Source organism: Oncorhynchus nerka, linkage group LG27 (genome assembly GCF_034236695.1).
Source record: "Oncorhynchus nerka isolate Pitt River linkage group LG27, Oner_Uvic_2.0, whole genome shotgun sequence".
Taxonomy (NCBI): domain Eukaryota; kingdom Metazoa; phylum Chordata; class Actinopteri; order Salmoniformes; family Salmonidae; genus Oncorhynchus; species Oncorhynchus nerka.
Window position 1 is genome coordinate 11,242,122 of NC_088422.1, and position 72,089 is coordinate 11,314,210.

General features: G+C 42.9%; 2 protein-coding genes across 12 annotated transcripts in view; both read left to right on the forward strand.

Annotated features, from left to right (window-relative positions):
• Positions 1–18,254: 18,254 nt before the first annotated feature.
• On the forward strand, positions 18,255–55,754 carry opn4xb (opsin 4xb). The gene is made up of 9 exons (XM_029645590.2): positions 18,255–18,651; positions 40,264–40,397; positions 40,897–41,100; positions 41,584–41,755; positions 47,940–48,101; positions 50,766–50,873; positions 51,064–51,226; positions 51,859–51,981; positions 52,323–55,754. Exons 1-9 carry the CDS (start codon positions 18,482–18,484, stop codon positions 52,707–52,709), a joined length of 1,623 nt encoding a protein of 540 aa, XP_029501450.1. The 5' UTR covers positions 18,255–18,481; the 3' UTR covers positions 52,710–55,754.
• A 1,455-nt stretch (positions 55,755–57,209) lies between these two features.
• Positions 57,210–72,089, forward strand: part of pdlim5a (PDZ and LIM domain 5a) — a 131,666-nt gene continuing 116,786 nt past the window's right edge. For 10 of the 11 annotated variants that reach the window (XM_065011380.1, XM_065011383.1, XM_065011384.1 and 7 more), the window contains exon 1: positions 71,424–71,549. The gene's annotated coding sequence lies outside the window, so the exon portion shown is untranslated. Of the gene's footprint in view, positions 57,336–71,423; positions 71,550–72,089 lie in introns of those variants that run through there. The other variant, XM_065011381.1, reaches the window with a different exon arrangement.

A 72,089-nucleotide genomic window follows, 5' to 3' on the forward strand; every position in this document is an offset into this window, starting at 1 on the left:
AATGAGGTTTAACTGTGTACAGTTGCATGAGGTTATCTTAATACATAGTACATTTACACAGTACAACAAGGGATTAGGGTTTGGAGAGTTGGTCATAATCGTTCACATTTAGATCTCAAATTCATCCACGTAATAACAGCCGCAGGCTGTCGACAGCAGATTCGCCAGCCCGCCAGGAAACTACTGCAGCCCATATAGAGATGGACTGGAATGCTATTTTCAGGCATCCCAACACAAATCAGCACAGAGGATAGCCATTCTACTACATTGATTTAATTTGGAGTCTATGTTATGTGCATTAATAGCTGGGCAGGGGTTTCGAAGACAGGGATAATCAACGAGGGGTTAAGCGTTCTATGGAGAATAATGAAAGACATGGAAGGTGTGTTGAAGTAGTGCAGGTATTCCCAAACTGGGAATACCTGCACAATGCCATCCAGGGTACGCCTAATCATTTTATTTTTAAATGTACATTTCCAAACAGTACATTTATATTTTCCAACAGGGCTACACATTTGGGTGAGGTTTTTCTCTCGCCTGAGTAGCCTTGTTACACTGCGACAAAAAAATATTAAACCATCTAATGTTCAGTGAAATAACAACACAATGTCAAATACAGGTATCCTAGTCCATGTCAAATATAGGTAGCCTAGTCCATATCAAATACAGATAGCCTAGTCCATGTCAAATACAGATAGCCTAGTCCATGTCAAATACAGGTAGCCTAGTCCATGTCAAATACAGATAGCCTAGTCCATGTCAAATACAGGTAGCCAGGTCAAATAATTAACATCCAATCACATTAACCGTTACTCTCTCGCGGGAAACCTTCACTCTTGCGCAGACATTTAGAAACGAAACATGACCATTTGAAAAATAAGCCACAGGAGTAGTAAGAAATTAATAAAAGCAACAGATACCAGTAATAAGAAGGGTGCTGGACGCGTCTTATATGTTGAGCTACTGAGTGGCTAGGACAGGCAAGCCCCATACTATTGTGGAGGATTTAATTCTTCCTGCTGCCACGGATATGGCTGAGACAATGCTGGGGGGAAAGGCCAAACAACCTATACAGACAATGCCTTCATCAAACAACACTGCTTCACAATGCATCATTGACATGGCAGGAGATGTTTTGAAACAATTACTGTTTAGCATACAAACCAGTGAATTATATGCGTTAATCTGGATGAGTCAACAGACGTGGCGGGCCTGGCACAGCTCCTGGTATATGTCTGTTACGTTTATGGGGGGTCAGTTAAGGAAGACATCCTCTTCTGCAAACCACTGGAAACCAGGACAACATGAGGGGATTTTGTTTTTAAAGTACTGGACAGCTTTGTGACATCAAATGGACTTTGGTGGTCAAGATGTGTTGGTATCTGGTATCTGTACTGATGGCGCAAAAGCCATGACAGGGAGACATAGTGGAGTGGTAACACATGTGCAAGCAGTTGCTCCCAACGCCACTTGGGTTCACTGCAGCATCCACCGAGAGGCTCTTGGGTTCACTGCAGCATCCACCGAGAGGCTCTTGGGTTCACTGCAGCATCCACCGAGAGGCTCTTGGGTTCACTGCAGCATCCACCGAGAGGCTCTTGCTGCCAAGGGAATGCCTGACAGCTTGAAAGACATTTTGGACAGTACAGTGAAAACGGTTAACTTTGTTAAAGCAAGGCCACTGAACTCTCGTGTATTTTCTGCATTATGCAATGATATGGCAGCGACCATGTAACGCTTTTACAATGTACAGAAGTGAGCTGGTTATCAAGGGGCAAAGTATTGACACGTTTTTTTGAGAGATGAGCTTAAAGTTTTCTTTAATGACCATCATTTTTCTTGTCTGACCGCATGATGACAAGTTTCTCACACGACTGGCCTACCTAGGTGATGTTTTTTCTCGCCTGAATGATCTGAATCTAGGATTACAGGGACTCTCTGCAGCTACATTCAATGGGCAGGACAAAATTGAGGCTATGATTAAAATGTTGGAGCTCTTTTCTGTCTGCATTTAACAAGGACATAACGCAGGTCCTTCCATCATTGTATGATTTTGTGTGTGCAAATGAACTCAAGTTTACGGACAATGTCAAATGTGATATAGCGAAGCATCTGAGTGAGCTGGGTTCGCAATTACACAGGTACTTTCCCAAAATGGATGACACAAACAAATGGATTCGTTATCCCTTTCATGCCCTGCCTCCAGTCTACTCCAGTCTCCACATCTGAACAAGAGAGCCTCATCGAAATTGGAACAAGCTGTCCTGTGAAAATTTAATTTAATCAGAAGCTACTGACAGATTTCTGGATAGGACTGTGCTCAGTTTCTTGCCTTGGCAAATTGCACTGTTAAGACACTCATGCCCTTTGCAACCACATACCTACTGTATGTGAGAGTGGATTCTCTGCCCTCACTAGCATGAAAACTAAATACAGGCACAGACTGTGTGGAAAATGATTTTAGACTGAGACTCTCTCCAATACAACCCAACATTGTAGAGTTATGTGCATCCTTTCAAGCACACCCTTCTCATTAACCTGTGGTGAGATATTCACACTTTTTGATGAACAAATAAGGTTTTATATGTAAGATGGCTAAATAAAGAGCAAAATTATTATATTATTATAATTATTATAATATTATTTGTGCCCTGTTCCTATAAGAGCTCTTTGTCACTTCCAACGATTCGGGTTGTGACAAAAACTCACACTCATTCTTATGTTTAACCTGTTACTCCTACCGCCTACTTTTTCGAACATTCTGTTAAAAATCGCGCAACATTTCAGCGCCCTGCTACTCATGCCAGGAATATAGTATATGCATATGATTAGTATGTGTGGATAGAAAACACTCAGACGTTTATAAAACTGGTTAAATCATGGCTGTGACTATAACAGAACGTGCGTTTCATCGAAAAGTGCAGGAAAATCTGATCACTGAAAATGGGAAAATATATACATGCGCTACTTGAACCAATTGTTAAACGTGAACCACATTAAATGGGGCCGAGGTTGCAATACCTACAGCTTCCACACGATGTCAACAGTCTTGTCATTTGCCTACGATTTGTTTCTTGGTCAAACGGACACGAGGCAGCGCATTTCTTCCAGTCTCCGACCGGATATTTTGGTTGAGATTTACCCGGACATTATTTCCAGACGTACAGTTATAGAATATACATCGCCTCGTGATCAATTTGATCGCTTATTAACGTTTACTAATTCCTAAAGTTGCATTACAAAAGTATTTCGAAGTGTTTTGTGAAAGTTTATCGTCGACTTTTTTTATTTAAAAAAATGACGTTACGTTATAAAACGCTATTTTTTTCCTTGATCACACAGTCTTCATAGATCGATATCTAGGCTATATATGGCCTGATTTAATCGAAAAAAAGACCCAATAGTGATGTTTATGGGACATCTAGGAGTGCCAACAAAGAAGATGGTCAAAGGTAATGAATGTTTTATATTTTATTTGTGCGTTTTGTGTAGCGCCGACTATGCTAATTATTTTGTTTTCGTCCCCTGCGGGTCTTTTGGGGTGTTACATGCTATCAGATAATAGCTTCTCATGCTTTCGCCGAAAAGCATTTTAAAAATCTGACTTGTTGCCTGGATTCACAACGAGTGTAGCTTTAATTCAGTACCCTGTATGTGTATTTTAATGAACGTTTGAGTTTTAACGAGTGCTATTAGCATTTAGCGTAGTGCATTTGCATTTCCAGATGTCTAGATGGGCCTGCGTGTCGGGTAGGAGCAAGAGGTTAATAAATGTATCGTATAGTGTGTGTGTGGCAGGCTTACTTAATGATGGCAGTGTCACGAGAATTATGTTCTCAATGTTCATAAACACAATTCAATTAACTACTCAGACTCAAACCCAGAATTTGTAGGAAACTGGTTGAAATGAATCAGACGGAGGCCCAGCTACGATAGTCAGAACATTTATTTAGCGCGCTAGCCTGTTGTACAAAACAATTCATTGTATACTTGCTTCTCACGCACACACAAACATACGCACACACATTCACATAATGTCCTGCTACCCAGCCGACAAAGATTAGGGACCGTGAAAACACCGTGAGAATCACTCCCTGTCGTCTCCCCAATCTCTCAGTGGCCCCTAGCCAAGGTCGGCCCCCGAATCTTGCTCAGACAGTCTGTGCTCAAGACACTATAATAGACATATTGTTTGACTGACTAAAACTACACACATCATTAATTATAACTTTATGATTCTAGTCAATTTCTACAATTATATGGTTTCTGAGTGGAGTATTCTAAGCATTCCTTTAAAGCTATAAATTCCATCAACACATCCACGCTTAATGATTAAATAATACACACTGATAACTCATACACTATATGGAAACATAAATGGTATACAAGAACAATTCAAAACCAATACATGTATATCCATCCATGACTGTTATAGGCTATATCCAATCATAACGCTTCCTGTTAGGATTGCTATTACAATATTCATAAAAAAACAGTCTTAACCCTCAAAAACAGTCTCATCCAACATGGGCTCCTCGTAGTTAAAAGAAACGGAGCCATCTCCTAGGCCTGGAGGCCCGTATTCGTCATCACACTGGCCGGAGCTCGAAATCGGTCCGTACCTCACCATCTGTTGCGTCATTGACCTCTCCAGAGTCCTGGTAAGCAAACCTTTCACACAGGGGAGCAAACAACATCCGCACAGAGCCAAAACACTCATACAGGTGAAAGGTGCCCACAACACAGTGATTATGACATTTTCCATTTCCCAAACACACTATCAAACCAATTTGTTAGAGCATTATCTACCCCAGAGTTCTCTGCCAATTTGTGAGCTAATGTTGTTAACCCAGCCAGGGCCTTGGTCACTGATCCGTCTGGAGCTGTGTTATCGGGGATGAAAGTACAGCATTTTGCTCCGAATGTCACACACACACCACCCTTTTCAGCCAGTAACATATCCAATGCTATCCTATTCTGCCACACCATTAAACTCGTCGCCGCGGTTTGTTCTGCTAAACCTTTTATCGCGTCTCTAGTATAGTTGATGAAACGCTGTTGGTTGTAGTTGATGGCTCCAGGTCCTTGTGTTTGATAAGGGTGAAGGGCATGCCTAACTGCACTAGTGCACAAATACCGGTCCAATTGGTAGGCAGGTTGGGCCACAGCTTCATACCTCCACACAACCACCAGACATCTGCTCTAGGCCTTTTTATCTTACTAAAGTCCTCGGAACTCAACCCCCCAGTCAGGTCCCTCATTGTCTTGTCGGTTGTAACGTTCTCTGTCCTATTGCATGTTCTTACTTCCCCTATGTCCCATCCGTGTGTGATGTAGCGAGCCATACAATAATAATGTCCTCCTGTAACTGTGAAAGGGGGAAGTCTGGATGTAATGGGCACATGGGGATACAGATAATGCTGATAAATGCAACTGTCATGGTCTGGCTTCCCTGCCTTCATGAACAGCTTTACCATACAGGCAATTCCCCTGGGTGTATCAATTCCTTCAAATGGGAAGGGAATGGTTGTCAACTGAGGTTTTGCTGTGGCGCAGGCATAACATTCTTCTTTCGCTACTGATCTGGCTGTATACTGAATCCATTCTAACCATAGGTTAGAATCCCCATAACCAGTTTCCCCCTCAATCACTTCCTTAAGATCTTTCGTCTGCACTATCTGCACCGGCCCCTGGCTCTGGACGACTCTGCTGTCAGTATCTGTTTTGTCAGGGTCTCTGCTTGTATTCTGGCTGACTATAGAGCTATCACCTGCCCTAACCTCTTCTACCCGGAATGGCACTAGGGTATCCACTGAAACCTGATCAAATCCAACATACCATAACCCGAGATCCTCTTCCTTTATGTTTTTAATGGTAATTCGTACCTCTTCGCAATATTTTCCCTGCTCAGGATTACAGTCAAAAACCTTCACCTTCACTACACTCCATCTTCTTCCATACTGGGTATGTGGATTTATGTAGCCCTCTCTCTCGATGTGAGCTACGACCTGATTCCATGAACTACACAGGGACCTGGACAGATATCTTCCATAATGGCTCATAGTCCTAGACTGCCAAGGAGTCAGAGACCCCATTTGGTCTACATAGAACTCCACTGAGACATCTTTCCCAATCTCCAATCTCACTTCCTGTTTATCCAGATCAAGTGATCTCTTATGCTTGGTTAATACACAATCCTCATCGCCTAAACTATGGGTTAAGTTACCACCTTCTGCATTATCGAATGGGTCATGGTGTATTAGAAAGACGGCTCCCACAATAAGACAGCTCAGACTAATCAGCACTCCTGTAAAGCCCCGCCCTTTCCCGGAGAACATATCATCAGCTAGAGGCCAGCCCATACTTTCATTTCTATGAACGCACACAGGGAGGATAGGGCAAGGTCAGGGAATCAGTTACACAATAAATGTTCATTTTGTTCAATAAAGATTATTTTTATATACAAAATACCTCTGTTTGTTTGGCGTGTTATGTTCAGAAATCCACAGGAAAGAGCGGTCACGACAACGCAGACGAAAATTCCAAATAGTATCCGTCCACAGAAACATGTCAAAAACATGTCAACGTTTTTTATAATCAATCCTCAGGTTGTTTTTAAAATATATAATCGATAATATATCAACCGCAAATGTATTTTTCAGTAGGAGAGGGAACGGCAATGGCTGCCCAAACTCTATTGCGCAAACAAAATGCTGCTGGCACCCGGCCATACAATGACACGATGTTATCGTTCTCGCTCATTTTTCTAAATAAAAGCCTGAAACTATGTCTAACGACTGTTGACACCTTGAGGAAACAATAGGAAAAGGAATCTGGTTGATATCCCTTTAAATGGAGCAAAGGCAGGCTATGGAACATGGAGTTTTCAAAATAGAAGCCACTTCCTGGTTTGATTTTCCTCAGGGTTTCGCCTGCAATATCAGTTCTGTTATACTCACAGACAATATTTTGACAGTTTTGGAAACTTTAGAGTGTTTTCTATCCTAATCTGTCAATTATATGCATAATCTAGCATCTGGTCCTGAGAAATAGGCTGTTTACTTTGGGAACGTTATTTTTAACCAGTTTATAATAACAATAATGCACCTCAGGGGTTTGTGGTATATGGTAAATATACCATGGCTAAGGGCTGTATCTAGGCACTACGCGTTGCATTATGCTTAAGAACAGTCCTTAGCAGCGGATTATTGGCCGTATGCCACACCCCCTCGAGCATTATTGCGTAAACATCTCTTTCCATTTCACCTTGTGGTACAGATCTAGAGACTCATCCATGGTTTTATCAAACTGCTGAACCATCCAAAATAGCAATCTATCCACCTTGATGACGTGAACAATGAAACTATGCCATCCTAACCTTGAAGAATCATAATTGTTTTGTCGTTTAAGTTCTCTAATATATGAGTTTAAAGGATTTTTATTTTTTGCTGTTTCTATTTCAATGTGTTCCGGAAAAAAACGTGAATAAAACTGGTTTGAAGGATGATGCTTTTGTAGAACACATTTGGCCACCATAGAGCTCCACAGTGGAGTTGATTTATTCCATATATCTGTAGCTACTATGTAGGGCCTGGGGCATGTGGGCCAAAGGACTGAACCCAGTCAATGCTAATTTGTACTTCATGCAGTGCTCCCCACAAGTATTCCATGAATTCCATCAATGGCTAATGTTCTTTCCACACTGCAGATTGTGTTTGGATCAGTAGATAAAAGGAAGCAAACTGCTCATCATGGGCCTGTGGTTTGTGTGTGTATTTATGTTTAAAAATGTGTGTGTGTGTGTGTGTATTTCTCTGCCTTGATGTGTGTGCCTATCTCACTGTAGTCTCTAGGCCAGTGCTGGGTATGTTGCAGTGCACATTGGCATCATGGGCCACAAAAAAATGACAGTAAATGACAGGAATGACAGTATCAATGTACTATGTAGAATACATCCAGCTTAGGGTCCAAATTGATTGATTCTCTCATGACCTGCTTAGGTCCATTTTATTGAGCTAGCATCCATTATATGAGTGTCGGGGGGAGTAGAAAGATGAAAGAAGTAATTACTCTCTTCCTATCTCAATTCAATTCAGTTTCAATTTAAGGGGTTTATTGGCATTGGAAACATATGTTAATATTGCCAAAGCAAGTGAAGTAGATAATAAACAAAAATGTGAATACATAGAATTAAAATTAACAGTAAACATTACACTCACAGAAGTTCCAAAAGAATAAAGACATTTCAAATGTCATATTATATCTATATATACGGTGTTGTAAAAATGTGCAAATAGTTCAAGTGCAAAAGGGAAAATAAATAAGCATAAATATGGGTTGTATTTACAATGGTGTTTGTTCTTCACTGGTTGCCCTTTTCTTATGGCAACAGGTGACAAATATTGATGCTGTGATGGCACACTGTGGTATTTCACCCAGTAGATATTGGAGATGATCAAAATTGGGTGTGTTTTCGAATTCTATTAGGATCTGTGTAATCTGAAGGAAATATGTGTCTTTATTTGGTCACACAAGTGGCAGGAGTTTAGGAATTGCAGCTCAGATTCCACCTCATTTTGTGGGCAGTGTCCCCATAGCCTGTCTTCTCTTGAGAGCCAGGTCTGCCTACGATGACCTTTCTCAATAGCAAGACTATGCTCACTAAGTCTGTACATAGTCAAAGCTTTCCTTAAGTTTGGGTCAGTCACAGTGGTCAGGTATTCTGCCACTGTGTACTCTCTGTGTAGGGCCAAATAGTATTCTAGTTTCCTCTGTTTCCTCTGGTTCTCCAGAACCAGCTTGCTTAGGGGACTCTTCTCCAGGTTCATATCTCTGTTGGTGATGGATTTGTTATGGGAGGTTTGGGAATCGCTTCCTTTTAGGTGGTTGTAGAATTTAATGGCTTTTTACTGGATTTTGATAATTAGCGGGTATCGGCCTAATTCTGCTCTGCATGCAATTATTTGGTGTTTTACGTTGTACACTGAGGATATGTTTGCAGAATTCTGCATGCAGTCTCAATTTGGTGATTGTCCCATTTTGTGAATTCTTGGTTGGTGAGAGGACCCCAGACCTCACAACCATAAAGGGAAATGGGTTCTATAACTTATTCAAGTACTTTTAGCCAGATCCTATATGGTATGTCGAATTTATCTTCCTTTTGATGGCATAGAAGGCCCTTATTTCCTTGTCTCTCAGCTCGTTCACAGCTTTGGGGAAGATACCTCTGGCGCTGATGTTTAGGCCGAGGTATGTATCGTTTTTTGTTTGCTCTAGGGCAACGTTGTCTAGATGGAATTTGAATTTGTGGTCCTGGCGACTGGACCTTTTTTGGAACACCTTATTTTTGTCTTACTGAGATTTACTGTCAGGGCCCAGGTCTGACAGAATCTGTGCAGAAGATATAGGTGCTGCTGTAGGCCCTCCTTGGTTGGTGACAGAAGCACCAGATCATCAGAAAACAGTGGACATTTGACTTAAGATTATAGTAGGGTGAGGCCGGGTGCTGCAGACTGTTCTAGTGCCCTCGCCAATTTGTTGATATATATGTGGAAGAGGGTGGGGCTTAAGCTGCATCCCTGTCTCACCCCACGGCCCTGTGGAATGTAATGTGTGTGTTTGTTACCAATTTTAACCGCACACTTGTTGTTTGTGTACATGGATTTGATCATTTCTTATGTTTTTCCCCCAACACCACTTTCCATCAATTTGTATACCAGACCCTCATGCCAAATTGAGTCAAAATCTTTTTTGAAATCAACAAAGCATGAGAAGACTTTGCCTCTGCCTTTGCTTTGGTTTGTTTGTTTGTCAATTAGGGTGTGCAAGGTGAATACATGGTCTGTCATACGGTAATTTAATAAAAAGCCAATTTGACATTTGTTCAGTACATTGTTTTCACAGAGGAAATGAACTAGTCTGCTGTTAATGATGAGGATTTTCCCAAGGTTGCCATTGACACATATCCCACAGTAGTTATTGGGGACAAATACGTCTTCACTTTTGTGGATTGGGGTGATCAGTCCTTGGGGAAGATGCCAGAGCTAAGGATGATGTTAAAGAGTTTAAGTATAGCCAAATGGAATCTGTGGTCTGTATATTTTATAATTTCATGGGGATACCATCAACACCACAGGCCTTTTTGGGTTGGAGGGTTTTCATTTTGTCCTGTAGTTCATTCAAGGTAATTGGAGAATCCAGTGGGTTCTAGTAGTCTTTAATAGTTTACTCACATTTTTTGTTGTTGCTGTTTGTTCTTTGCTATAGGGCAAATCTGTTTAGATTGGAGGAGTGGTTTACCCATACATCTCAGTTTTGGATAGATAACTCTTTGTGTTGTTGTTTGTTTAGCATTTTTCAATTTTCCCAGAAGTGGTTAGAGTCTATGGATTCTTCAATTACATTGAGCTGATTTCTGACGTGCTGTTCCTTCTTTTTCTGTAGTGTATTTCTGTATTGTTTTAGTGATTCACCATAGTGAAGGCGTAGGCTCAGATTTTCTGTTTCTCTATCCTTTTGGTTGGATAAGTTTCTCAATTTCTTTCTTAGGTTTTTGCATTCTTCATCAAATCATTTGTCATTGTTGTTCATTTTCTTTGGTTTTCTGTTTGACATTTTTAGATTTGATAGGGAAGCTGAGAGGTCAAATATACTGTTTTGGTTTTCTACTGCCAAGTTTACACCTTCACCATTACATCGGAATGTTTTGTCCAGGAAGTTGTCTAAAAGGGATTGAATTTGTTGTTGCCTAATTGTTTTTTGGTAGGTTTCCACACTACTTTCCTTCCATCTATAACATTTCTTAATATTACTCAGTTCCTTTGGCTTTGATGCCTCATGATTGAGTATTGCTCCGTTCAAGTAGACTGTGATTTTGCTGTGATCTGATAGGGGTGTCAGTGGGCTGACTGTGAACGCTCTGAGAGATTCTGGGTTGAGGTCAGTGATAAAATAGTCTACAGTACAACTGCCAAGAGATGAGCTATAGGTGTACCTACCATAGGAGTCTCGAAGCCTACCATTGACTATGTACATACCCAACATGCGACAGAGCTGCAGGAGTTGTGACCCGTTTTTGTTGATTATGTTGTCGTAGTTGTGCCTAGTGGGGCATATGGGGCAGGGAATGCTGTCACCTCCAGATAGGTGTTTGTCCCCCTGTTTGCTGAGGGTGTCAGGTTCTTGTCCGGTTCTGGCATTTAGGTTGCCACACACTAATACATGTCCCTGGGCCTGGAAATTATTTATTTTCCCCTCCAGGATGGAGAAGTTGTCTTCATTAAAGTATTGGGATTCTAGTGAGGGGATATAAGTAACACACAGGAGGACATTTTTCTCTGTTGAGATAATTTCCTTTTGATTGTAAAATGTTCCTGTTTTTATTAATTTAATAGAATGAGTTATGTCTGCACTATACCAAATTAGTATACCCCGAGTGTCACGCCTGCTCCCGCTCTTCCCCCCTGGCGCCCGAGGGTGCCAAGCTCCCTAGCATTGCGCACTCCTGTCATCATCATTACGCACACCTGCCATTCCCCTGTCACACGCGTTGGCGATTATTGGACTCATCTCGACTCAATCACCTCTGTCATTACCTTCCCTATATCTGTCTGGTTAGTCGCTGTTCCCTGCTTCAGCATTAATTGTCATTTGTCTTTGTTTACGTGTGTGCTGACGCTGTTCTTGTTCTGTTACCTGTCTGTTCCTGATTAAATGTTTGACTCCCCGTACCTGCTTCTCATCTCCAGTGTCAGCCCTTACACTGAGTCCCTTCCCTGTTTCACACCTGGTAGTTTGGCAGATTGGAATACCAAGGGGGCAACCAGTTAGTCTATCTCCTCTGAACCATGTTTCTTGTAGGATGACAATTTCTGTATTTCCGTAGTCCAGGTTCCTGCTCTTTAGGCCAAAGGCAGGTGACCTCAGGCTTGGATATTCTCACTCTCTCTCGCTATATATACAGTGGGGAGAACAAGTATTTGATACACTGCCGATTTTGCAGGTTTTCCTACTTACAAAGCATGTAGAGGTCTGTAATTTTTATCATAGGTACACTTAAACCGTGAGAGACGGAATCTAAAACAAAAATCCAGAAAATCACATTGTATGACTTTTAAGTAATTAATTAGCATTTTATTGCATGACATAAGTATTTGATACATCAGAAAAGCAGAACTTAATATTTGGTACAGAAAGCTTTGTTACAGAGATCATATGTTTCCTGTAGTTCTTGACCAGTTTTGCACACACTGCAGCAGGGATATTGGCCCACTCCTCCATACAGACCTTCTCCGGATCCTTCAGGTTTCGGGGCTGTCGCTGGGCAATACAGACTTTCAGCTCCCTCCAAAGATTTTCTATTGGGTTCAGGTCTGGAGACTGGCTAGGCCACTCCAGGACCTTGAGATGCTTCTTACTGAGCCACTCCTTAGTTGCCCTAGCTGTGTGTTTGGGTCGTTGTCATGCTGGAAGACCCAGCCATGACCCATCTTCAATGCTCTTACTGAGGGAAGGAGGTTGTTGGCCAAGATCTCGCGATACATGACCCCATCCATCCTCCCCTCAATACAGTGCAGTCGTCCTGTCCCCTTTGCAGAAAAGCATCCCCAAAGATTGATGTTTCCTCCTCCATGCTTCACGGTTGGGATGGTGTTCTTGGGGTTGTACTCATCCTTCTTCTTCCTCCAAACACGGCGAGTGGAGTTTAGACCAAAAAGCTCTATTTTTGTCTCATCAGACCACATAACCTTCTCCCATTCCTCCTCTGGATCATCCAGATGGTCATTGGCATGCGCTGGCTTGAGCAGGGGGACCTTGCGTGCGCTGCAGGATTTTAATCCATGACGGCGTAGTGTGTTACTAATGGTTTTCTTTGAGACTGTGGTCCCAGCTCTCTTCAGGTCATTGACCAGGTCCTGCCGTCTAGTTCTGGGCTGATCCCTCACCTTCCTCATGATCGTTGATGCCCCACGAGGTGAGATCTTGCATGGAGCCCCAGACGGAGGATGATTGACCGTCATCTTGAACTTCTTCCATTTTCTAATAATTGCTCCAACAGTTGTTGCCTTCTCACCAAGCTGCTTGCCAACTGTCCTGTAGCCCACCCCAGCCTTGTGCAGGTCTACAATGTTATCCCTGATGTCCTTACACAGCTCTCTGGTCTTGGCCATTGTGGAGAAGTTGGAGTCTGTTTGATTGAGTGTGTGGACAGGTGTCTTTTATACAGGTAACGAGTTCAAACAGGTGCAGTTAATACAGGTAATGAGTGGAGAACAGGGAGAATTCTTAAAGAAAAACTAACAGGTCTGTGAGGTTCAGAATTCTTACTGGTTGGTAGGTGATCAAATACTTATGTCATGCAATAAAATGCAAATTAATTACTTAAAAATCATACAATGTGATTTTTGTTTTAGATTCCGTCTCTCACAGTTGAAGTGTACCTATGATAAAAATTACAGACCTCTACATGCTTTGTAAGCAGGAAATCGTGCAAAATCGGCAGTGTATCAAATACTTGTTCTCCCCACTGGATATATATATACTGTATATATTGATGGCGCCGAAGAACACGGCTGACGTTTTACATTCTCCCAGCCAATTGTGCAATTTTGTCATTTCTTTTGCTTCCTGTGTAACTTATTTTTTTACTTATTGTGTACATAATGTAGCTGCTACTGTGTCTTATGACCGAAAATAACTTCTGGACATCAGGACAGCGATTACTCACCGCGGACTGGTAGAAACGAATAGAAGGAGAAGGATATCCTGCTTTCACTGGAACAGGCCCAGATCCTTTAACGAGCCCGGATAGAAAGAGAAGGATATCCTGCTTTCACTGGAACAGGCCCAGATCCTTTAACGAGGATAGAAGGAGAAGGATATCCTGCTTTCACTGGAACAGGCCCAGATCCTTTAACGAGCCCGGATAGAAGGAGAAAGATATCCTGCTTTCACTGGAACAGGCCCAGATCCTTTAACGAGCCCGGATAGAAGGAGAAGGATATCCTGCTTTCACTGGAACAGGCCCAGATCCACACCTTTTGCATGGAGAAAAGACGCCGAAATGAGGCAGCAGATCGGGCACCCTTCTGAGAATTCGGAGGTCAGCGAGTAAACTACAAAGCCTTCCATTCTTCTTGCTAACATGCAATCATTGGAAAATAAAATTGATTAGCCTTGAATTAAGGATGACAGAAAGTTCCAGATGCACAAATATCATACCCCCAAGACATTCTAACCTATCTCCATTACAATAACAGGGGAAGTTAGCATTTTTGGGGGGTATGATATTTATGCCTTTGTAACTTTCTCACTCATCATTATTCACGATTCATTCAGGATTATCTGTAATCATGGTAGCATCAGCATTAATGTGGAAGTGTTTAGAAACATATTCTGTTCTTATTTACAATAAAAGTGACTCCAAAATGACAAAATACATTATTTACCATTAATTTCTATTGGGCCCCCCAAAACCTGAAACACAACCAAAACAAACAGAAAATGCATCCAACAAATTTGTAGAGTCACAAGCTTGATGTAGACTTGTGATATGTGATATGAATATGGGACCAAATACTAAACTTTTGACTACTTTAATAGACATAATTGAATTTGTCCCAATACTTTTGGTCCCCTAAAATGGGGGGGACTTTGTACAAAAAGTGATGTAAATTTTAAATCCAAAGTGCTGGAGTACAGAGCCAAAACAAAACAAAACATTGTCACCTCCCCAATACTTTTTGAGCTCACTGTGTATTGGAGGCGTGGCTTAGTGGGAGCTGAATCAAATCTGGTTCCCCTACAGCAGGGGTTCCCAAACTTTTTTGGACACAACCCCATGTTGATGTCTCAAAATTCTCGCGACCCCATGTTGATGTCTCAAAATTCTCAGTATTGGTTCAGGGCAACCGCAAACAGTTTCAGCTAGACTTTCTCCTAATCAAAGAAATAGCTCAGCAGGAGAAGCTTTCCCTTGTGAAAGATACCCCCACTCAGAGTGGGTCAGACCAGACCTCTTCGTTTAAAAATCCACACACGAGCAACCCCAAGTGGAAAGTCAACCTCCCAGCACAGAGCACTACTCCCTCATTGAAATGAGGGATACATTAACCCAGCTGGAGGTAAGGCAGGTGGAGCTGGAACAGTGGCAGAAAACCTGACCACTGTGACTGACCCAAACTTAAGGAAAGCTTTGACTATGTACAGACTTAGTGAGCATAGTCTTGCTATTGAGAAAGGCCACCGTAGGCAGACCTGGCTCTCAAGAGAAGACAGGCTATGGGGACACTGCCCACAAAATGAGGTGGAATCTGAGCTGCACTTCCTAACCTCCTGCCACCTGTGTGACCATATTAGAGACACATATTTGCCTCAGATTACACAGATCCTAATAGAATTCAAAAACAAACCCAATTTTGATCATCTCCAAATCTACTGGGTGACATACCACAGTGTGCCATCACAGCATCAATATTTGTCACCTGTTGCCACAAGAAAAGGGCAGCCAGTGAAGAACAAACACCATTGTAAATACAACCCATATTTATGCTTATTTATTTTCCCTTGTGTACTTTAACCATTTGCACATCGTTACAACACTGTATATATACATAATATGACATTTGAAATGTCTTTATTCTTTTGGAACTTCTGTGAGTGTAATGTTCATTTTCATTTTTTATTTCACTTTTGCATATTATCTACTTCATTTGCTTTGGCAATGTTAACATATGTTTCCCATGCCAATAAAACGCCTTGTATTGAATTGATTTCAGAGTTCCCAGTTCCGAATTCCCAGTTGTTTTGAACGTGGCATTTAATGCAAAATTCCGTAGTGACCCGTGAATGCATTAGATTACATGACAGCTCGATCAGCTGTTCGATTCCACTTACCGGCATGTCAACTGAGACAGGATCACAGTCAAACGGATTGTGAAGTATGTCCCAAAGTGCTCTTCCAAACGTTGGAGGTGAGCAGTCAACACCCGCGTGGGACACACAGTGATGCTGTTTTCTGTTAGAAACATGCACTGCCGAGGGAAAGGGGCTCGCGTTTGAAAGACTCTCCAATTAGAATTCTTCCCTCTGAATACACTGATTCGGTCACTCATCTGTAGAATGTTTTTGTATTTTCCCTGCATGCATATCTCCACATAGTTTTGCGAAAAGGCGTGCGCGCAGCTGCAGTATATCTCCGAGTTCTGTGCTCAGCTCTTTTGCCGCCAATTGCTATCTATCATACAATGCGTCAATATAGCAGAGGGAGACTCATTCATAACTAGAGTGCAGAGGCTTGACCGCTGTCCCACCATAGATGGAGCCCCATCTGTGCAAAAACCCACCATTCGATCTCATGGACTCTGTTTATCGTCAATGTGGCCACACAGCACATTGAACATCCCCTGTGCCGTTTCATGCTCGGGAATCGTGAGACAGAAAAATAGGTCCTCGTGAATAGCATCCCCCGACATGTATCGCAAACAAAAGTCAATGCACGGGCATCTCGGCCCTCACAGCTAATGTCCGTTTGGAGAGCATAAACCGGGGAGTTTTGAGTCGTTCAGTCAGTTTCCTCTTGATTGCTAACAATAGCATACATTCTTCGTATAACAGTGTTATCTGACGAAGGCATTGATTTGAGTTTCTGTGCCTCCGTCTCCTTACACATTGTATTCACCTTATTAATTGTGGCCGGTATTATCCAAGTCTCTGCAGTAGTGTGTGGTTTCATAACGTAGCAGGCCTAGCCATTCACGGTGGGAATGACTCAAGTGCAATGGTCAAGTACGTTCCTATCCCATGATCTAAGGGCGCTCTCTGGTTGAATTAGATCTTTTAGATCGGAATCATTTTCATTTAGATGTGTAAGGTATTATAATATGGGGCCGCGACCCCAGTTTGGGAACCACTTCCCTTTTAAAAACTTTATTTTTTTTAACCTTTAACTAGGCATGTCAGTTAACAACACATTCTTATTTACAATGACGCCTACACGGACCAAACGCGGACTACGCAGGGTCAATAGTGCCCTGCCCTATGGGACTCCCAATCACAGCTGGTTGTGATACATACCTTCAGGGTCACTGTGACTATTGGTTGGAGTAATGACTACAAAATCACATTAAGTAACTATATTCAGATACACTATATTACCAAAAGTATGTGGACACCTGCTCAGCAAACATCTCATTCCAAAATCATGGGCATTAATATGGAGTTGGTCCCTCCTTTGGTGCTATGAACAGCTGCCACTCTTCTGGGAAGGCTTTCCACTAGATGTTGGAACATTGCTGCGAGGACTTGCTTCTATTCAGCCACAAGAGCATTAGTGAGGTTGGGCACTGATGTTGGGTGATTAGGCCTGGTTCACAGTCGGATTCTTCCCAAAGGTGTTCGATGGGGTTAAGGTCATGGGTCTCTTTGGAAGTCGCTAGTGAGTGTTGCAACCAAGAACAGACGATTTTAACACGCTTCAGCACACATCGGTCCCAAACAGCAACTCATTTGAAGGGGTGTCCACATACTTGTGTATATATAGTATATATTAAAAGGTGCACTATGCAGAAATTGCACCCACATTTCCTGGTTGCTCAAATTCAAATGGTTTGCCTAATTTCGGTTAATGTGACAAAACAAATAAGAATATTTTTGAAATGTATGTACAATCGAAACTGCTGTGAAATACCTTTTCCATAACCATAAATATTGTATTCCCAGCTGTTTAAAGCTGGTGTACAAAACCGAAAGTAAAAGATGCAAAAACTTAGAACAGGAAGTGCACATAGAACAGATCAACCGCTTCCTAGACTTGCTTTCAATGAGAATGCCAGATCTATAACTCAAATGTGTATGTGAATTTGGTCAGGTCGCACAAAAAGCTAGGTTTACTGTCATTGGCTTAGGGTGGTTGGGCTATGGTTAGGGGCATTGGGCTAGGGTTGTTGGGCTATGGTTAGGGTTGTTGGGCTACGTTTAGGGTCATTGGGCTAGGGTTATTGGGATAGGGTTAGGGGCATTGGGTTAGGGTTGTTGGGCTACGGTTAGGGTTGTTGGGCTAGGGTTAGGGTTGTTGGGCTAGGGTTAGGGTTGTTGGGCTAGGGTTAGGGTTGTTGGGCTAGGGTTAGGGTTGTTGCCTGTCTGTGTCCGGGCTACTGCTGCCTGCCTGCTGCCTGTAGCTGGTGGATGACATTATGGGTCTGACATAATCGCACACAGTGATGGGACTGAATCTGCTTTGCATGAGGTGGCTTGGAGAGAGAGAAAGACAGAGAGAGCGAGAGAGAGAGAGAAAGATGAGAAAGAGGGAAGGGACTGAGATAGAGAGACAGATGGAGACAAAGAGTGGTTGTGTGTGTGAGAGAGAGAGAGATACAGAAAAATAGAAGGGGGAGTTTGAGAGAGGGAGAGAGAGAGTGCGACTAGAGCCAGCGAGAGGGAGCTGGGGAACGTTGGAGCGGACTGGACAGATGCTGGTACCCCTATGGTCCAGGGCCAGGCGTGCAACATGGAGGAGCAGCATCAAGTCCAGCACAGCTTCTTCAAGAAGGTGGACGTCCCAGACCATGTCCACTACATCGTGGCCTTCTTCGTGTGTATCATTGGAACACTGGGGGTGACTGGGAACGCATTGGTCATGTTCGCTTTCTGGAGGTTAGTGACTGGCTGAGGGAAAGCATGGGGGATGATTTGTTACAGTTTTACAGTCGCTCAGAGAGTCTATCATGAATGAGGAGAATACAATGCTGTGGTCTTTTTTTTTTTGTTCTATCAAATTCAATGAAATATTATTTGGAGCTCTTTCAAAGTTAATTTACATTTCCACGGGGTATTGTTTGTCAACATTGTGTGATATTTACTTCCTTCTCTGTTAGTTAGAATTGATTTGGCCTCAGTGGTCTTGTTCATTTCTATTGATGTTACCAAAGTGAGAGGATGGGAGCCAAATGTGGTCATTTTCAAGGAATGGAAGGGACTGAATGAACATTGCAATATGGGATATGCAACAGGTAGTGCAAGATAATGGTGCGTGCAGTGTGATGTGCTGTCTAATGATTTTCCATATGATGCCGAATTTAGAAAATCTATTTGAATTCTACTCCTGGGGACAGGACCTAAATAAAGAAAATTCAGCACGATAAGCTCTGGCTGCTGACTGAAATGCAGTTGTTTGTGCACTCCATTAGCCTGTAGCCACAGCTGCTCTCTGTGCTCCATTTATGGAAGCTTAAAGAGGCAATCTGCAGTTCAAACAAGAACGATGCGGCACCACGCCTCTGTTTTGGTAAAAACCTGAGGAATAGGGCTGAAGAAATGTAACCACTCTCAGATTCATAGACAGAACTATGGATGCAAGGACTGACCATCCATGATATCAAAACTATAGTTTTTTTTACCATGTTTTCAGGATATGCAGTGTTTGTTTACATTTACATTGACATATACTTTCAGGTAAAACAAGCTTATATTTTGTGATCTGATGAGGTATGACAGTTGAACTAAGCAGATGAGGCATTTATAAGTTACATTCTTCAAGAACCAATGGGTATACTGTATATCATGAATTTAAAGTCCAAAAATGCCCAACGCAACGTTAACTCACTGAGGAGAGATGAGGTCCAGTTAACAGTTAACAGTTCCTGAAAAAGGAGGAAAAAAGCATCCCGGGGCATAAACATGACTATTGCATTTGATTTTGTCGTAAGTTACTTGGATATTTTTAAAATTGCATTGCTGGACTTTAGAGGGAATAGGCTTACATTTTGTTCCCTGCCCAACACATATTTTAAGGGTAAAAAAAACAGCATGCCTAACCATATTTATGGTTTACACTTTGTCCAAGTTTATTTTTTCTTTATAGAGCAAAGTAATATTCTGCATTGCATAGCACAGGACTGGTTTTCTTGCTGTATAACATAGTAAAGTACCCCTGCTATATAACATAGTAAAGTACCCCTGCTGTAAAACACAGTAAAGTACCCCTGCTATAAAACATAGTAAAGTACCCCTGCTATAAAACATAGTAAAGGACCCCTGCTATAAAACATAGTAAAGTACCCCTGCTATAAAACATAGTGAAGTACCCCTGCTATAAAACATAGTAAAGTACCCCTGCTGTATAACATAGTAAAGTACCCCTGCTATAAAACATAGTAAAGTACCCCTGCTATAAAACATAGCAAAGTACCCCTGCTATATAACATAGTAAAGTACCCCTGCTGTAAAACACAGTAAAGTACCCCTGCTATAAAACATAGTAAAGTACCCCTGCTATAAAACATAGTAAAGGACCCCTGCTATAAAACATAGTAAAGTACCCCTGCTATAAAACATAGTGAAGTACCCCTGCTATAAAACATAGTAAAGTACCCCTGCTGTATAACATAGTAAAGTACCCCTGCTATAAAACATAGTAAAGTACCCCTGCTATAAAAAATAGTAAAGGACCCCTGCTATAAAACATAGTAAAGTACCCCTGCTATAAAACATAGTAAAGTACCCCTGCTATATAACATAGTAAAGTACCCCTGCTGTAAAACACAGTAAAGTACCCCTGCTGTAAAACACAGTAAAGTACCCCTGCTATAAAACATAGTAAAGGACCCCTGCTATAAAACATAGTAAAGTACCCCTGCTGTAAAACATAGTAAAGCACCCCTGCTGTAAAACATAGTAAAGTACCCCTGCTATAAAACATAGTAAAGTACCCCTGCTATAAAACATAGTAAAGTACCCCTGCTATAAAACATAGTAAAGTAACCCTGCTATAAAACATAGTAAAGTAACCCTGCTATAAAACATAGTAAAGCTATAAAACATAGTAAAGCACCCCTACTATAAAACATAGTAAAGTATCCCTGCTGTAAAACATATAGTAAAGCACCCTGCTATAAAACATAGTAAAGTACCCTGCTATAAAACATAGTAAAGTGCCCCTATAAAACATAGTAAAGTACCCCTGCTATAAAACATAGTAAAGTACCCCTGCTATAAAACACAGTAAAGTGCCCCTGCTGTAAAACATAGTAAAGTACCCGTGCTATAAAACATAGTAAAGTACCCCTGCTGTAAAACATAGTAAAGTACCCCTGCTATAAAACACAGTAAAGTACCCCTGCTATAAAACATAGTAAAGCACCCCTGCTATAAAACATAGTAAAGCACCCCTGCTATAAAACATAGTAAAGTACCCCTGCTGTATAACATAGTAAAGTACCCCTGCTATAAAACATAGTAAAGTACCCCTGCTATAAAACATAGTAAAGTGCCCCTGCTGTAAAACATAGTAAAGCACCCCTGCTATAAAACAAAATTACACTGTAGCTGGCAACTCTGTTTACCAGTATGTTACTGTACATGTACAGAGACATTTTGTAATGTGTAGTCAACTTGTCATTGTCCTGTATTGCCAGAATTATAAGTCTTCGGCCTGTTCTTATAACTAGTCTCATCAATCATTTTCAGACTTGATCAATTATTCAAGTTGTCATTAAACACCTTCTTATTAGTGTAATTTATTAATTCATTACACTCAGGTGTCAATCGAACCAATTGTTTTGGGACAACAACAAAAAAGAGGCTGTCTAGACTCATTTTAGATTTACAGCATCATTAGATATACTGTGTGTACGTATAACTAGGTATAAAGTCACAGATAGTAAACAGTAGCAGCAGCATATGTGATGAGTCAAAAAAGGCCTTTCTCTGACACCGCCTGGTGTAAAGGTCCTGGATGGCAGATAGATTGGCCCCAGTGACGTACTGGGCCGTACGCACTACCCTCTGTAGTGCCTTGCGGTCGGAAGCCAAGCAGTTGCCATATCAAGCGGTGATGCAGCCAGTCAAGATGCTCTCACTGGTGCAGCTGTAGAACTTTTAGAGGATCTGAAGGGCTTTGCCATATATTTTCAGCCTCCTGGAAGAGGAGCCCTCTTCACGACTGTGTTGGTGTGTTTGGACCATGATAGGTCCTTAAGGATGTGGCCACCGAGAAACTTAAAGCTCTCCCCTACAGCCTCATTGATGTGAATGGGGGTGTGCTCGGCCCTCCGTTTCCTGTAGTCCACGATCAACTCCTTTGTCTTGCTGACATTGAGGCAGAGGTTGTTGTCCTGGCACCACACTGCCAGGTCTCAGACTTCCACCATATAGGCTGTCTCATCGTCGTCTGTGATCAGACTACCATTGTCGTGCAGAGTGGAGTGCAATAGAGATAGTGTCTGTTGGGGCAGTATGTGAATTGAAGTGGGTCTAGGGTGTTTGGGATGATGGTCTTGATGTGAGCCATGACCAGCCTTTCAAAGTATAATAATAATATAATCATTTAGACAGGTTACCATGGTGTTCTCGGGCACAGGGACTATGGTTGTCTGCTGAAACATGTAGGTATTACAGACTGGGTCAGGGAGAGGTTGAAAATGTCAGTGAAGACACTTGCTAGCTGGTCAACGCATGCTCTGAGTATGCGTCCTGGTAATTATTCTGGCCCTGTGGCCTTGTGAATGTCAACCTGTTTATGTCAACCTGTGAATGTCCTGGTAATTAGTCTGGCCCTGTGGCCTTGTGAATGTCAACCTGTGAATGTCAACCTGTCTTACATCGGCTACGGAGAGCATGATCACATAGTCATCCAGAACAGCTGGTGCTCTCACCCATGGTTCAGTTTTGTTTTCTCGAATCGAGCATAGAATACATTTAGTATATCTGCGTCCCTGGGCAGCTTGTGGCTGGGTTTCCCATTGTAATCTGTGCATCAGAGCTTGTGTGGTAATATTTGATCTTAGTCCTGTATTGACGCTTTGCCTGTTTGATGGTTTGTCAGGAAGGCGTAGCAGGATTTTTTTATAAGCGTCCGGATCTGTGTCCCGCTCCTTGGAAGCGGGCAGCTCTAGCATTTAGCTCAATGCGGATGTTGACTGTAATCCATGGCTTCTGTTTGGGGTATGTATGTACGGTCACTGCCATCATCGGTTTGTGATGACAGTTATGAAAAATATACTATAGATGAAAACTCTCTTGGTAAATAGTATAGTCTACTGCTTATCATGAGGCATTCTAACTCAGGTGAGCAGAACCTCAAGATTTAATATTAGAGATTGTGCACTAGCTGTTGTTAACAGAGAGACATGTACCACCCCCATTGACCCGACTCTGCCGTCCTGTCCTGCTAATGCATAGAAAAAACAGCTTCAGTCCCTGCTCAGCCATGTTTCAGAGAAACATAGGATATTGCAGTTCTTCAGGTCTTGTTGATAGGATTGTCTCAAAACGGAGCTCGTCCATTTTGTTCTCCAGAGATTGTACATTCCCCAATAGAACAGAGGGTAGAGGTGGATTATTTACTCGTCGCTGTAGTTTAATCAACCCGCACGTCAGCCTTTATGTCACAGTCTCTTCCGAGTGTCGGGGATCAGGGCCTGGTCCGGTGTGAGCAGTGTGTCCTGTGCTGCCGCCTCATTGAAGTAGAAATCTTCATCCAAATTGATGTTAGCGATCGCTGTTCTGATGTCCAGAAGCTCTTTTTGGTCAAAGGAAACCATGGCGGAAACATTATGTACAAAAACAAGTTACGGTCAGTGCAAAAAAATACACAAAATGGCAGAAGCCCATAAAACATCCGCTATACATTTCAGACCTGGGTTCAAATACATGTGTAGGTTTATGTATAACATGATGTATTTATGTTTATGTCTAACAGTATGTATTTATGTTTATGTCTAACAGTATGTATTTATGTTCATGTATAACAGTATGTATTAGTACTTGAAGTAGTTGTAAATACATTCCAACATTTAACTACTAGTTTTTTCAAACAATCGTTGTCTAAATACTTCCTTAAATACAGTAAATAGTAGTTGAACCCAGGTCTGGTAGCCATTGCTACTATTGCTTGTTAGAAGCAGTGGGGTACAGCACTTAAGTAAAAATACTTTAAAGTACTGTTTAAGTAGTTTTTTTGGAGTAGCTGTACTTTACGTAACTAAATCCCCATATACTACCCACCACTGCGACCTGTATGCTCTTGTTGGCTGGCCCTCGCTTCATATTCGTCGCCATATTCGTCGCCAAACCAGATCACTGAAGCTGGAGACTCATATCTCCCTCACTAACTTTAAGCATCAGCTGTCAGAGCAGCTCTCAGATCACTGCATCTGTACATAGCCCATCTGTAAATAGCCCATCCAACTACCTCATCCCCATATTGTTATTTATTTATTCATTTTTTGCTCTTTTGCACCCCAGTATCTCTACTTGCACATTCATCTTCTGCACATCTATCACTCCAGCGTTTAATTGCTAAATTGTAATTACTTCGCCACCATGGCCTATTTATTGCCTTACCTCCCTAATCTCACCTCATTTGCACACACTGTATATAGATTTTTTCCCCTATTATGTTATTGACTGTATGTTTGTTTATTCCATGTGTAACTCCATGTGTTGTTGTTTGTGTCACACTGCTTTGCTTTATCTTGGCCAGGTCGCAGTTGTAAATGAGAACTTGTTCTCAACTGACCTACCTGGTTAAATAAAGGTGAAATATTTTCTTTTTTTAAATACTCAACTACATTCCTAATGAAAGTAATGTACTTTTTACTACATACATTTTCCCTGACACCCAAAAGTACTTACATTTTGAATGGTTAGCAGGACAGAAAAATGGTCCAATGCACACACTTATCAAGAGAACATCCCTGGTCATCCCTACTGCTTCTGATCTGGCAGACTGACTAAACAGAGAACATCCCTGGTCATCCCTACTGTTTCTGATCTGGCAGACTGACTAAACAGAGAACATCCCTGGTCATCCCTACTGTTTCTGATCTGGCAGACTGACTAAACAGAGAACATCCCTGGTCATCCCTACTGCTTCTGATCTGGCAGACTCACTAAACAGAGAACATCCCTGGTCATCCCTACTGTTTCTGATCTGGCAGACTGACTAAACAGAGAACATCCCTGGTCATCCCTACTGCTTCTGATCTGGCAGACTCACTAAACAGAGAACATCCCTGGTCATCCCTACTGCTTCTGATCTGGCAGACTGACTAAACAGAGAACATCCCTGGTCATCCCTACTGCTTCTGATCTGGCAGACTCACTAAACAGAGAACATCCCTGGGCTTCTGATCTGGCAGACTCACTAAACAGAGAACATCCCTGGTCATCCCTACTGCTTCTGATCTGGCAGACTCACTAAACAGAGAACATCCCTGGTCATCCCTACTGCTTCTGATCTGGCAGACTCACTAAACAGAGAACATCCCTGGTCATCCCTACTGCTTCTGATCTGGCAGACTGACTAAACAGAGAACATCCCTGGTCATCCCTACTGCTTCTGATCTGGCAGACTCACTAAACAGAGAACATCCCTGGTCATCCCTACTGCTTCTGATCTGGCAGACTGACTAAACAGAGAACATCCCTGGTCATCCCTACTGCTTCTGATCTGGCAGACTGACTAAACAGAGAACATCCCTGGTCATCCCTACTGCTTCTGATCTGGCAGACTGACTAAACAGAGAACATCCCTGGTCATCCCTACTGCTTCTGATCTGGCAGACTCACTAAACAGAGAACATCCCTGGTCATCCCTACTGCTTCTGATCTGGCAGACTGACTAAACAGAGAACATCCCTGGTCATCCCTACTGTTTCTGATCTGGCAGACTGACTAAACAGAGAACATCCCTGGTCATCCCTACTGTTTCTGATCTGGCAGACTGACTAAACAGAGAACATCCCTGGTCATCCCTACTGTTTCTGATCTGGCAGACTGACTAAACAGAGAACATCCCTGGTCATCCCTACTGCTTCTGATCTGGCAGACTGACTAAACAGAGAACATCCCTGGTCATCCCTACTGTTTCTGATCTGGCAGACTCACTAAACAGAGAACATCCCTGGTCATCCCTACTGCTTCTGATCTGGCAGACTGACTAAACAGAGAACATCCCTGGTCATCCCTACTGCTTCTGATCTGGCAGACTCACTAAACAGAGAACATCCCTGGTCATCCCTACTGTTTCTGATCTGGCAGACTGACTAAACAGAGAACATCCCTGGTCATCCCTACTGTTTCTGATCTGGCAGACTGACTAAACAGAGAACATCCCTGGTCATCCCTACTGCTTCTGATCTGGCAGACTGACTAAACAGAGAACATCCCTGGTCATCCCTACTGTTTCTGATCTGGCAGACTGACTAAACAGAGAACATCCCTGGTCATCCCTACTGCTTCTGATCTGGCAGACTCACTAAACAGAGAACATCCCTGGTCATCCCTACTGCTTCTGATCTGGCAGACTCACTAAACAGAGAACATCCCTGGTCATCCCTACTGCTTCTGATCTGGCAGACTGACTAAACAGAGAACATCCCTGGTCATCCCTACTGCTTCTGATCTGGCAGACTCACTAAACAGAGAACATCCCTGGTCATCCCTACTGCTTCTGATCTGGCAGACTCACTAAACAGAGAACATCCCTGGTCATCCCTACTGCTTCTGATCTGGATCTGGCAGACTCACTAAACAGAGAACATCCCTGGTCATCCCTACTGCTTCTGATCTGGCAGACTCACTAAACAGAGAACATCCCTGGTCATCCCAGATCTGGCAGACTGACTAAACAGAGAACATCCCTGGTCATCCCTACTGCTTCTGATCTGGCAGACTCACTAAACAGAGAACATCCCTGGTCATCCCTACTGCTTCTGATCTGGCAGACTGACTAAACAGAGAACATCCCTGGTCATCCCTACTGCTTCTGATCTGGCAGACTGACTAAACAGAGAACATCCCTGGTCATCCCTACTGCTTCTGATCTGGCAGACTGACTAAACAGAGAACATCCCTGGTCATCCCTACTGCTTCTGATCTGGCAGACTCACTAAACAGAGAACATCCCTGGTCATCCCTACTGCTTCTGATCTGGCAGACTGACTAAACAGAGAACATCCCTGGTCATCCCTACTGTTTCTGATCTGGCAGACTGACTAAACAGAGAACATCCCTGGTCATCCCTACTGTTTCTGATCTGGCAGACTGACTAAACAGAGAACATCCCTGGTCATCCTACTGTTTCTGATCTGGCAGACTGACTAAACAGAGAACATCCCTGGTCATCCCTACTGCTTCTGATCTGGCAGACTGACTAAACAGAGAACATCCCTGGTCATCCCTACTGTTTCTGATCTGGCAGACTCTAAACAGAGAACATCCCTGGTCATCCCTACTGCTTCTGATCTGGCAGACTGACTAAACAGAGAACATCCCTGGTCACATCCTGATCTGCAGACTCACTCATCCCCATCCCTACTGTTTCTGATCTGGCAGACTGACTAAACAGAGAACATCCCTGGTCATCCCTACTGTTTCTGATCTGGCAGACTGACTAAACAGAGAACATCCCTGGTCATCCCTACTGCTTCTGATCTGGCAGACTGACTAAACAGAGAACATCCCTGGTCATCCCTACTGTTTCTGATCTGGCAGACTGACTAAACAGAGAACATCCCTGGTCATCCCACTGCTTCTGATCTGGCAGACTTAAACAGAGAACATCCCTGGTCATCCCTACTGCTTCTGATCTGGCAGACTGACTAAACAGAGAACATCCCTGGTCATCCCTCCTTCTGATCTGGCAGACTGACTAAACAGAGAACATCCCTGGTCATCCCTACTGTTTCTGATCTGGCAGACTGACTAAACAGAGAACATCCCTGGTCATCCCTACTGTTTCTGATCTCAGACTGACTAAACAGAGAACATCCCTGGTCATCCCTACTGTTTCTGATCTGGCAGACTCACTAAACAGAGAACATCCCTGGTCATCCCTACTGTTTCTGATCTGGCAGACTGACTAAACAGAGAACATCCCTGGTCATCATCTGGCAGACTGACTAAACAGAGAACATGTCATCCCTACTCTGGCAGACTCTGGACAGTCATCCCTACTGTTTCTGATCTGGCAGACTGAAAACAGAGAACATCCCTGGTCATCCCTACTGTTTCTGATCTGGCGGACTGACTAAACAGAGAACATCCCTGGTCATCCCTACTGTTTCTGATCTGGCAGACTCACTAAACAGAGAACATCCCTGGTCATCCCTACTGTTTCTGATCTGGCAGACTGACTAAACAGAGAACATCCCTGGTCATCCCTACTGTTTCTGATCTGGCGGACTGACTAAACAGAGAACATCCCTGGTCATCCCTACTGTTTCTGATCTGGCAGACTCACTAAACAGAGAACATCCCTGGTCATCCCTACTGTTTCTGATCTGGCAGACTGACTAAACAGAGAACATCCCTGGTCATCCCTACTGTTTCTGATCTGGCGGACTGACTAAACAGAGAACATCCCTGGTCATCCCTACTGTTTCTGATCTGGCAGACTCACTAAACAGAGAACATCCCTGGTCATCCCTACTGTTTCTGATCTGGCAGACTGACTAAACAGAGAACATCCCTGGTCATCCCTACTGTTTCTGATCTGGCAGACTCACTAAACACAAATGCTCCGTTTGTAAAAAAATTCTGAGTGTTGGAGTGTGTCCCTGGCTATTCGTAAAATGTTCAAATCATGAAAATCGTGCTGTTTGGTTTGCTTAATATAAGGAATGTGAAACGATTTATACTTTTACTTTTGATACTTAAATATATTTTTAGCACTAACATTTACTTTTCAAACTTAAGTAGATTTAAAACTAAATACTTTTAGACTTACTCAAGTACTATTTTACTGGGTGACTTTCACTTTAGTGATTAAAGTATATTTACTTTTACTCAGGTATAACAATTGGGTACTTGTTCCACCACTGGATATAAGGACCATGCATGTTAGTACATTTGGTCAAGAAAAGTTGGTCATGCATGATAAGTTTATGCTCTGATCCAGAAAGAGTATTGCCGACCTACTCTTCCCCTGGTCTTGTCTATTATTTTATTGAAGTTAATTGATTTCTGAAATTAGGTCAGGTCCCAAGGTAGAAGGTATTACCCGAAAGCTTTTATATTTCAGCCCCTCCTCCAGATTAAATGGCCTCTTCGAACAATTGTTCCATACATGGTGCTGCATGCATTCATTAAGTCAGAACACAGTCACGTACGTATACACTGCTGCTAATCTGTTCATTATCCATGCATAGTCACTTCACCCCTACCTACATGTATATATTACCTCGACTAACCTGTACCCCGCACACTGACTCTGTACTGGTCCCCCTGTATATAGCCTCGTTATTGTTATTTTATTGTGTTACTTTTTAATCTTTTTTTTAAACTTGACTTTATTTGGTAAATATTTTTTCATAACTCTTCTTGAACTGCACTGTTGGTTAAAAGGGCTTGTAAGTAAGCATTTCACGGTAAGATTTACACATTGTATTCGGCGCATGTGACAAATAAAGTTTGATTTGATGCACTCTATAAAAGAAAGGGGGCAGTAGGAGTGGTGACATTTTACTGTGGATGAGGATCGTTGACAGACTGTTTTCATGTGTTGTGTACCTCCATTCAAGTTGATTTGCCAAATTTTCATAGAGTTTAGTGTCATATTGGCTTAGATATCATGGTAGGGCGATTTGAATTTAACAGTTAGCTTCAACCAACAGCTATTGTCGTGCCTATAATACATATTTTATAAATTGATACAATTTTTAAATATATATATATATAATAAAAATGTCCTTGGAGATTTAAGACTTATAGTGACCCATTAATCAGAGAGTAGGGGATGTATTAAGGGACGGGGTGATCATGTGAAAAGATTTTAGCCACCTCAAGCTCAACCAGTGCTTGTTGAGTGGATGTCCAAATGTAGGCCCTCACATTGTATTACATTCTTACACAACGACAATAACAACAATGTTTTTGAATGATCTCAGCCACACATAATGAGCAAATTTATTGAATAAGGGCCCATCTTTATATGGATCTCTGATTTAATGCACTCCCAGCCTCTCGTCACGCGCTGTCCGTCTTTTACCGAAAACAACATACCAGGTTTTTTAACAGGGTGGTTAGCAGTTGAGTTTTAAGAGTATTACTTGTGGCTAGCTAGCTCAAATTGTAGACGTCAGATTAAAATGAGACCATAGCGTCCATAAAGTGATCATTGGAATAAAAAAATGATGAATTTACTAAATTTGACATGCATTAAGAACCAACGATGTGCTACCTTTTTGCAGCATTTGACAATGCTAACATCTCTTTTCAACTGAATCTCAGAGTTCTGTCAAACCGGGCCAGCAACTCAACAACACCATCCAGGCAGCAGCCAGCCATGATAGGAAGTGGTTCAGGACAAACCTAGGCTACTATAGATAGCTATATGTTGGTTCTCAAGCTGAGGTTAATCAATAAATGCATACAGATAATTGTCCAACTTGAAAAATGGGTTAGTTGTTGTTAGTGACCTGAATGTGGTTTTGTTTTGATTGGCTAACGTTAGGTACCCAGCAGCTGTAATGTTAGCCAACTAGCTAACGTAATGATACACCACAGATACTGGTATTTTATTAGGATCTCCATTAGCTGTTGCAAAAGCAGCAGCTACTCTTCCGGGGGTCCAGACAAAACATGAAACATAATACAGAACATCATTAAACAAGAACAGCTCAAGGACAGAACTACATACATTTGATAGATAGAATAAGATACCAGTCAGATCAGAGTTAAATGTTGGCTAGCTAGCTATATTTTATATATAAAAAAAGAATCGTCCTCTCACTGTCAACTGCGTTAATTTTCAGCAAACTTAACATGTGTAAATATTTGTATGAACATATTCAACATAAGATTTAACAACTGAGACATAAACTGAGCAAGTTCCACAGATGTGCGACTAACAAAAATGGAATAATGTGTCCCTGAACAAAGGGGGGTAGGGGGGTGAAAATCAAAAGTAACAGTCAGTATCTGGTGTGGCCACCAGCTGCATTAAGTACTGCAGTGCATCTCCTCCTCATGAATTGCACGAGATTTGTCAGTTCTTGTTGTGAGATTTTACCCCACTCTTCCACCAAGGCACCTGCAAGTTCCCAAACATTTCTGGAGGGAATAGCCCTCACCCTCCGATCCAACAGGTCCCAGACGTCCTCAATGGGATTGAGATCCGGGCTCTTCGCTGGCCATGGCAGAACACTGACATTCCTGTCTTGCAGGAAATCACGCACAGAATGAGCAGTATGGCTGGTGGCATTGTCATGCTGGAGGGTCATGTCAGGATGAGCCTGCAGGAAGGGTACCACGAGGGAGGAGGATGTCTTCCCTGTAACGCACAGCATTGAGATTGCCTGCAATGACAACAAGCTCAGTCCGATGATGCTGTGACACACCGCCCCAGACCATGATGGACCCTCCACCTCCAAATCAATCCCGCTCCAGAGTACAGGCCTCGGTGTAACGCTCATTCCTTCGACGATAAACGCGAATCCGACCATCACCCCTGGTGAGACAAAACCGCGACTCGACAGTGAAGAGCACTTTTTGCCTGTCCTGTCTGGTCCAACGACGTTAGGTTTGCGCCCATAGGCGACGTTGTTGCCGGTGATATCTGGTGAGGACCTGCCTTACAACAGGCCAACAAGCCCTCAGTCCAGCCTCTCAGCCTCTCTCAGCCTATTGCGGACAGTCTGAACACTGATGGAGGGATTGTGCGTTCCTGGTGTAACTCGGGCAGTTGTTGTTGCCATCCTGTACCTGTCCCGCAGCTGTGATGTTTGGATGTACCGATCCTGTGCAGGTGTTGTTACTCATGGTCTGCCACTGCGAGGATGATCAATCAATGAAATGTATTTATTTATAAAGCCCTTCTTACTTCAGCTGATCAGCTGTCACAAAGTGCTGTACAGAAACTCAGTCTAAAACCCCAAACAGCAAGCAATGCAGGTGTAGAAGCACGGTGGCTAGGAAAAACTCCCTAGAAAGGCCAGAACCTAGGAAGAAACCTAGAGAGGAACCAGGCTATGAGGGGTGGCCAGTCCTCTTCTGGCTATGCCGGGTGAAGATTATGACAGAACATGGCCAAGAAGTTCAAATGTTCATAGATTACCAGCAGGGTCAAATAATAATAATCACAGTGGTTGTTGAGGGTGCAACAGGTCAGCACCTCAGTAGTAAATGTCAGTTGGCTTTTCATAGCCGATCATTCAGAGTATCTCTACCGCTACTGCTGTCTCTAGAGAGTTGAAAACAGCAGGTCTTGGACAGGTAGCACGTCCGGTGAACAGGTCAGGGTTCTATCAGCTGTCCGTCCTGTCTCCCTGTAGCGCTGTCTTAGGCATCTCACAGTACGGACATTTGAAATGTATTGCCCTGGCCATATCTGCAGTCCTCATGCCTCCTTGCAGCATGCCTAAGGCAACGTTCACGCAGATGAGCAGGGACCCTGGGCATGCTTCTTTTGGTGTTTTTCAGAGTAGGTAGAAAGGCCTCTTTAGTGTCCTACGTTTTCATAACTGTGACCTTAATTGCCTACCATCTGTAAGCTTCTGCGCCGCAAGAATACGACCAAGGGAGGGTCCGAAAACGCATTGCCGATACTGTCATCGGATCTTAGAATGTGCCAACGATTCCCTTAATTTGTTCAGAGCACTTTTAATTGGGGGTAGTAAGAACACAATAATGCTTCTTTTTGCGCGACTGTCCTTGAAAGACATCATGTCTCAATTTGTTTTGGATTTGATCAATGGCAGTACTAATATGACCATCTGTGTACCCCCTCTACTTGAATGCAAATTCCTTCGATTCGACAGAATTGGCTGTAGGGCAAACTGTTTTTCAAAGGAAGTGGGCGACAGATCCTGTAAAGATCAGTGCATTGAACATTATCCTAACACAAGATCATAAGATCAAGGAAACTGATTTGACGTGTCAGATTGCATAGTAAATCTCAGGTGCTCAGAACAAGAGTTAGTAAAAGCATGGAACGCCTGGAGTTGTTTTGCATCACCCCTCCATAGAACAAAAATATCATTCATGTACCAACTCCAAATAATAAATGTTAGGCAGGAAAATATTTTTGAGACGATTGAGAATGGACTGTTTCTCCATGTAACCCACATACACATTAGCATAGTTAGGAGCCATGGGGGATCCCATAGCAGTACCCTTTGTCTGAATAAAGAAATCATTTAGAAACATTAAGTAGTTGTGTGTGAGTACTATTTCAGCTAATGTTATAATGCATGCATGGACGGTAGTTCATTAGGGTCACGTTGCAGTAGAAAATGTTCCATGACTTAAATACCGCCTTCATGTGGAATATTTGTGTATAGCGACTCAACAATAACTTACATCCTACCTTCTTCCACAAAGCATAGCTAGCTAGCTACCTAGCTAAGTAAAGTTCATAGTCAACACCAAACTGTGGGAATCTGCCACGCTGCTAATTTATAATACATCATGCAATGGGCATTGTTTCAGTTGGCCTTTGATGTTATTCAAAGGCAGCTTTTCCAATTGAAACGTGTGCTTTAATGAAAGGAAAACAAAGATGATGGTTTTCTCTTCCCTGAAAAAACAGATGGAGTCACGTGCAGATTTGAACTATAAAAGGCCAGCAAATTGATAGGATGACGTCCTATAAGTATCTTGGGATTTGGTTAGATGAAAAGTTGAATTTTAAACAGCATATTGATAACTTGACCAAGAAACTGAAGTTGAATTGGATTTCTATTGGGTTTGGGTTTCAGGAACAAATCTTACTTTTCAATGTTAGTCAGAAAATGTCTTGTTCAAAGCACTTAAAAAAAAATCAGTGCTGGATTATGGTGATATTGTCTATATGCAGGCCTCAAGTACCTCAAACTCTGGACACAGTGTATCACGGTGCTTTAAGATCTATTACTAATGCTAGATCACTGACCCATCACTGTGATCTGGATGCTATGTTGCAATAGAGCCCTCTCTCCACCAGGAGACTAAAGATAATTAATTAAACAATTGCTAATCTAATGTTAGCTACTCCGTCATTATAATCCAAATTTGCGCTGACTGATCAAAAGTGTCAAGTTACATTTCAGTGTCTTCAAAAAAAATGGAATTTGCCATCCACATTAGTAGCATCATTGCTTGCTAGTTCAACTGAACCTGTGTACAGTCCAAATACAATGCCATGCTTGCTAACTTGGTTAGAACTAACTCTATAAATGGCCTAACTGTATTCAGTGCATTCGGAAAGTATTCAGACCCCTTGACTTTTTCCACATTTTGTTACTCTACAGTCTTATTCTTAAATTGATTATATAGTTTTTTTCCTTCATCAATTTACATACAATACCACATAATGACAATGCAGAAACAGACATTCTTTTGCCATTTTTCCTAATGTAATAAAAATAAACAACTGAAATATCCCATTTACATAAGTATTCAGTCCCATTACTCAGTACTTTGTTGAAGCACCTTTGGCAGTGATTATAGACTTGAGTCTTCTTGGGTATGACGCTACAAGCTTGACAGACCTGTATTTGGGGAGATTCTCTCATTTTTCTCTGCAGAGCCTCTCAAAACCTGTCAGGTTGGATGGGGAGAGTCACTGCACAGCTATTTTCAGGTATCTCCAGAGACGTTCAATCAGGTTCAAGTCCGGGCTCTTGCTGGGCCACTCAAGGACATTCAGAGACTTGTCCCAAAGCCACTCCTGCATTGTCCTGGCTGTGTGCTTACGGTTGTTGTCCTGTTGGAAGGTGAATCTTCGCCCCAGTCTGAGGTCCTGAGCGCTCTGGAGCAGGTTTTCCTCTTGCTCCACTCATCTTTCCTTTGATCCTGACTAGTCTCCTAGTCCCTGACGCTGAAAAACATCCCCACAGCATGATGCTGCCACCACCACCATGCTTCACCATAGGGATGGTGCCAGGTTTCCTCCAGATGTGACGCTTGGCATTCAGACCAATAAGTTCAATCTTGGTTTCATCAGACCAGAGAATCTTGTTTCTCATGGTGTGGTCTGAGAGTCTTTAGGTGTCTTTTGGCAAACCCCAAGCAGCTGTCATGTGCCTCTTCATGAGGAGTGGCTTTCATCTGGCCACTCTACCATAAAGGCCTGATTTGGAGGAGTGCTGCAGAGATGACTGTCCTCTGGAAGGTTCTCCCATCTCCACAGAGGAACTCTGGAGCTCTGTCAGAGTGACAATTGGGTTGTTGGTCACCTCACTGACCAAGTACGTTCTCCCCTGATTGCTCAGTTTGGCCAGGCGGCCAGGTCTAGGATGAGTCTTGGTGGTTCCAAACTTCATCCATTTAAGGATGACAGAGGCCACTGTGTTCTCGGGGACCTTCAATGTTGAATACATGTTTTTGTACCCTTCTCAAGATCTGTGCCTAGACACAATCCCGTCTTGGAGCTCCACGGACAATGCCTTCGACCTCATGGCTTGGTTTTTGCTCTGACATGCACTGTCAACTGTGGGACCTTATATAGACAGGTGTGTGCTTTTCCAAATCATGTCCAATCAATTGAATTTACCACAGGTGGACTCCAATCAAGTTGTAGAAACATCTCAAGGATGCTCAATGGAAACAGGATGCACCTGAGCTCAATTTCGAGTCTCATAGCAAAGGGTTTGAATACTTATGTGAATAAGTTATTTCTGTATTTTTTTTATATACATTTGCTAAAACTTCTAAAACCTTGTTGTCACTTTGTCATTATGGGGTATTGTGTGTAGATTGATGAAGAAAAGGTTTTATTTAATCCATTTTAGAATAAGACTGTAACGTAACAAAAAATGTGGGAAAAGTCAGGGGGTCTGAATACTTTCCGAATGCACTGTAAATGAGATTGTTTTCAACACATCAACTGTTTCAGACGATTTATTTTTAACCAAACAAGATAAATAAACATTCAATCAGTACTGAGTGAATTAACAACAAAAACTGTGCAACGAAAGCTTTCTGTCATCACCAGATTGTCCAGTTAAATAGTGTGTTGACAAGTTGACATGTTTATAACAAGGTTCGTAGTTTAATGGTCAGTGTCACTGCCTTCGGAACTGAAGGAGGGTACATTTTGACCATTCTCTTTAGTGTGTAGTTTTGACACACAGTGCTTATTTTGTATTTATAAAAATAACCTTTGGGTTCATGGAGTGGCAGCCAAGTGGCAGTGAGTGTGGTGGTGTGTTTTACTGTGCACATCTTCCTAGAACGAAGGAGAGACCAGCTCTCAGACCCTCAAGGAAGAAAGAGGTCGTTGCTCTCATCCGTGAGATGCACGCCGTCCCTACAGTACTGCCCAGGGACACTGTGCTATATGTCAGAGTGACGGATTGAGGGCGTGCGCCTGTCACAGAGAAATGCAAGCTGGCCCATGTGGAACTGACAAACAACTTATGCCAATTCAAATGCACGCTCATGGTACTTCGCACACTATCAATAGTTAAAATAAATGTTCTGTTCCAAATCTGTGAGTACTCCCACCTGTTTTCATATTTACTGTTTACTGCCATTTATTAATGAAGACAATTATTTTACTGGAATTGGACAGCTGTGTACAGCATTACTTAGGACATTTGTAGCTGAAGTTTTGTATTCAAGAATTTAGAACACCTATCCAGTTTCAGATTTGTAAATATGTCTATAATTATTTTGCGCTTGTCCAATGACTGTATTTTACAGGCGTTTCTCAACGGGCGTTTGTCAACAGTTTGTCATTTGTAGCAGTGTTTGTATCAGGAGTTATCAAAATTGCTCTTGATGATCCACAGCGTTATTCACACTTTTCTGTTCAAACCCAGTGCTACCACACCTGATTCTACCACTCAGCTTTTCATCGAGATCTCAGCTGTTCATCGAGACCTCAGCTGTTCATCCGGGCCTCAGCTGTTCATCCAGACCGCAGCTGTTCATCCGGGCCTCAGCTGTTCATCCAGACCTCAGCTGTTCATCCAGGCCTCAGCTGTTCATCGAGGCCTCAGCTGTTCATCGAGGCCTCAGCTGTTCATCCGGGCCTCAGCTGTTCATCGAGGCCTCAGCTGGTCATCCGGGCTCAGCTGGTCATCCGGGCCTCAGCTGTTCATCCGGGCCTCAGCTGTTCATCCAGGCCTCAGCTGTTCATCGAGGCCTCAGCTGTTCATCCGGGCCTCAGCTGTTCATCGAGACCTCAGCTGTTCATCGAGACCTCAGCTGTTCATCCAGACCTCAACTGTTCATCCAGACCTCAGCTGTTCATCCAGACCTCAGCTGTTCATCCAGACCTCAGCTGTTCATTCAGACCTCAGCTGTTCATCCGGGCCTCAGCTGTTCATCCAGACCTCAGCTGTTCATCCAGACCTTAGCTGTTCATCCAGACCTCAGCTGTTCATCCAGACCTCAGCTGTTCATCCAGACCTCAGCTGTTCATCCGGGCCTCAGCTGTTCATCCAGACCTCAGCTGTTCATCCAGACCTCAGCTGTTCATCCGGGCCTCAGCTGTTCATCCAGACCTCAGCTATTCATCCAGACCTCAGCTGTTCATCCAGGCCTCAGCTGTTCATCGAGATCTCAGCTGTTCATCCAGACCTCAGCTGTTCATTCAGACCTCAGCTGTTCATTCAGACCTCAGCTGTTCATCCGGGCCTCAGCTGTTCATCCAGACCTCAGCTGTTCATCCGGGCCTCAGCTGTTCATCCAGACCTCAGCTGTTCATCCGGGCCTCAGCTGTTCATTCAGACCTCAGCTGTTCATCCAGACCTCAGCTGTTCATCCAGACCTCAGCTGTTCATCCGGGCCTCAGCTGTTCATCCAGACCTCAGCTGTTCATCCAGACCTCAGCTGTTCATCCGGGCCTCAGCTGTTCATCCAGACCTCAGCTGTTCATCCGGGCCTCAGCTGTTCATCCAGGCCTCAGCTGTTCATCCGGGCCTCAGCTGTTCATCCGGGCCTCAGCTGTTTATCGAGACCTCAGCTGTTCATCCAGGCCTCAGCTGTTCATCGAGATCTCAGCTGTTCATCCAGACCTCAACTGTTCATCGAGACCACGAACTGGGCTTGAACAAAAAAGCCTGCATAAACCTGTAGCTTGTCAAGAGCAATTGTGGCCATCCCTGAATTGTAGTTACAAAGTTGACTATATCTGATGAATGTACATTTGGTTGTACTTTTTATATTTAGTGATAACTCACCTTTGTTTACAGGTAATGCAGTACTAGGCCTTTTTTCAGTAAACTAAAAGGTACATTTTCATGTAAATAGTTCATGGGTACATGTTGATTATGTGTGTATTTTCCAGGAGTTTTCTTGATTGTCTTAATAGAGGTCAGGGAATATTTTCCCAGTTTACTCCATATTGGCTTAAATGGGTTTCTGTTCTTTTTGCTTCCCTCTGGAAAATCAGCTGTTAATATTAACTTCAAAATCCTAAGCAACCTGGCTACATATAGTTTGAAGTACAATACCAACATAGCTACTGTAGTAGGTCAAAGCTGTGTGCTGGAAAACCTTGGTAGAGCATGGGTGGAATAGGCATCGTGGTGCTCATGTCAATTTCCTTTCTTTTTTTCAGCTTCAGACCAATGTCTATTCTCACTTAAAACGTTTTTGTTTTTAATTTGTATAGGTCTATGCCATTTGTGTGCTCATGGATTTGAAATGTGGTAATATATAATAATATACAGTGCCTTGCGAAAGTATTCGGCCCCCTTGAACTTTGCGACCTTTTGCCACATTTCAGGCTTCAAACATAAAGATATAAAACTGTATTTTTTTGTGAAGAATCAACAACAAGTGGGACACAATCATGAAGTGGAACGACATTTATTGGATATTTCAAACTTTTTTAACAAATCAAAAACGGAAAAATTGGGCGTGCAAAATTATTCAGCCCCCTTTTAAGTTAATACTTTGTAGCGCCACCTTTTGCTGCGATTACAGCTGTAAGTCGCTTGGGGTATGTCTCTATCAGTTTTGCACATCGAGAGACTGACATTTTTTCCCATTCCTCCTTGCAAAACAGCTCGAGCTCAGTGAGGTTGGATGGAGAGCATTTGTGAACAGCAGTTTTCAGTTCTTTCCACAGATTCTCGATTGGATTCAGGTCTGGACTTTGACTTGGCCATTCTAACACCTGGATATGTTTATTTTTGAACCATTCCATTGTAGATTTTGCTTTATGTTTTGGATCATTGTCTTGTTGGAAGCCAAATCTCCGTCCCAGTCTCAGGTCTTTTGCAGACTCCATCAGGTTTTCTTCCAGAATGGTCCTGTATTTGGCTCCATCCATCTTCCCATCAATTTTAACCACCTTCCCTGTCCCTGCTGAAGAAAAGCAGGCCCAAACCATTATGCTGCCACCACCATGTTTGACAGTGGGGATGGTGTGTTCAGGGTGATGGGCTGTGTTGCTTTTACGCCAAATATAACGTTTTGCATTGTTGCCAAAAAGTTCAATTTTGGTTTCATCTGACCAGAGCACCTTCTTCCACATGTTTGGTGTGTCTCCCAGGTGGCTTGTGGCAAACTTTAAACAACACTTTTTATGGATATCTTTAAGAAATGGCCTTCTTCTTGCCACTCTTCCATAAAGGCCAGATTTGTGCAATATACGACTGATTGTTGTCCTATGGACAGAGTCTCCCACCTCAGCTGTAGATCTCTGCAGTTCATCCAGAGTGATCATGGGCCTCTTGGCTGCATCTCTGATCAGTCTTCTCCTTGTATGAGCTGAAAGTTTAGAGGGACGGCCAGGTCTTGGTAGATTTGCAGTGGTCTGATACTCCTTCCATTTCAATATTATCGCTTGCACAGTGCTCCTTGGGATGTTTAAAGCGTGGGAAATATTTTTGTATCCAAATCCGGCTTTAAAATTCTTCACAACAGTATCTCGGACCTGCCTGGTGTGTTCCTTGTTCTTCATGATGCTCTCTGCACTTTTAACGGACCTCTGAGACTATCACAGTGCAGGTGCATTTATACGGAGACTTGATTACACACAGGTGGATTGTATTTATCATCATTAGTCATTTAGGTCAACATTGGATCATTCAGAGATCCTCACTGAACTTCTGGAGAGAGTTTGCTGCACTGAAAGTAAAGGGGCTGAATAATTTTGCACGCCCAATTTTTCAGTTTTTTATTTGTTAAAAAAGTTTGAAATATCCAATAAATGTCGTTCCACTTCATGATTGTGTCCCACTTGTTGTTGATTCTTCACAAAAAAATACAGTTTTATATCTTTATGTTTGAAGCCTGAAATGTGGCAAAAGGTCGCAAAGTTCAAGGGGGCCGAATACTTTCGCAAGGCACTGTATAATAACACTGTATTCCCACCTACCTGTGTTACAGTAATAAGAAACTGCGTAATCTGCCCAACTACTTCATCATGAACCAGGCAGTGAGCGACTTCCTCATGGCTTTCACACAGTCGCCCATCTTCTTCATTAACTGTCTCTATAAAGAGTGGATTTTTGGCGAGTACGGTAAGTCATTATCCCCCTTTCTCTCATTTTTTTCACCGCACCATCTCAATCATTGTTTGTCATATAGTTCAAAAGAATTGTGCAAAATTTACCATAAACCTCATTATATAATCTAGCAACTGGTGCAACTTTTCTTCTACAATGTGCGCTATAAAGAGGCTACTATTTACATATTGCTCAGTTTACTAAACTCTAGTTAGATAATCGTCTCCTTATAATGCATACTGTTGAAAAATAGTATAAATACATTTAACGGTGAGATTATAATGAGGTTTATGGTATTTCTTTGCACAATAATTTTTTTTGCACTACGAAAATGTTGCCCATTGTATTCAGCCACCATAGTAGACGGTGACAGTGAACTCCCGAAGAGGAACACAAAACATTATTTGATGCTATTTGTTCATGTTTGACAATTGATCATTTTCTAATTGACGGTTCCAATCTGAATCTCTGAACATTGTTGGTTTTGACCTGCATTTGAACTGTGTGTCTGCAGGATGCAAAATGTATGCCTTCTGTGGGGCTCTCTTTGGCATCACCTCCATGATCAACCTGTTGGCTATCTCCATAGACCGCTACCTGGTCATCACCCAGCCCCTCAAGGCCCTCGGTCGGTCGTCAAGGCGTCGGACCACCCTGGCAATACTAATGGTGTGGCTTTACTCTTTTGCCTGGAGTTTTGCCCCACTCATTGGCTGGAGTAAGTCCTTTCACCAACAACTCAAATTCACATATGCTAAGAAGTAAATGTAAAAATGTATGATTGCCAGGCTGATGGGATCGAGGGTCGCTGGCACCAATATTTCTGCTGTTGTGATCTCGAGCAAAGCGTTTAACCACTAAAATGCTTCATGGGCTGTGCTGCGCCCAACCCATTAAACGAAACATCTATCCTATCCTATGCTATCCGACCCTATCTGGGGCGGCAGGGTAGCCTAGTGGTTAGAGTGTTGGACTTGAAACCGAAAGGTTGCAAGTTCGAATCCCCGAGCTGACAAGGTACAAATCTGTCGTTCTGCCCCTGAACAGGCAGTTAACCCACTGTTCCTAGGCCGTCATTGAAAATAAGAATTTGTTCTTAACTGACTTGCCTAGTAAAATAAAGGTAAAATTAAAAAAAAAAAATATCCAGTACTTGCCAGGACTTACACTGTGTGTATTTGTTTTGTATCGGCTCTTACAGGCTCCTATATCCCAGAGGGCCTCATGACTTCCTGCACTTGGGATTATGTCACATACACGTACGCCAACCAGAGCTACACCATGATGCTGTGTTGCTTTACCTTCTTCATCCCACTGGGAGTCATCTTCTACTGCTACCTCTTCATGTTCCTGGCTATCCGCACCGCCAGCAGGTGGGTCTATTGGGCCAGTTTCTTGGGTGGCATAATCATAACAATCATGTTATTTATTTTATGTTACCTTTATTTAACTAGGCAAGTCAGTTAAGAACAAATTCTTATTTTCAATGACAGCCTAGAAACAGTGGGTTAACTGCCTGTTCAGGGGCAGAACACCATTCTGTATACTCCTGGACCCTTTTTGGACACTGTGTTAACTATGTCATACAACTCTCCTTCCGTGGCCTCCAACTGCTCTTAAACGCAAGTAAAACTAAATGCATGCTATTCAACCGATCACTGCTTCCACCTGCTCGCCCGTCCAGCATCACTACTCTGGACGGCTCTGACTTAGAATACGTGGACAACTACAAATACCTAGGTGTCTGGTTAGACTGTAAACTCTCCTTCCAGACTCACATTAAGCATCTCCAATCCAAAATTAAATCTATAATTGGCTTCCTATATCACAACAAAGCATCCTTCCCTCATGCTGCTTAACATACCCTTGTAAAACTGACTATCCTACCGATCCTCGACTTCTGTGATGTCATCTATAAAATAGCCTCCAACACTCTACTCAACAAACTGGATGAAGTCTATCACAGTGCCATCCGTTTTGTCACCAAAGCCCCATACACTACCCACCATTGCGACCTGTACGCTCTCGTTGGTTGGCCCTTGCTTCATACTCGTCGCCAAACCCACTGGCTACAGGTTATCTACAAGTCTCTGCTAGGTAAAGCCCTGCCTTATCTCAGCTCACTGGTCACCATAGCAGCACCCACTCATAGCACGTGCTCCAGCAAGTAGATCTCACTGGTCACCCCCAAAGCCAATTCCTCCTTTGGTTGTCTTTCGTTCCAGTTCTCTGCTGCCAATGACTGGAACGAACTGCAAAAATCACTGAAGCTTGAGACTCATATCTCCCTCACTAGCTTTAAGCACCAGCTGTCAGAGCAGCTCACAGATCATTGCACCTGTACATAGCCCATCTGTAAACAGCCCATCTATCTACCTACCTCATCCCCATACTGTATTTATTTATTTATCTTGGTCCTTTGCACCCCAGTATCTCTACTTGCACATTCATCTTCTGCACATCTACCATTCCAGTGTTTAATAGCTATATTGTAATTACTTCGCCACCATGGCCTATTTATTGCCTTAACTCCCTAATCTTACCTCATTTGCACTCACTGTATATAGATTTTTAGTTTTCTTTTGTTCTACTGTATTATTGAATATGTTTTGTTTATTCTATGTGTAACTCTGTGTTGTTGTATGTGTCGAATTGCTATGCTTTATCTTGGCCATGTCGCAGTTGCAAATGAGAACCTGTTCTCAACTAGCCTAAAGGTGAATTTAAAAATTAAATAAAAAATCAGGATGAATTATCAGGATGTTCACAGTGCTGGGCATCCATCCTATAGACAATAATTATAATCAGGATGAATTATCAGGTTGTCCACAGTGCTGGGCATCCATCCTATAGACAATAATTATAATCAGGATGAATTATCAGGTTGTCCACAGTGCTGGGCATCCATCCCATAGACGATCACTATAATCAGGATGAATTATCAGGATGTCCACAGTGCTGGGCATCCATCCCATAGACGATCACTATAATCAGGATGAATTATCAGGATGTTCACAGTGCTGGGCATACATCCTATAGCCAATAATTATAATCAGGATGAATTATCAGGTTGTCCACAGTGCTGGGCATCCATCCTATAGACAATAATTATAATCAGGATGAATTATCAGGTTGTCCACAGTGCTGGGCATCCATCCTATAGACAATAATTATAATCAGGATGAATTATCAGGTTGTCCACAGTGCTGGGCATCCATCCCATAGACGATCACTATAATCAGGATGAATTATCAGGTTGTCCACAGTGCTGGGCATCCATCCCATAGACGATCACAATAATCAGGATGAATTATCAGGATGTTCACAGTGCTGGGCATCCATCCTATAGACAATAATTATAATCAGGATGAATTATCAGGTTGTCCACAGTGCTGGGCATCCATCCTATAGACAATAATTATAATCAGGATGAATTATCAGGTTGTCCACAGTGCTGGGCATCCATCCTATAGCCAATAATTATAATCAGGATGAATTATCAGGATGTTCACAGTGCTGGGCATCCATCCCATAGACGATCACTATAATCAGGATGAATTATCAGGTTGTCCACAGTGCTGGGCATCCATCCCATAGACGATCACTATAATCAGGATGAATTATCAGGTTGTCCACAGTGCTGGGCATCCATCCCATAGACGATCACTATAATCAGGATGAATTATCAGGTTGTCTACAGTGCTGGGCATCCATCCCATAGACGATCACTATAATCAGGATGAATTATCAGGTTGTCCACAGTGCTGGGCATCCATCCTATAGACAATAATTATAATCAGGATGAATTATCAGGTTGTCCACAGTGCTGGGCATCCATCCTATAGACAATAATTATAATCAGGATGAATTATCAGGTTGTCCACAGTGCTGGGCATCCATCCTATAGACAATAATTATAATCAGGATGAATTATCAGGTTGTCCACAGTGCTGGGCATCCATCCCATAGACGATCACTATAATCAGGATGAATTATCAGGATGTTCACAGTGCTGGGCATCCATCCTATAGACAATAATTATAATCAGGATGAATTATCAGGTTGTCCACAGTGCTGGGCATCCATCCTATAGCCAATAATTATAATCAGGATGAATTATCAGGATGTTCACAGTGCTGGGCATCCATCCCATAGACGATCACTATAATCAGGATGAATTATCAGGTTGTCCACAGTGCTGGGCATCCATCCCATAGACGATCACTATAATCAGGATGAATTATCAGGTTGTCCACAGTGCTGGGCATCCATCCTATAGCCAATAATTATAATCAGGATGAATTATCAGGTTGTCCACAGTGCTGGGCATCCATCCCATAGATGATCACTATAATCAGGATGAATTATCAGGTTGTCCACAGTGCTGGGCATCCATCCCATAGACGATCACTATAATCAGGATGAATTATCAGGATGTTCACAGTGCTGGGCATCCATCCTATAGACAATAATTATAATCAGGATGAATTATCAGGTTGTCCACAGTGCTGGGCATCCATCCTATAGACAATAATTATAATCAGGATGAATTATCAGGTTGTCCACAGTGCTGGGCATCCATCCTATAGCCAATAATTATAATCAGGATGAATTATCAGGATGTTCACAGTGCTGGGCATCCATCCCATAGACGATCACTATAATCAGGATGAATTATCAGGTTGTCCACAGTGCTGGGCATCCATCCCATAGACGATCACTATAATCAGGATGAATTATCAGGTTGTCCACAGTGCTGGGCATCCATCCCATAGACGATCACTATAATCAGGATGAATTATCAGGTTGTCTACAGTGCTGGGCATCCATCCCATAGACGATCACTATAATCAGGATGAATTATCAGGTTGTCCACAGTGCTGGGCATCCATCCTATAGACAATAATTATAATCAGGATGAATTATCAGGTTGTCCACAGTGCTGGGCATCCATCCTATAGACAATAATTATAATCAGGATGAATTATCAGGTTGTCCACAGTGCTGGGCATCCATCCTATAGACAATAATTATAATCAGGATGAATTATCAGGTTGTCCACAGTGCTGGGCATCCATCCCATAGACGATCACTATAATCAGGATGAATTATCAGGTTGTCCACAGTGCTGGGCATCCATCCCATAGACGATCACTATAATCAGGATGAATTATCAGGATGTTCACAGTGCTGGGCATCCATCCTATAGACAATAATTATAATCAGGATGAATTATCAGGTTGTCCACAGTGCTGGGCATCCATCCTATAGACAATAATTATAATCAGGATGAATTATCAGGTTGTCCACAGTGCTGGGCATCCATCCTATAGCCAATAATTATAATCAGGATGAATTATCAGGATGTTCACAGTGCTGGGCATCCATCCCATAGACGATCACTATAATCAGGATGAATTATCAGGTTGTCCACAGTGCTGGGCATCCATCCCATAGACGATCACTATAATCAGGATGAATTATCAGGTTGTCCACAGTGCTGGGCATCCATCCTATAGCCAATAATTATAATCAGGATGAATTATCAGGTTGTCCACAGTGCTGGGCATCCATCCCATAGATGATCACTATAATCAGGATGAATTATCAGGTTGTCCACAGTGCTGGGCATCCATCCCATAGACGTTCACTATAATTAGGATGAATTATCAGGATGTTCACAGTGCTGGGCATCCATCTCATAGTGTGGTCATAATACAGAGGACATCCCGAGTTTATTTGTTCTTTAAACCCTGACAAAAAAACATTGACAGTATTACATAACATGGTTACATGTATGTCATGTAAATACTCCGGCAATGCCCCGCCGTAGCTAATCAAATGCCATGCTTCGAGACAGTCAGGGAGTGAAATGCCAGCTATTGCTGCTTCACCTCCTTCCACACCAGTGGCGGTCTGTGCCGTTTAAGATGAGGGAGGACAGTTTTTTATTTTCATGAGCATGGCCTTATTAAGCAATATGGCACAGAGGAGAGGGAGACAGTAAAGAAAGTAGTGATCAGAGACTTGGAGTGAGATTAGTAGGCTGTCAGCCTCTAGTAAAGATGAGGTCAAGCGTATTGCTTGCCTTGTAAATTGGAGGTGATTGGGAAAGGGGAGGTCAAAAAAAGCAAGAAGGGGAAAGAAAGAGTTGGAAAGAAATGAATCGAAGGCAGACGTTGGGAGGTTGAGACACGGAATTCCACATGGGTTGTGTGTTCAGGGTCCACTAAATTAGAAGGGTTGCAGCCAGGGGGTGGAGAGCGTCTGTAAAGCCTACAGGGAGAGGAATTAACAGGTATAGAAAACACACACATAATTACCAAAGCTACAAAAGAGCTAAATGAGAACAGAAAATGACTAGGTACTCGAGTGAGAGAGTGGTGTGGAGACTTCCTCTCTTACCTTCCTCGAACAACTCAGCAGAACCGCCTTTGTTTTGGCGACGGTCTTAGTTTTGCCAACGAGGCCGCCGATTACAGCTGAGAACCCAGGAGAGACTGCAGTGCTAACACTAACTGCTGATTGCCTAGAAGAGGAGGAACCACTCCCCCTTCCGTATAGTTTTACCAAAACAAGTCACAAATTGTCCTGCCCCTTAATCCGGATTGATGTGTCAACAATCATTTGCAAGTTATGAGCAGTCAGCAGTTCACACAGCAAGTAGGACACTGGGAAGACAGGCAGCACTTAAGTAGATGTTCCTAGCTGGCAAAAAGGCAGCACAAGACAACAACAGATGAAGAACAAAAATGATAATTTACTTGTCAGTCCTGGGAATATCAGGAGTCCTGTAGATACAGAATGAACCTACTGGGCAAATACTAAGAGCACATTGTCCATAACCGTTAGAAAGGTAAGCCTGTGGTCTGAACAGATAATTCAAAAGTTCTGCTCATTCCTATAATTTGTAGGGAACACAATGTATAATCTATACTTGGCATGTAGGTTTCTCAGTTATGGGTGGCACAATTTGGAACGTGGGGGAGTGGAATGGGCATGGTATATGCAAATTAAATACTTGTACTATTACTATCGTTGAAGAACTTTACTGTTTTTGCAGACTGTAGTATTTTTGCTGACATTACTGTAATATTTACTACATTGTTTTTTTTTGCGGATAATACTATTGTATTTACTATAGAATTTTACGGTATAATACAACCAGTGGCGGCTGGTGGAGGAGCTATAGGAGGATGGGCTCATTGTAATGGCCGGAATGGAATCAATAGAACAGTATGAAAAACATCAAACATACGGAAACCACGTTTGACTCTGTTCCAACTATTATATTCCAGCCAATACAATGAGCCCGTCCTCCTATAGCTCCTCCCACCAGCCTCCACTGAATGCAACATCCTCTAGTAAGTTCTACAATTGATTGAGGGATACTACAGTGTGTAGTATATTATTATACAGTATACTACAGTTTACTATAGAATTCCATAGTAAGTACTGTAGTATTCTATAGCAAACTGTAGTATTTTTGTTCATGTGGGTTGTCCTTTGTGTCATTGTTTCCAGCTAACAGCCAGGCTCCTCTGTTTGTTCCTGCAGGGAAGTGGAGAACTTGGGGACACAGGTGAGGAAATGCACACTGATCCAACAGAAGAGCATCAGGAATGAGTGGAAGCTGGCCAAAATCGCCTTTGTGGTCATTGTTGTGTATGTGCTGTCCTGGTCGCCGTATGCCACCGTCACCATGATCTCCTGGGCAGGGTAAGTATATACAAAATATATAAAAGCATGGGTGACCTCGACTAACCTGTACCCCCGCACATTGACTCGGTACCGGTACCCCCTGTACATAGCCTTGCTATTGTTATTTTTATTGTGTTGCTTGTTATTTAATTTTTTACTTTAGTTTATTTAGTAAATCTGTTCTTAACTCTATTTCTTGAACTTGCATTGTTGGTTAAGGGCTTGTAAGTAAGTATTTCACGGTAAGGTGAAATGTTTACTTGTATACGGCGCACGTGACAAAACAAATTTGATTCGATTTATTTGATTTGATTTGACATATTCACTACCGTTGATAAGTTTGGGGTCATTAGAAATGTCCTTGTTTTTGAAAGAAAACCAGCATCCCGGAGTCGGCTCTTCACTGTTGAGGTTGAGACTGGTGTTTTGCTGGTACTATTTAAAGAAGCTGCCAGTTGAGGACTTGTGTCTCTAACTGAACACTCTAATGTACTTGTCCTCTTGCTCAGTTGTGCACCGGGGCCTCCCACTCCTCTTTTTATTCTGATTAGAGCCAGTTTGCGCTGTTCTGTGAATGGAGTAGTACACAGTGTTTATACAAGATCTTCATTTTCTTGGCAATTTCTCGCATGGAATAGCCTTAAATTCTCAGAACAAGAATAGACTGACGAGTTTCAGAAGAAAGGTCTTTGTTTCTGGCCATTTTGAGCCTGTAATCAAACCCACAAATGCTGATGTTCCAGATACTCAACTTGTCTAAAGAAGGCCAGTTGTATTGCTCCTTTAATCAGAACAACAGTTTTCAGCTGTGCTAACAAAGTTGCAAAAGGGTTTTCTAATGATCAGTTGCCTTTTAAAATGATAAACTTGGATAAGCTAACACAACGTGCCATTGGAACACAGGAGTGATGGTTGCTGATAATGGGCCTCTGTACGCCTATGTAGATATTCCATAAAAAATCAGCTGTTTCCAGCTACAATAGTTATTTACAAAAATCAGCTGTTTCCAGCTACAATAGTTATTTACAACATTAACAATGTCAACACTATATTTCTGATCAAATTGATGTTACTTTAATGGACATAAAAAATGGCTTTTCTTTCAAAAACAAGGACATTTCTAAGTGACCCCAAACTTTTGAACGGTGGTGCATATCTACAATGGCTATATGTCATTATTTTTGACATCATCTAATGTAGCAATGTCCAGGTTTCCAAGATACTAGTGTAGCCTGGATGTTCATTGTGTGTACGTCCATAGGACATTACTGTAATATATTTCTAGAGCTACTGGATGTACCGTGTGTGTACGTCCGTAGAATATTACTGTAATATATTTCTAGAGCTACTGGATGTACCGTGCGTGTACGTCCATAGAACATTACTGTAATATATTTCTAGAGCTACTGGATGTACCGTGCGTGGGCATGTTTGTCTTACGTTGTCATTTTGATGAACATGCCTTGAGGGGTATTCTTATTTTCACTAGCTTTACATTCAGATCATTCTGGAGGTATTCTGCACTTTTCAAGATTAGATTTACCACCAAACTTGGCATTTCTGTTCTTATTTCCAAAAATGTGGGGGGATGTTCTTGATTTCTATAAGAAAATGTAAAATCTTGGGAATTAATTCCAGCCCCACCGCCCCTCTCTGTCTGTCACCTCTCTCATTTCCAATATATCTCTGTCACTCCCAAAAAGTTAAAATACCCCCCCCCAAACAAAATAATATATATACAGTGGGGCAAAAAAGTATTTAGTCAGCCACAGTGATGTCATAATGTAGGCTGTCATAAAGTCATGTCATAATGTAGGCTGTCATAAAGTCATGTAGGCTGTCATAGAGTCATGTCATAATGTAGGCTGTCATAGAGTCATGTCATAATGTAGGCTGTCATAGAGTCATGTCATAATGTAGGCTGTCATAGAGTCATGTCATAATGTAGGCTGTCATAGAGTCATGTCATAATGTAGGCTGTCATAGAGTCATGTCATAATGTAGGCTGTCATAAAGTCATGTCATAATGTAGGCTGTCATAAAGTCATGTCATAATGTAGGCTGTCATAAAGTCATGTCATAATGTAGGCTGTCATAAAGTCATGTCATAATGTAGGCTGTCATAGAGTCATGTCATAATGTAGGCTGTCATAGAGTCATGTCATAATGTAGGCTGTCATAGAGTCATGTCATAATGTAGGCTGTCATAAAGTCATGTCATAATGTAGGCTGTCATAAAGTCATGTCATAATGTAGGCTACAATGTGATTTTCTGGATTTTTTTTCTCATTTTGTCTGTCATAGTTGAAGTGTACCTATGATGGAAATTACAGGCCTCTCTCATTTTTTTAAGTGGGAGAACTTGCACAATTGGTGGCTGACTAAATACTTTTTTGCCCCACAGTATATAAAATTGAAAGATTCAAATGAATACATTCAACAACTAGGTAACTAACCTCTTCTCTTCGTTAATTGAATGAAATTGTCATGAAATCTTTAGCCATGTGTTTTCCCCCATTACTACTGAGACAGAGGTTATATAACATTTAAATATTTCCCTCCATCTGTACTGGAAGGTACATAAACCCTGGTCCAGCTGTTGATAGATGTTTTGGATAATCCCAACACTGCCTTCGTTACTGGATAATGGAGAGATTACTTACTTGTCTTCTGTCTTTTCAGACACGCTAACATTCTATCACCCTACTCCAAAGCCGTGCCTGCAGTTATAGCAAAAGCCTCTACCATCTACAACCCTTTTATTTATGCCATTATACACACAAAGTACAGGTAAACTACTGTGTGTTTTGAAAATCTAATACATGAATGAATGAATAAATAAGCAAACAAATGACTGAATAAATGAATAGATGTGTTTTATCAACCCTGACTAGGAAAATTCATTTTGCTCTGTGCTACTGTAAAAAATAAAAATAAATACATGTTTCAAATGTTTTTTGGTCCTCCATGTCATCTACAGGGCCACATTGGCAGAGAAGGTACCTTGTTTGAGATGTCTGTCACCGAGAAAGGACAAAAAGGACTTCAACAGCGAGTCATCCTTCCGAGATTCCACTATCAGCAGGCAGTCGTCCGTCTCAAGGACCCATTTCTGCGCCACATCCTCCATCTCCTCCAGTATGGTAAGGTGTAAGCTGAAGCTGGGTCAGTTGTGCATTTCCCCCATGAATGGTTAAGGTTATGATAGTGGGAGGGGAAGCTGATCCTAGATCTGTACCTAGGGGAAACTTCACCCTGGAGCTAAAGTAAGATCAATGGCGTAGGTTTGACTTCAGGTCAACATTATCATTATCAATATTATCATTCCCTCTGGCAGAACTTCACTGTAAACTACTGGCATTCAACAACCATATGAGATCGAAGCTCTACATTGTTACAAACAAATGTTCAGATGGATCCCAAAAACATAAACAATGGGGTAATTTAACTTTAGACCAAAATAGAGCACACAGGGTCAATGTTTAAACACTTCAGTTTAAGGAGGGAGGACACTGTTTATTACCAATATATTAGAATGGGGTTTTTTCTGTTGCTGTAGGTGAAACAAATGAAATGTTGTCTAATATGAGCACTGATCCCAGATAAGGCATTGTGCCATGTGGGTCTTTTCTTGGCTCGACCCTGCTGCTACCCTCACAGGCATCTCAGAAGAATCCTCTTTGCTTTTTGAAGATTATGGCTCCCTCAGGTTTTTCTTGTCAAAAGTTGAGAAAAAAAAAGTTGAACTAAATCCATATATGGTTCCTAACCACAGGTGTTTGGGGATGTGGTGCTGGATCCTCCAGAGCGTAACGACTCCTCCTTCAGAAGCACCTCGTCCTTTAAAATGCCCAAAGACAAATGTTGCAAGACCAAGATTATTTGTGCTGCAGAGAAGGTGAGAGAGCAGAGATACTTGCGATGTTGTTAGCCTTTTATTTTGCCATTGGTTTGGTATTTCTCCTCAGTCATTGAACATCGTGTTGTGACCACACATTGATCTGAATTGTACTACTTGATTGGCGGACATTGTGGTGCCTTTATGCCGTTTAGAAAACATTTTATCCAAATATAGTATGCATTTTTTTCCCTCATATGGGTGGCCCCAGCGGGAATCAAACCCACAACCCTAGTGTTGCAAGCACCATGCTTTCCCAACTGAGCCACATGGGACCACATGAAACCTCAGCCCTGTATTTACTGTCGTCATGACCATGTATCTGTGTATCTGTGTTTCAGCCCAGCCACGCACTGAAGGAGTCTATGAGCGCCAGTGAACATGAGGTAGTGTCTGGCTCCGTCTGCATGGCAGCCGCCCCCCTGCTGCTCTTATCGAAGAGGAGCCAGAGTGTCCAGCTAACCAACGGAGGAGAGACGACAGAGAGCGGCAGCGAGCGCAGGAGCACCTTGGACTCCCCTAGTTTACGAGCCCAGCTTTCTCACATCTCCAGTATCCCGCAAATCATCATCAGCCCAACGTCGGAGAGCAGCTTAATATCAGATGACAACTTGTCCTTAGTGGAGAAGCAGGGAGCCATGATGAGTCACGAGGAGGGAGAACTGCTGGTGGGCCTGCGGAGCTGTTCTTCAGAGCTACTGGAGTCAGTGGAAAGATTCCTCTCCTGAGTTCACATACAAACTCTAAACTCTTTGTTTGTGTCCCAAATGGCATCCTTTCTTTCCTTCTTCTTCTCTTTTCTAATACTGATCCAACCAATCCATTCCACCCAGCCTCTTTTTTTAAACAGACTTTGAGAAGGAGACCAAGCTAAACCCTAGGCAAGATCTGTCTGTGCTTCAATGAACAGAAGGGAGACAGAAACCCAGGAAGGGCTGGTTCTGGTGTGCTCTGGTCACAAGAAAGTGTTGCCGGGTAGAAAGGAATATTAAAAACCACCTGATTCATCCCCAGCCACCGTGATTAACATCCTACTTTCTGCTGTTTGTTTTCATGGCACCCTTCATTCAGAGGATCTATGATGGTATAGTGGTTCCATAATGTATATTGAATAAGAAAGAAGGCCTTTATAGTAGCAAATAGAACTAACATCCTCATGCCAATGGACCAATGTTGGCGATGAGTGTTAATGAGCTATGGACATTAAAGTCACAATCTGGAGTCTGTTTTCAAATAATAATACATTGAATTTATAACACACATTTCATTTAAAAAACAATCTCTAAATAAAAACAAGAGACATAGACAAAAAAGGACACATCTAGACAGGGCAACTGACACAAAGAACAAAGCTCACGCTAGAAAGGGCCAGGACAACAAGCAACGCAGCTATATCTAGGAGGGTGTTGAAGCCATTGAAAGGGGAGGGCGTAGCTAAATGTGACCACTCCCAAAATTCATGGGATTATGGTCTGACGGTCCATGAGATCGACATGATGGTTTTAAATATATTTTGAAGATATACATTGTTACAAACAAATGCTCAAATGGAACCAAAAAAACATGAACATTGGGGTAATTTGACTTTAGATTTGGGTTAAGATAGGTAAAGTCAGCTGTAGTGAGCTCACAAAAAATAATCACCCGGGAGAGTTCATTGAATTGACTATTGAACATTAGGACATGAATCACAGATTTGGCCTTTAATGGACATTCCAGAATCTAGACATTTGGAAAAGAAGGCACACAACAAAATAATTCCGGTCAAACTTCTTCCCTGTATCCGATTGGCTATAGGATCTTATGTGCCCATTGCATTGAGTTGGTTGATCACAGCTTCTTTTATCACACGGGCAGTGATGTAATCATCGATCCTGACTCCTGTTTATTTAAAGTCATTTTGCTACATTTTCACTTGTTGCACATTTTGTTGTCACCATTGTCCATTTTGTTCGTGTGGTTATGTTTCTTGATAATATCGTTGGATCATTTTTATTTGTTTGCTTTGAGATTTGTCTGCCCTACTGATGTTGCTGGTCGTCCCCTTTCAAGGTTTTGTGAAATGGAGAGAAAAAAACCAACAACAACATCCTATTGCTATTACGCATTAGTAATAGCTCTAAGTGATATCTGAAAAGATATAAAGAGGAAAATGGCAAGCATTGGGAATAGCACTGAATTTAGAAATACAGAAAATATTATGGTTCTGTGCAGTACTGGAAATCTACCAAATTTGACAAAATGTGCTGTTATCATTGATTAAGTGACTTGACTAGGTTCTGGACACCCAACCCTAAACAAAGCATCATCTTTTGATGGCTCCTAGTCAACAATGCTTTGGTTATGTTTATGAGTGTTGATGGTGATTGTGTTGGTTAAGTCGATCCTCATTGGCCAATGACCTGAATCTCAACCTATTTAATCCTTCCAGATAATAGGCCTCAGACAGCTTGCTGTTCCCCACGCTTCAATGCACCATATTACCCTCCTCTCTAAACACACACACGCACACACACGCACACACGCACACACACACACGCACACGCACGCACGCACGCACACACACACACACACACACACACACACACACACACACACACACACACACACACACACACACACACACTTTCAAGTGAATATCTTTCTTACCTAAATTGGAGAGAAACTCAATCACCAGGACTAGGGTTTTAAAGGTCCAGAGCAGTCAAAATTCAGTTTATCCTGTCTTTTGTATCATAATGGTCAACAGCTGATGAAATGAACACTGTAAAAAACATTGTGTGAAAATCACTGTAAAAATCAAACACTTTTTTTTTTTTATCAGTATTATTTCCTGATAGTTGCTGGTTGAAAATTAGAATCTACACTTGGACCTTTTAATCAGCACGTTAGCATGGGCAGGAGTTTCGTCTTTCCATGGTGACATCACCAATGCGGTAAATTGGTTAATAGACCAATAACAAAGAGAGTTCCAAACCTCTCTGCCAATAACAGCTAGTTGTCAGTTTTCCCCTCCCCACTCAGACCACTCACACACAGTCCTAGATTTAAAAAAATGATTGCTTGAGAAATGTTTTTTTTTTCCCATTTTAATGGAAATCTATTACAATAAAGTTCTTCATTGTTACCCAGAAATGATTTGATATTGATATAAAAACATCAGCATTGGACCTTTAAGTGAAGCCATAAAAGCAGAAAGTAAAAAGCGAATAATATATATTTCCCTTTGTTTTGTATTGATTTGATCATGTTTTACCTGTCTTGAATCAATGGTTCTGTCTTGTATCACTCAAGGGACAGTGTTTGAATGTATGACGGACAGTGTCTAAAATGTGGTATTAATGTCACACCATCAGTTGCTTGTTGAGGAGAGTGTCGATTACATGGGTTGCGACAAGGACATACTGGCCCGTATTTACAAAGTGTCTCAGATCTACAGTAGGATCAGGTCCACCCCTGTCCATTTAATGTTATCTATTCAGATCTAAAAGGCTAAACTCAACCTATTGTAGATCAGCACCTATACTCATGAGATGCTTTATGAATACGGGCCATTGAGATCAGCTGGGAGAGAGAAGCAGAAATGGACATTCTTGCCACTAGAGGGTTGTAGATACCCATACACCTTATAGTCATCCTTTTATCTGACGGTGAAGTAGAAGAGCTCGACAAAAATGTACTTGGAAGACTGTTATTAACACACCTATACCAACTTAAAATATACTGTGTGAACCTGTGTCTGTCTTTCAACCAACCAATGAGTGAATTAAAGAATCAGATCAAATCTCCTTCTTTGTATCATGTACGGAGTTCAACATTAAGATCTGAAGAACAATCAGAACTACTGGATTTTCCCCTCTGCTATTTCCCCTAGTCCCCAAATGGCACTCATTCTTAGCAGCTGATTGAGGGAAAGATGACATCACTTTCCATGGTGCTTGCTGAAACTGGATATGTAATCAGGAAACCAGAATACCTGGTATCTGAAGTCAGCGATACCAAGTGTACTCTCCAAATGGTACCCTAGTCCGTATTCAGTGCACTACTTTTGACCAGGCCCCATAAGACTCTGGACAAAAGTAGTGCACTATATAGGGATTAGGGTGCCATTTGGGACGTAAAACCCTAGTCTCTGGGTTTTATTGCTGTGAGGTGCAATCAACTGGATGCTCTACTCCCGTCTACTGTGATACAGGGGGTGACAGGGTAGCCTAGTGGTTCGAGTGTTGTTCTTAACTGACTTGCCTAGTAAAAAAAATACCACACATCTGCAGTGACTTAATAACATAATAAATTAGAATAGGATATATTTTTCTCAAGCAAATTCAGAGCAATCAAATGAGTCCCAATATTTTTATTTAATGAGGCAAGTCAGTTAAGAACAAATTCTTACTTACAACGACGGCCTCGGGAACAGTGGGTTAACTGCCTTGTTCAGGGGCATGAAGGACAGATTTTTACCTGTCCTTCTGGGTCAGCAACCTTTCAGTTACTGGCCCACTGCTCTAACCATTAGTCCTAGTCATTATTCAGTATCCATTACCTGAACAGTGAAGGTATCTATTTTTTTTTATTTGTTTCCCTCATTTACTGTAGCTATCGAGAAAGACTTCTCAAATCTGGAACAGGGACAAACTGGGTGATAGCTCTGGTCCAGGGCGTTAGTACGCGTTTCTCCACCAGTAGACCTAGACCTAGACGAACGCGCACTAACACCATGGACCAGAGCTAACTGAAAGATATTACTGGGATAAGAATGAAGTCAAGGTGTGGCATCCTTCGCACGTAACTTGTTCTTAGAATCGCTATCATACACAAATTCAGCATCAGTCACATTAAATTGAACAAACATAGATTTTCTACGGTCATTCACAATTTTAAGCTATTCAATAGTTTATTAGAAAATCTGCTCAAGGAAGTGTTTGTAACAATACACATAATAATATAATTTATGTAGGACACTGCATATATAATTGAATTTACATTTTAGTGGGTTAATGTTCCCAGAAATCCATTGGCTATTATTCTCTGAATGTCCACTCGTATTTTCTTTATTGCTTTTTATTTTTTGTTTTCATTGTTTTCTTTCGTCAACACTATGAAAATCTCGTGCATCCAAACAGCACGCCTTATGAATGGAAACAAATGAATCTACTGATACTGTCCCTGCTTTCATGACGTAACATGAAGAAGGCAATTCGCCTCCCTCGCTGTTGAACTGATTGAAAAGAGCGGAGTTCGTGGCAGAAGTCAAACTGGTCTGGGACGCTGAGGAAAGCCACAGGACCACATTCCCATTGAACTGGAGCAGACAGTAGTCGTGAACGACGGAGCCTGGACCGCGTGGTGAAGAGGTGGGTGAACCAATCAGCGAAACATCTATTAGCATGCATGACAAAGGAGATGGTAACTGCGCTGAAACAAGTGCATGGGGGAAAATGTTCTATAATAGATTATGGTTTAGTTAGTTTAAGGTCTGTGTTCAATGCACTGTGCCGTGTGAGGCAGGGTCAAGTGCAGAGTTGGGTAGGTTACTTTCTAAGTAATAATACTCCGTTGGGGTAACCCGTTAGTTACTAGTTGCCTGTCCAACATTTTCATCAGTAAAATAATTTTTGGATTACCCCAAACTCAGTAACATAATCTGATTACGTTACTTTTGGTTTACATTCCCCTTGAGCGGCATTAGAGGAAGTCCAGGATCCATAAAATGCATTTGGTGTGTCATCATAGTGGTTGGTCTCTGACTTGTGGTCAGACTCGCTCAGGCAGAACAAATTTGCACATTTTTTTCGATGCTGATTTGAATGTCATTCAGAACACAGAAAGCTGTCATAATCTTTCTTTTTTTTTACAGAAACATCCTTTATGAATTTTTAAAAAATCCAAGAAGTAATCATCTAGTTTTTCAAAAGTATCTGTAATCTGATTACAGTATTTTTACTGGTAAAGTAACTGTGTGTAATCAGTTACACCCAGCCCTGGCCAAGTGAAGGATGATGGCCATTGTATCTCACCATAGATGGAATTATGGTCACAAAGGCTACATGGTTTATACTGGGCTGCTGCTATAGTTGTGACTTGTCATGAACCTGTCATAATGTCCTCTCATAATGTAGGCTGTCGTAAAGTAATTTCATAAAGTCATGTCATAATATAGGATGTCACAAAGTCATGTCATAATGTAGTCTGTCATAATGTAGGCTGTCATAAAGTCATGTCATAATGTAGGCTGTCATAAAGTTATGTCCTAAAGTCTGTCATAATGTAGGCTGTCATAAAGTTATGTCATAATGTAGGCTGTCATAATGTCTTTTTTTGTGTGAATTTTACCCCTTTTTCTCCCCAATTTCGTGGTATCCAATTGTTTTAGTAGCTACTATCTTGTCTCATCGCTACAACTCCCGTATGGGCTCGGGAGAGACGAAGGTTGAAAGTCATGCGTCCTCCGATACACAACCCAACCAAGTCACACTGCTTCTTAACACAGCAGCGAGCATCCAACCCGGAAGCCAGCCGCACCAATGTGTTGGAGGAAACACCGTGCACCTGGCAACCTTGGTTAGCGCGCACTGCGCCCGGCCTGCCACAGGAGTCGATGGTGCATGATGAGACAAGGACATCCCTACCGGCCAGGCCCTCCCTAACCCGGACGACGCTAGGCCAATTGTGCTTCGCCCCACGGACCTCCCGGTTGCGGCCGGTTACGACAGAGCCTGGGCGCGAACCCAGAGTCTCTGATGTCATAATGTAGACTGTTTTAGGCTGTTTTAAAGTCATGTCATAATGTAGACTGTCATAATGTTATGTCATAATGTAGGCTGTCATAAACTCATGTCATAGAGTTATGTCATAAAGTCATGTCATAATGTAAGCTGTTATAAAGTCAGGTCATAATTTAGGCTGTTTTAAGTCATGTCATAAAATTATGTCATAATGTAGACTGTCATAAAGTAATGTCATAATGTAGGCTGCCATAAAGTCTTGTTATAATGTAGGCTCTCATAAAGTCATGTCATAATGTAAGCTGTCATAAAGTCATGTCATAATGTAAGCTGTCATAAAGTCATGTCATAAAGTCATGGCATAATGTAGGCTGTCATAAAGTCATGTCACAATGTAGGCTGTCATAAAGTCATGTCATAATGTAGACTGTCATAAAGTAATGTCATAATGTAGGCTGCCATAAAGTCTTGTTGTAATGTAGGCTATCATAAAGTCTTGTTATAATGTAGTCTGTCATAAAGTCATGTCATAATGTAAGCTGTCATAAAGTCATGTCATAAAGTCATGGCATAATGTAGGCTGTCATAAAGTCATGTCATAATGTAGGCTGTCATAAAGTCATGTCATAATGTAGACTGTCATAAAGTAATGTCATAATGTAGGCTGCCATAAAGTCTTGTTATAATGTAGACTGTCATAATGTAGGCTCTCATAAAGTCATGTCATGATGTAGGCTGTCATAAAGTCATGTCATAATGTAGACTGTCATAAAGTAATTTTATAATGTAGGCTGTCATGAAGTCATGTCATAATGTAGACTGTCATAATGCAGGCTGTCATAATGTAGACTGTCATAATGTAGGCTGTCATAATGTAGGCTGTCATAATGTAGACTGTCATAATGTAGGCTGTCATAATGTAGGCTGTCATAATGTAGACTGTCATAATGTAGGCTGTCATAATGTAGGCTGTCATAATGTAGGCTGTCATAATGTAGACTGTCAGAATGTAGAATGTCATAATGTAGACTGTCATAATGTAGGCTGTCATAAAGTCATGGCATAATGTAGGCTCTCATAAAGTCATGTCATGATGTAGGCTGTCATAAAGTCATGTCATAATGTAGGCTGTCATAAAGTAATTTTATAATGTAGGCTGTCATGAAGTCATGTCATAATGTAGACTGTCATAATGCAGGCTGTCATAATGTAGACTGTCATAATGTAGGCTGTCATAATGTAGGCTGTCATAATGTAGGCTGTCATAATGTAGGCTGTCATAATGTAGACTGTCATAATGTAGACTGTCATAATGTAGGCTGTCATAATGTAGGCTGTAGACTGTCATAATGTAGGCTGTCATAATGTAGGCTGTCATAAAGTCATGGCATAATGTAGGCTCTCATAAAGTCATGTCATGATGTAGGCTGTCATAAAGTCATGTCATAATGTAGACTGTCATAAAGTAATTTTATAATGTAGGCTGTCATGAAGTCATGTCATAATGTAGACTGTCATAATGCAGGCTGTCATAATGTAGACTGTCATAATGTAGGCTGTCATAATGTAGGCTGTCATAATGTAGACTGTCATAATGTAGACTGTCATAATGTAGACTGTCATAATGTAGGCTGTCATAATGTAGGCTGTCATAATGTAGAATGTCATAATGTAGACTGTCATAATGTAGGCTGTCATAAAGTCATGGCATAATGTAGGCTGTCATAAAGTCATGTCATAATGTAGGCTCTCATAAAGTCAAGTCATAATGTAGACTGTCATAAAGTCATGTCATAATGTAGACTGTCAAAGTAATTTTATACTGTAGGCTGTCATGAAGTAATGTTATAATGTAGGCTGTCATAAAGTCATGTCATAATGTAGGCTGTCATAAAGTCATGTTATAATGTAGGCTGTCATAAAGTCATGTCATAATGTAGGCTCTCATAAAGTCTTGTTATAATGTAGTCTGTCATAAAGTCATGTTATAATGTAATCTGTCATAAAGTCATGTCATATTTGCAGCCAGAAATACAAACTCGATGAGATATAATTACTGTGTGTGTGTGTGTGTGTGTGTGCGTGTGTGCGTGCGTGCGTGCGTGCGTGTGTGTGTGCATGTGCATGTGTAGGGAGACGTGTGTGTGCATAATAAATAATAAATAATTCGTCTTTGACTGAGAAAGAGAAAGAGGGACAACTGATTGTGTTGCAGGTGGAATAGAGAGACCCTGTTAACCTCAGCTACTTACCAGCAGTGACCGCCAATCAGCAGATATCAGTGGACTGTTTTCATTCATTGTTGTTGAAGAGAGACAGAGAGGAGAGGGAGGCAGGGAGCTTTACATTACTAGGGCTGGGTGCATTGATGTTTGGGGGTTGGGTGCGTTGATGTTTGGGGGTTGGGTGCATTTATGTTTGGGGGTTGGGTGTATTGATGTTAGCTCAGTGATTGGAGCAGATGCTTTGATATGCCTCGGAGACCTAGCTTGCTTCTCATGTAGAGCCTTAAGCCATGGCCATATGGCCTCAAATGATATAGTAGGATGAAGACACATGTTCCTTGTTTTTTTGTGTGTTTTTTGTTTATCTTGTCAATGACTGCATTGGGTATAGTAATAATAAAATGGGTCGTTAAATAGTATAAACGTGTCATACTGTTCCAGAGTCTGTGCATAAAGCCACAGACTGAGTGATGTGTAATGGAGCAGCTCAGGGAATATGCTCTTGTGTTTATCATTTCACTAAGCTGTCTACATCAGCACAAGAGCTACTATGTGGCACAGGCCTAGCTCTGTCTGCAGCCAGGGGGATGAGGTAGGAAGCCATTGACAGGCAAACAGACCAGACAGAGAGGCAGGCAGGCAGGCAGGCAGGCAGACGAAGCCTCTCTAAAACACAGACAGACAGACAGACAGACAGACAGACAGACAGACAGACAGACAGACAGACAGACAGACAGACAGACAGACAGACAGACAGACAGACAGACAGAGGGAGGGAGTCTCTCTAAAATTGCTCCCTTAGCTCTAGCCTGCCTGGGGCAACAGGAGAGGCAGCTAATCCTAGCTAAAGGCTGGAACTGGAACTGAACTGGACACAGCCAGCATGCAGTCAACACACAACAGCTGCTCTAGCAGGAAGGAAAGAGAGTTTGGAAAGTTATTGTTTGCACAGGCACCCCCATGGCTCCATACTCGGGATTGGTGGATTGGTTGAATAGTCTGGATTGTTCTGAAGGTGGGGGACCGGCTGGCTGTGTCTGTGTCCCGTATGGCACCCTAATCCCTGTAAAAGTGGACTACTTTTTTACCAGAACTCTATGGGCCCCTCTTCCCTATATAATGCACTACCCTATGGGCCCCTATTCCCTATATAATGCACTACGCTCTGGGCCCCGGTCAAAAGTAGTGCACAATGTAGGGAACAGGGTAACATTTGGGACGAGCCTGTATTTATTAAAACGGTGATTCATGAGAAGTCAATTATAGGAGACTATACTGTAGGATCTATTATAGGAGACTATACTGTAGGATCTATTATAGGAGACTATACTGTAGGATCTTATATAGGAGACTATACTGTAGGATCTATTATGGGAGACTATACTGTAGGATCTTGTATAGGAGACTATACTGTAGGATCTATTATAGGAGACTATACTGTAGGATCTTGTATCGGAGACTATACTGGAGGATATATTATAGGATACTATACTGTAGGATCTTGAATAGGAGACTATACTGTAGGATCTATTATAGGAGACTATACTGTAGGATCTTATATAGGAGACTATACTGTAGGATCTATTATAGGAGACTATACTGTAGGATCTATTATAGGAGACTATACTGTAGGATCTTGTATAGGAGACTATACTGTAGGTTCAATTTGGCCATATCTCTACTAATGATATTGGCTTGGGCACTTGGCCCCTCCCATCTGGGCCCCTGAACAGCTGCAAATCCCCACATTTCACTCAGTGTCTTGCTTGGAACTGCAAATCCCCTTTATAGGGGATCACCCTTCTGAATATTTTCCACTGTGAGTAAGGGTTTATCCCAAATTGTACCCTATTCCCTATGTAGTGCACTACTTTTGACAGGTCTCCCATAGGGAATAGGGTTTCATTTGAGACTTAACCTACTGTAACTAAGGAGACTTTAATAGATGAGTCGTGGGCACAGATAAGAGGGCTTGAATTAAAAGGCTCGTAGAGTTGAGCAGATAAAATGACTGGAAGAACACAAGTATTTAGGATATTGTAGTACCTAGACTGCATAAAATGACTGGAAGAACACAAGTATTTAGGATATTGTAGTACCTAGACTGCATAAAATGACTGGAAGAACACAAGTATTTAGGATATTGTAGTACCTAGACTGCATAAAATGACTGGAAGAACACAAGTATTTAGGATATTGTAGTACCTAGACTGCATAAAATGACTGGAAGAACACAAGTATTTAGGATATTGTAGTACCTAGACTGCATCTACACATGTTGCCTGTTATTGGATGTTGTATTCTCTCTTGACTATCACCTGCCAATAAAAAACATGATGAGATCAGAATCAGATTCACAGAGTTTAGGTCTCCGGGTTGAAGTTTCCCCTAGGTACAGATCTAGGATCAGCTTCCATTCCTCTAATGTTAACCTTAACCATTAGTGGGGGAAATAGAAAACAGGCACAAGATCAGGGCCTAGTGGCATTTTCACCTTACAAGTGTGGTCCAGAGTCAGCAAAGGTAACGGAGTTGTAAATAAAGTATGTTATGAGGCCCCAAACGGGACTTATCGTAGACTGTCACTGGCTTGTGTTTCTTTAGCATTTGATTTCAATCCCGAAAAGGTTCAGCATTAGCTGACCTATAAATGAAGGGGAAAGGGAATACCTAATCAAATGTGCACTGTCTGAACATAGAGATCCTATTCAGGAACAGTGAAACGACACTAGGCTGATCCAGGAACAGTGAAACGACACCAGGCTGCTCCAGGAACAGTGAAACGACACTAGGCTGCTCCAGGAACAGTGAAACGACACTAGGTTGCTCCAGGAACAGTGAAACGACACTAGGCTGCTCCAGGAACAGTGAAACGACACTAGGTTGCTCCAGGAACAGTGAAACGACACTAGGCTGCTCCAGGAACAGTGAAACGACACTAGGCTGCTCCAGGAACAGTGAAACGACACTAGGCTGATCCAGGAACAGTGAAACGACACTAGGCTGCTCCAGGAACAGTGAAACGACACTAGGCTGCTCCAGGATCAGCGAAAGACACTGGGCTGCTCCAGGATCAGCGAAAGACACTGGGCTGCTCCAGGAACAGTGAAACGACACTAGGCTGCTCCAGGAACAGTGAAACGACACTAGGCTGCTCCAGGATCAGCGAAAGACACTAGGCTGCTCCAGGAACAGTGAAACGACACTAGGCAGCTCCAGGAACAGTGAAACGACACTAGGTTGCTCCAGGAACAGTGAAACGACACTAGGCTGATCCAGGAACAGTGAAACTACACTAGGCAGCTCCAGGAACAGTGAAACGACACTAGGCTGATCCAGGAACAGTGAAACTACACTAGGCAGCTCCAGGAACAGTGAAACGACACTAGGCTGATCCAGGAACAGTGAAACGACACTAGGCTGCTCCAGGAACAGTGAAACGACACTAGGCTGCTCCAGGATCAGCGAAAGACACTGGGCTGCTCCAGGATCAGCGAAAGACACTGGGCTGCTCCAGGAACAGTGAAACGACACTAGGCTGCTCCAGGAACAGTGAAACGACACTAGGCTGCTCCAGGATCAGCGAAAGACACTAGGCTGCTCCAGGAACAGTGAAACGACACTAGGCAGCTCCAGGAACAGTGAAACGACACTAGGCAGCTCCAGGATCAGCGAAAGACACTAGGCAGCTCCAGGAACAGTGAAACGACACTAGGCAGCTCCAGGAACAGTGAAACGACACTAGGCAGCTTCAGGAACAGTGAAACGACACTAGGCTGATCCAGGAACAGTGAAACGACACTAGGCAGCTCCAGGAACAGTGAAACGACACTAGGCTGATCCAGGAACAGTGAAACGACACTAGGCTGCTCCAGGAACAGTGAAACGACACTAGGCTGATCCAGGAACAGTGAAACTACACTAGGCAGCTCCAGGAACAGTGAAACGACACTAGGCTGATCCAGGAACAGTGAAACGACACTAGGCTGATCCAGGAACAGTGAAACGACACTAGGCAGCTCCAGGAACAGTGAAAGTGGATAGTAAAAAAGTTATCCATTGTAAACTGTTTCATATTTTCATATTATTCCAAATGCCGTGGAGTTTTGGGAGCCGCACGGCTACAATTAAGCATGATTGTTTTGCGTCTAAATTGCCTAAATTAAATGACTGTATTTCTGTCAGCCAGCCATTCATTGGTGGTTAGGTATCAGAGGGTAAGGATTCAGGGTTGGAGATGGGATTTGTCCCAAATGACATCCTTTATGCCCACATAGTGTAGGTCCCATAAGTTTTTGGTCAAAAGTAGTGCACTGTAAATGAGTTTCCATTTGGGCCGTAGAAGGGTCTCCACCAGTGCATGAGAACTGTACATACTACCACAGTGGAGGCAGGATAGAATGGGTATTATCTAGGCTCAGGTCTGGGGAACAGAGAGATCAGATGGGGAGACTGACATCATTAAGAGTAAGTCCCCCACCGTCTAGCTTGCTGCTCAGTGCTGTTTGTGTTGTGTTGCTCTCTGGTCATCTGAGCCCTTACGGTGTTGATGCTGGCACACCGTCCCTTTTCAAATCTGAATCAACAATTAAACAAAGTAATAACGGATCACACAATAGCCATCGTTGGATCATTTACGTCTCTTGTATTTGCTAAATAAACCAAAAAATGTACTTTTTGAAATATATTTTTTACAGCATGTTCACATATACACACTTCAACAGCAGGATCATATGTAGAGGATTCTTACAACCCCCTCTGGCATCCTTCACTAAACAACAGTGAATACGCCATTTTGTTTAGTGAAGAATGCCAGAGGGGGTTCCAAGAATCACCTACATATGATCCTGCTGTTGAAGTGTGTATATGTGAACATGCTGTAAAGATCATGGATCATTCTGTTGAAGCTCGGCTGTTCCCCTCAGCCTAGAAGAAGGGCTGGATGTAGCATACATTGCACCTAACCAGCATCTGTGCCTGGGGGATTCTTTTGTTCATGTGGATGATGCGATAAATGAAATTTATGTGGGGCAGATTATCATGCAATTTAAACTGGGTGGAGTGGCGTGGCGTGTGTTTTTGTGTGTTTGAGTGTGTGTGTGTGTGTGTGTGTGTGTGCATGTGTACGGTGTGTGTGTGTTTGTGTGTGTGTTGTGGGGAGGCAGGGACAAAGCTAAGATCATTAGGGGGTAGAGAGGTGAGCATATGGGGCCTGAAATAGACACTGAGCCTGAACAAAGGAACTTTGAATGGCACCGAGTCTGAGGGTTGTGACTGCAGTGCGTACACTCTCATTGTTTCTGGAGTTATTATGACTGACTATCCCCACCTGGGCCTCAGATCCCCTTGGCCCCTCTGGTTCAGGTTCTATCCTCTCTCTATATTAATCCCTGTTTCAGGTTCTACCCTGTCTCTATTGTAATCCCTGTTTCAGATTCTATCCTGTCTCTATTGTAATCCCTGTTTCAGGTTCTATCCTCTCTCTATTGTAGTCCCTGTTTCAGGTTCTACCCTGTCTCTATTGTAGTCCCTGTTTCAGGTTCTATCCTCTCTCTATTGTAGTCCATGTTTCAGGTTCTACCCTGTCTCTATTGTAGTCCCTGTTTCAGGTTCTATCCTCTCTCTATTGTAGTCCCTGTTTCAGGTTCTATCCTCTCTATTGTAGACTTCGTATTATATTGACACAAGTCCTGCTGAGACTGAGGCTGTCCTAACAGTGTTTGTAACATGAACACTGTGTTTGTTAGTCATTTATACTGTATACAACATAGCACATTTTTGTTCAAATCAGTGTAATCAACCTCCATGTTATATTTTCAGAAAGCAGCACTGGGACTGAACTGAAATGCAACCCTGCCTTGAGTGGCCGCGCAGCAACTTCCATGTTACACAATTATTTGTTACCATGTCCATGGTTCCCATAATGGAGCGGTGTTTCTCATGGCCCTTCCACATGGCTCTTTATAAGCTATTAGCTGTAGTAGTAATCAGGGTCCCTTTGATCCACCTCCGTTCATTGGTACTTCCTCTTCCTCTGCACGGAGGCTCCCCTATGACCTCTGGGGACCTTTGGTGACCTGTGACCTCAGAGCACAGGGCTGCAGCATCCCTCCCCGGGGCTGCTCCTGTTACACCTGGCAGGCCTCCGGACAAACACACCTGTCTGTCTGCCTGTCTGTCTGTCTGCCTGTCCGTCTCTCTGTCTGTCGGTCTATTTGTCCGTCCTTCTGAGAGACTAACCGAGACCGTCCCCTCTGTGTGTTTCGCCTCATTCTCTTTGCATCAGTCAATGGCTTTATTCGGTGGAAGTTGTCATGACAGAGCAATAGGCCATGCATTAATGCCTCAGCCTGTCACATAAGGTCATGTAAGGTCATGCATCAATGCCTCAGCCTGTCACATAAGGTCATGCAAGGTCATGTCAGGTCATGTAAGGTCACATAAGGTCATACATTAATGCCTCAACTTGTCACATAAGGTCATTTAAGGTCATGTAAGGTCATGTAAGGTCATGCATTAATGCCTCAGCCTGTCACATAAGGTCATGTAAGGTCACGTAAGGTCATGCATTATTATTATTTTTTCTCTGCTTTAAAATGAAAAACCCCTTTGATTAGGGCACAATTACAGTATAAGTGTAAACACCATTATGAAAAATAACAATAACCATCATAACAGTTTAAATTACATTTTTACTGTATGTACACTACATGGTCATTAGTATGTGGACACTTTCAAATTAGTGGATTCGGCTAATTCAGCCACACCCGTTGCTGACAGGTGTATAAAATCGAGCAGACAGCCATGCAATCTCCATAGACAAACATTGTCAGTAGAATGGGCCGTACTGAAGAGCTCAGTGACTTTCAACGTAGCATCGACGTAGTGTGCCACCTTTCCAACAAGTCAGTTTGTCAAATGTCTGCACTGCTAGAGCTGCCCCGGTCAGCTGTAAGTGCTGTTATTGTGAAGTGGGAACGTTTAGGTGCGACAACGGCTCAGCTGAAAGTGGTACTCCACACAAGTCCTTTTCTGAGATAACATAGACTCTGTGTGCAAAGCTGTCATCAAGGCATCTAAAATAAGAATCAAGAATCTAAAATAAAACAAACATTTTGATTTGTTTAACACTTTTCTGGTTACTACATGATTACATATGTGTTATTTCATAGTTTTGAAGTCGTCACCATTATTCTACAATGTAGAAAATAGTAAAAATAAAGAAAAACCCTTGAATGAGTAGGTGTGTCCAAACGTTTGACTGGTAATGTATATATTTTGTTTGCTATTCGAACGGTTATTACGGAGACCGAGGTCATTTGGCTGGCCAATTACTGTCATCTAAAATTCAATGAACGTCACAGCCCTACTTTTGAATGAAGGCCCATCAAAGACAGCTATTAGTGGCTGGGTGAACACACTGAGAGCTATGAACTGGCTGTGGAACACCGACTGAGTGCAACTATATCAGTCTCCTGCTAAAAAACAAGTCAATATTGGCCTGGAATAGAACTGAATGGAGAGGAGAGGGCTTTTCCCCTCCCCTTTACCTCCTCTCCTTTACCCCGTCCCTTCCCCTTTACTCCCTCCCTTTTACACCCTCCCCTTTACCCCCTCCCCTCCCCTTTACTCCCTCTACTTTACCCCTTCCCCTCCCCTTTACTCCCTCTACTTTACCCCTTCCCTCCCCTTTACACCCTCCCCTTTACCCCCTCCCCTTCCCTCCCATCCACTTTACCCCTCCCTCCCCTTTACAACCTCCCCTCCCCTTTACCCTCCCTCTCCCCTCCCTTTTACCCCCTCCCCTTTACCCCTCCCCCTCTCCTTTACCCCCTCCCCTTTACCCCTCTCTCCCTTTAACCCTCCCCTTTACTCTCTCCCCTTTACCCCTCCCTCCCCTTTACCCCCTCCCCTTTACTCTCTCCCCTTTACCCTCCCCTTTACTCTCTCCCCTTTACCCCTCCCTCCCCCCTTTCCCCTCCCCTTTACTCTCTCCCCTATACCCCTCCGCTCCCCTTTACAACCTCCCTCCCTCCCCTTTACCCCCTTCCCTCCCCTTTACCCCCCCTCCCCTCCCTTTACTCTCTCCCCTTTACCAATCGCCTCCCCGCCTCTCCCCTTTACTCTCTCCCCTTTACCCCTCCTCTCCCTTTACCCCCTTCCCTCCCTTTACTCTCTCCCTACCCCCTTTACTCTCTCCCCTCCCCTTTACCCCTTCTTCCCTCCCCTGTACTCTCTCCCCTTTACCACCTCCCCTCCCCTTTACTCTCTCCCATTTACCACCTCTTTACCCTCCCCTTTACTCTCTCCCATTTACCCCTCCCCTCCCCTTTACTCTCTCCCATTTACCCTCCCCTCCTCCCCTTTACCCCCTCCCTCCCCTTTACCCCCTTCCCTTTACCCCTCCCCTGCCTCCCCTCTCTCCCCTTTACCTCCCTACCCCCCCTTACTCTCTCCCATTTACCCCTCCCCTCCCCTTTACTCTCTCCCATTTACCCCCCCCTCCACTTTGCCCCTCCCCTTTCCCCTGTACTCTCTCCCCTTTACCCCCCTCCCCTTTACCCCCTCCCCTGTACTCTCTCCCTTTACCCTCCGCTCCCCCCCTCCCCCCCCCCCCTTTCCCCCCTCCCCTGTACTCTCTCCCATTTACCACCTCCCTCCCCTTTACCCCCTCCCTCCCCTTTACCCCCTCCCCTGTACTCTCTCCCCTTTACTTTCTCCCCTCCCCTTTACCTCTCCCTCCCCCCCCCCCCTGTACTCTCTCCCCTTTACCACCTCCCCTTTACCCCCTCCCCTTTACTCTCTCCCTCCCTTTACCCCCTCCCCTGTACTCTCTCCCCTTTACCCCCTCCCTGTACTCTCTCCCCTTTACCCCTCCCCTTTACCCCCTCCCTGTACTCTCTCTCCCCTTTACCCCCTCCCTGTACTCTCTCCCCTTTACCCCCTCCCCTGTACTCTCTCCCCTTTACCCCCTCCCCAGTACTCTCTCCCCTTTACCCCCTCCCCTGTACTCCCTACCCTCCCCTTTACCCCCTCCCCTGTACTCTCTCCCCTTTACCCCCTCCCCTGTACTCTCTCCCCTTTACCCCTCCCCTTTACCCCCTCCCCTTTACCCCCTCCCCAGTACTCTCTCCCCTTTACCCCCTCCCCTGTACTCTCTCCCCTTTACCCCCTCCCCTGTACTCTCTCCCCTTTACCCCCTCCCCTGTACTCTCTTCCCTTTACCCCCTCCCCTGTACTCTCTCCCCTGTACCCCCTCCCCTGTACTCTCTCCCCTTTACCCCCTCCCCCTTTACCCCTCCCTTTACCCCCTCCCCTCCCCTACTCTCTTCCCTTTACCCCCTCCCCTGTACTCTCTCCCCTTTACCCCCTCCCCTTTACTCTCCCCCTCCCCTTTACCCCCTCCCCTTTACCCCTCTCTCCCTCCCCTTTCCCCCCTCCCCTCTACTCTCTTCCCTTTACCCCCTCCCCTGTACTCTCTCCCCTTTACCCCCTCCCCTTTACCCCCTCCCCTGTACTCTCTTCCCTTTACCCCCTCTCCTGTACTCTCTCCCCTTTACCCCCTCCCCTGTACTCTCTCCCTTTACCCCCTCCCCTTTACTCTCTCCCATTTACCACCTCCCCTCCCCTTTACTCTCTCCCATTTACCCCTCCTCCCCTTTACCCCCTCCCTGTACTCTCTCCCCTTTACTCTCTCCCCTCCCCTTTACCCCCTCCCCTGTACTCTCTCCCCTTTACCACCTCCCCTTTACCCCCTCCCCTTTACTCTCTCCCCTCCCTTTACCCCCTCCCTGTACTCTCTCCCCTTTACTCTCTCCCTCCCCTGTACTCTCTCCCCTTTACCCCTCCCCTTTACCCCCTCCCCTGTACTCTCTCCCCTTTACCCCTCCCCTTTACCCCCTCCCTGTACTCTCTCCCCTTTACCCCTCCCCTGTTCTCTCTCCCCTTTACCCCCTCCCCTGTACTCTCTCCCCTTTACCCCCTCCCCTGTACTCTCTCCCCTTTACCCCTCCCCTGTACTCTCTCCCCTTTACCCCTCCCCTGTACTCTCTCCCTTTACCACCTCCCCTCCCCTTTACCACCTCCCCTGTACTCTCTCCCCTTTACCCCTCCCCTTTACCCCCTCCCTGTACTCTCTCCCCTTTACCCCTCCCCTGTACTCTCTCCCCTTTACCCCCCTCTCCCTGTACTCTCTCCCTTTACCCCCTCCCCTGTACTCTCTCCCCTTTACCACCTCCCTCCCCTTTACCCCCTCCCCTGTACTCTCTCCCCTTTACCCCTCCCCTGTACTCTCTCCCCTTTACCACCTCCCTCCCCTTTACCACCTCCCTCCCCTTTACTCTCTCCCATTTACCCCTCCCCTCCCCTTTACCCCCTCCCCTCCACTTTACCCTCTCCCTCCCTTTATCCCCTCCCCTCCACTTTACTCCCTCCCCTTTACCCCTCCTCTACCCCCTCCCCTCCTTCACTAGTCCAGTATAAAGGGCCATTACACTGCTGTGTGGCTCAGTGTTTTGCCGATAAGGGATTTGTTGAGGCGAACTGGTCTGTGTGCTGCGTTGTCCACCTACCTGCATAGCAGTTACATCTCTGATACGACTGCCTACCTACACTAGAGGTAGGGTTTGACATATTCTAAAACACTTGGGCTGGTTTCCCAGACACATATTATGCCAAGTCCTGGATTATAAAGCAACTCTCCATTGAGAATGCTTTTTACTTCATGACTAGGCTTAATCTGCGTTTGGGAAACAAGCAATTAGAGTAGAATTTTTGTTTAAACATCTTCTAGTCGTGTCCTTCAGTTGTCCTTCAATTGCTTCTTAAAATAGTTTTCCACACAGTGATACAGCATATTATTTTGGGAACTCTGTGGGCTGGGATTTGAAGGCTCTTGTTTGACAATGTTATGAGTTTTATTTTAAGAAACATATTTCGCTCCCTTGTTTTATTTATGTACTAAGGAGTACAGCGTATTCTCTCTGCATTTAATATTTAATCATATTTGAACATAGCATCTGAACTCAGATGTCTATCTTCGATTTATGTACGTATTAAGTAAATGTTCACCTATATTGTTTTTGAGATATGGTAAGATATGGTATTCAGGTTGATTTTAATCATAACAGACTTTTATGGATTGTCCGTCTTGCTTCCA

Coding starts and splice junctions, on each gene's coding strand:
- opn4xb (XM_029645590.2), top strand. CDS start 18,482: ATGGTCCAGGGCCAGGCGTGCAACATGGAGGAGCAGCATCAAGTCCAG. Junction 18,652..40,263: donor GTCATGTTCGCTTTCTGGAG/GTTAGTGACTGG, acceptor CCTGTGTTACAG/TAATAAGAAACTGCGTAATC. Junction 51,982..52,322: donor TTATTTGTGCTGCAGAGAAG/GTGAGAGAGCAG, acceptor TCTGTGTTTCAG/CCCAGCCACGCACTGAAGGA.